This window comes from Mauremys reevesii, linkage group 1 (assembly GCF_016161935.1).
Source record: "Mauremys reevesii isolate NIE-2019 linkage group 1, ASM1616193v1, whole genome shotgun sequence".
In the NCBI taxonomy this organism is placed as follows: domain Eukaryota; kingdom Metazoa; phylum Chordata; order Testudines; family Geoemydidae; genus Mauremys; species Mauremys reevesii.
This window is the reverse complement of record NC_052623.1, coordinates 15,572,109-15,643,677: the sequence shown is the minus strand read 5'-3', so window position 1 is coordinate 15,643,677 and position 71,569 is coordinate 15,572,109. Positions and strand designations below refer to the sequence as shown.

At 49.3% G+C, this 71,569-nt stretch overlaps 1 protein-coding gene and 1 long non-coding RNA gene across 3 annotated transcripts; one reads left to right on the top strand and one right to left on the bottom strand.

Annotated features, from left to right (window-relative positions):
* Window positions 1-20,803: 20,803 nt before the first annotated feature.
* LOC120390949 lies at window positions 20,804-33,113 on the top strand. Of its 2 annotated transcripts, none has more exons than XR_005591182.1 (3): window positions 20,804-20,906; window positions 24,100-24,283; window positions 30,788-33,113. It is a non-coding gene; the product is annotated as an uncharacterized LOC120390949 (long non-coding RNA). The 2 variants fall into 2 exon arrangements; XR_005591183.1 differs by lacking the exon at window positions 20,804-20,906 and adding an exon at window positions 20,969-21,028.
* A 19,742-nt stretch (window positions 33,114-52,855) lies between these two features.
* On the bottom strand, window positions 52,856-56,080 carry TPBGL (trophoblast glycoprotein like). Its single transcript, XM_039509576.1, is given in 2 exon segments — window positions 52,856-55,519; window positions 55,522-56,080. Coding segments are annotated over 2 exon segments (1,080 nt in total). The 5' UTR covers window positions 55,943-56,080; the 3' UTR covers window positions 52,856-54,860.
* Window positions 56,081-71,569: the final 15,489 nt, after the last annotated feature.

Below are 71,569 nucleotides of genomic sequence, written 5' to 3'. Positions count from 1 at the left end.
GCTCATGGTTTATGTTTATGAACCCTGTTTGTGGTGTTTTCCCAAATTAACCCTGAGTTACTTCCCTCCTTTTATTAAAAGTTCCTTTTCTACACTCAGGCTCTGTGCTTGCGAGTGGGGAAGTTTTGCCTCTCACAAGCACCCAGGGTGGTGTGTAAATTTCCCAGGTTATTGGGTAGGGGCTTGAGCCGGTTCTGGGTTGTATCGATGGAAAGGAACCTTTAGATATTGAACCCGGCCCTGGTTGCTGCCGGCGCCACCTGGCAGGAGGGTTACATAATAAAGGCACGAACAGCCTGTAGTCACCAGCTTCTGCCCATCCCCTGCTCTGCCCTCTCCCTGGGTTTTCCTGCTCCCTTTGTGGCCTACCACAAACAACTTTGTCCCCATGCTGCCCCTGCACCCAGCACATCCTCCCTGCTGCTTTGCCCACTCTCCTGCTTCAATCTCACTGCTCCGGCTGGCCTGGCGCCCCTCCTCCGGCTGCGGAGTCAGCCTTTGTTCTAGGGTGGGTTGGTCTCTTTGACATACTAAGACGGTGTGTGTTTGATACGGCACCTTTAGGCCAGGATCACTTACTGTTGTAACCCTTTGGCTGTGTCTGTCTAGGATACTGCGTAAGTAATCTGTGCCCTGGAGAGCAGCGCCCTTGTGTGGCCAGAGGAAGGATGGTCTAGTGGTTAGGGTACGGGGCTGGAGGAGACCTGGCTCCAAAGCTGCACAGCCACAAACATCCTCAGTGACCCTCCTCAAGCCCCTTAGCCCGTCCGTGTCTCAGTTCCCCCCTCTGGACAGTTGGGATGAACAGCACTTCCCTACCATGCACTGTGAGGAGAATGACACTAAAGATTTGTGAGGCCCTCACATACTGTGGTAAACTAGATAGACCTAAATACCATATGCCCATTAACCAACACTGTCACTGGTATTATATTCACTTGCCCTTTCTTCTCCTCTTCCTCCCATGGCATGATTTCCTGTTTTCCTTTCCTCTTGGCCCTCGTGTGGGCCAGGCTGAAGGAGGGACAGCTCCTAGGAGAAGGACTCAGAGTGGGGACTCTAGCATTTGGATCGGTTAGGGCCAGACTCGATCTAGTCTCCCGTGGGACGCTCCGTACCTGGGGACCTGCTCCTATAGCCCCCTCGCTGCCCTCTGGCTATTGTGGGGTGTCATGTCTAACTTAGTACCTGGTCCTGCAGCCCTTGCTCACGGGAGTGGCCTCACTGAAGTCGTGACTAGTGGGATTGGGCCCTTGAAGTGAAGCATCTTGGGGCAGGGCGCGATCACGCCTCGGCGGTAAACGCCACACACACCTATGGGGCTGGACTACTCTAACAGTGCTACAAGGGGAGCAGTGAAAGCTCAGGTCTCCTCTTAATGGCTGCAGCAGATAACGCTGACGGGCCCGTGTGGGGATGCTTCCAAAGGGCACGGAGCGGGGGTCCTGGGCTGCTCTCAGGCGAGGCTTCTTTCCACCGTGACCATGTGAAAACCAGCCACCTTCCAGGCCCTTCTCCTCCGGTGTGGCTCCAGACTGGGCCGTGTCTCCACCGCCCTTCATGCCCATCTTTCCAGCACATGTGGTTACCTGAACCAGGGAAAGGGGGAGCTTGGAGGACGCTCCCGTTCAGCTGAAAGACAGCTCAGGGTGCCACTCGGAGCCCCGCAGGTGTGGGCAGTGTCACACTGCAGCGGGCTGGAGGCAGAAGCCAGGGTTGGATTCAGACCATGTTATTTTAAGCGTTAATTTAGCAATTAAATGAATTATAAATGCCTGGGTCAATCCCGGCCAGCGTGTCCCCTCCCTCTGGCTCAGCTTTGCCGTGGCCCGATTCAAGGCTGAGTTTCAAAAGAGCGAAGACTTTCCCTTTAGATTTTACTGGCAGGGTCCAGGAATGGCCCTTAGTGTGGTCCCCAGTGGTGCTTTGGGGTATGATTCTGCTGCTCATACCTCTGAGCTGATCCTCCCATACGAGAGCAAGGAGTTACCGTGATGGTTTTTCCTCCTGCATTCGCCAGACAACTAGCAAATGGCTCCGTCAGCCTGTAGTGATGCAGCGAGCGTAACCCTGCCTTCCTGAGCTGGGAGCAGAGCCTGAGCACCCGGAGCCCCACTCAAGCCAATGGGAGCAGTGGTTGCTCAGCACCATTCAGGCTCTGGCCACTGGAGAACCACACCACCAGCAGATCGAGGGGCGTGATCATTCCCCTCTATTCGACACTTGTGAGGCCTCATCTGGAGTACTGTGTCCAGTTTGGGGCCCCACACTACAAGAAGGATGTGGAAAAATTGGAAAGAGTCCAGCGGAGGGCAACAAAAATGATCAGGGGGCTGGAGCACATGACTTAGGAGGAGAGGCTGAGGGAACTGGGATTGTTTAGTCTGCAGAAGAGAAGAATGAGGTGGCATTTGATAGCTGCATTCAACTACCTGAAAGGGGGTTCCAAAGAGAATGGATCTAGACTGTTCTCAGTGGTACCAGATGACAGAACAAGGAATCACGGTTTCAAGTTGCAGTGGGGGAGGTTTAGGTTGGATATTAGGAAAAACTGTTTCACTAGGAGGGTGGTGAAGCACTGGAATGGGTTACCTAGGAAGGTGGTGGAATCTCCTTCCTTAGAGGTTTTTAAGGTCAGGCTTGACAAAGCCCTGGCTGGGATGATTTAGTTGGGGTTGGTCCTGCTTTGAGCAGGGGGTTGGACTAGATGACCTGTTGAGGTCCCTTCCAAGCCTGATATTCTATGATTCTATGAACACTGGAGATTGTAATCTCCCTTTGCCAGCGGGGTCAGAAAGGGCAGCTCCCCTCGAGCTCTCTCCAGCTCCCTGTGTCCTCTGTAGGGGGAGGATGTGCTTTGAAATGCCGCACGCCTGATTTAGTTAATGAAATAATCCCTTCAGTTGTTCCATTTCCAGTGACTCTAAAATCACTGAGGGAAATCTGCTTTAGCAGATGAGCAATTATATTTGCAAAGGGCATTTTACAGAGCACAGCTTTCAGCTCCCCTCTCCACATCAGCACTGGGGCCAGTGGCCCGCTGCCAAACTGGGTGCTGTCATGTGCAGGGAGAGGGGACTTGCCTCGAGGGTCTGAATTAATAGCAGGAGTGTGGAGAGCAATTGGGAAAAGGGCGGCTCTGTTAAAAGCTATGTTCAACTATCTGCATAGAAAAAAGCAGAAATAGTCAGGGTCTCTTATATTGAATGACAGTACATTCAGCCAATGAAATGTAAGATGGAAGCATTACATCATCAGCACAACTTACAATAAATAACCGCACCTAGCTCTTAGATCAGGCTTTTCTTCCTTAGATCTCACAGTGCTTTACAAAGGATGCCAGTACCATTCTCCCCATTTTACAGAGGGGAAAACTGAGGCATAGGGAAAGAAGTGATTTGCCCACTGACACGCAGCAGGCTAGAGCCAGGCACTGAATCCAACTCTCCTCTGTCCTAGTCCAGTGCTGGATCCACTAGGCTTTACTGCATAGAGGTTGGTTAGTGATTCTGAGGACAGACACTGGTACTTAACCATGTCTGAGTTCTCACTAACCCTTTTATGGATCACCTAATACACAGTGCTGCCCAATTACTGCAATTAAATTAACCTGCAGGCAGGGAGCAGTTTCGGCCCTGCCTGAACTCTTATATAATTCTTGACATCTGATTTGTGGAAGGACGATCCCTCAGGGCTGGTCTACGCTCGGGGGGGGGGGGTATTGATCTAAGATATGCAACTTCAGCTACGTGAATAGCATAGCTGAAGTCGAAGTATCTTAGATCAATTTACCTCGGGCCCTCACGGCGCGGGATCGACGAACGCGGCTCCCTGTGTTGACTCCGCTACCGCCGCTCACTCCAGTGGAGTTCCAGAGTCGATGGAAGCGCATTCGGGGATCGATATATCGCGTCTAGATGAGACGTGATATATCAATCCCCGAAAAATCGATCGCTACCCACCCATATGGCGGGTAGTCTGGATGTACCCTCACTCTCACAGACCTTGGGAGACAGGCCAGTCCTCGCTTACAGACAGCCTCCCAACCTGAAGCAAATACTCACCAGCAACCACACAACAAACACACTAACCCAGGAACCTATCCTTGCAACAAAACCTGTTGCCAACTCTGTCCACATATCTATTCAGGGGACACCATCATAGGGCCTAATCACATCAGCCACGCCATCAGGGGCTTGTTCACCTGCACGTCTACCAACGTGATATATACCATCATGTGGCAGCAATGCCCCTCTGTCATGTACATTGGCCAAATCGGACAGTCTCTACACAAAAGAATAAATGGACACAAATCAGACATCAAGAATTATAACATTCAAAAACCAGTCGGAGAACACTTCAATCTCCCTGGTCACTCAACTACACTTCAGTCTCCCTGATCACTCAATTACAGACCTCAAAGTTGCAATTCTTCAACAACAAAAACTTCAAAAACAGACTCCAACGAGAAACTGCAGAATTGGAATTAATTTGCAAACTGGATACCATTAAATTAGGCTTGAATAAAAGACTAAGAGTGGATGGGTCATTACACAAAGTAAAACCTATTTCCCCATGCTAATTTTCCGCTGTACTGTTACTCACACCTTCTTGTCAACTGTTGGAAATGGGCCATCCTGATTATCACTACAAAAGTTTTTTTTCCTCCTGCTGATAATAGCCCACCTTAATTGATTACTCTCGTTATAGTTAGTATGGCAACACCCATTTTGATGTAACTTGATGTAAGTAAGAAAACTGCTCAGGCAAAGATTGTAACTTGTTAAGATTCAGTTTTAGTCATTAGAAAGCTCATAAGAGCATAAGAACATAAGAATGGCTATACTGGGTCAGACCAAAGGTCCATCTAGCCCAGTATCCTGTCTACCAACAATGGCCAATGCCAGGTGCCCCAGAGGGAGTGAACCTAACAGGCAATGATCAAGTGATCTCTCTCCTGCCATCCATCTCCATCCTCTGACAAACAGAGGCTAGGGACACCATTCCTTACCCATCCTGGCTAATAGCCATTAATGGACTTAACCTCCATGAATATATCTAGTTCTCTTTTAAACCCTGTTATAGTCCTAGCCTTCACAACCTCCTCAGGTAAGGAGTTCCACAGGTTAACAGTGTGCTGTGTGAAGAAGAACTTCCTTTTATTTGTTTTCAACCTGCTGACCATTAATTTCATTTGGTGGCCCCTAGTTCTTATATTATGGGAACAAGTAAATAACTTTTCCTTATTCACTTTCTCCTTTAATCTCACCTCATATGGGACCAATTCCAAACCCCTAGTCATTTTAGTTGCCCTTCTCTGAACCTTTTCTAATGCCAGTATATCTTTTTTGAGATGAGGAGACCACACCTGTATGCAGTATTCAAGATGTGGGTGTACCATGGATTTCTATAAGGGCAATAAGATTTTCTCCGTCTTATTCTCTAAATTAGCCCCCATCATATCGTATGTATAGTTGGGGTTATTTTTTCCAATGTGCATTACTTTACATTTATCCACATTAAATTTCATTTGCCATTTTGTTGCCCAATCACTTAGTTCTGTGAGATCTTTTTGACGTTCTTCACAGTCTGCTTTGGTCTCAACCATCTTGAGCAGTTTAGTATCATACTGAAGCAAAGAATTCATTTAGTTTCTCCACAATTACTTTATCGTCTTTAAGTGCTTCTTTTGATCATCCAGGGGCCCCACTGGTTGTTTAGCAGACTTCCTGCTTCTGATGTACTTTAAAAACATTTTGTTATTACCTTTGGAGTTTTTGGCTAGCCGATCTTCAAACTCCTTTTTTGGCTTTTCTTATTACATTTTTACACTTAATTTGGCAGTGTTTATGCGCCTTTCTATTTACTTCACTAGGATTTGACTTCCACTTTTTAAAAGATGCCTTTTTATCTCTCACTGCTGCTTTTACATGGTTGTTAAGCCACGGTGGCTCTTTTTAAGTTCTTTTACTGTTTTTTAATTTGGGGTATACATTTAAGTTGGGCCTCAATTATGGTGTCTTTGAAAAGTGTCCATTCAGCTTGCAGGGATTTCACTCTAGTCACTGTACCTTTTAATTTCTGTTTAACTAACCTACTCATTTTTGCATAGTTCCCCCTTTTGAAATTAAATGCCACAGTGTTGGGCTGTTGAGATGTTCTTCCCACCACAGGGATGTTAAATGTTATTATATTATGGTCACTATTTCCAAGCGGTCCTGTTATAGTTACCTCTTGGACCAGATCCTGCACCCCACTCAGGACTAAATCAAGAGTTGCTTTTCCCCTTGTGTGTTCCTGTACCAGCTGCTCCAAGAAGCAGCCATTTAAAGTATCAAGAAATTTTGTCTCTGCATTTTGTCCTGAGGTGACATGTACCCAATCAATATGGGGATAATTGAAATCCCCCCTTTATTATTGAGTTCTTTATTTTGATAGCCTCTCTAATCTCCCTTAGTATTTCATCATCACTATCACTGTCATTGTCATGTGGGTGATAATAGATCCCTACTGTTATATTCTTATTAGAGCATGGAATTACTATCCATAGAGATTCTATGGAACATGTGGATTCATTTGTTTTGTTTTGTTTTGTTTGTAACCAGACCTGCCTCTTTTTCTCTTGCTTAGTATCACTTAAATCTCTGTTCTTTGTTCATAAATTTATTCTTGTTTTCTTACAAAACCATATCAGTGCTGTGTATGAAAGGGACGCATGAGTCGTCTGCTACCCTAGCAGGCTTGTGTGTGCTGTCTCTTCAGATTCAGCAAACCTAATAATTTCTCTGAGTGTCTAGTGAGAGCGGAAGAAAGAGGGGGCTGTCAAGGCTGAATCCCCAATCTGTCACTCCGAGTGCAGAAGGTGGAGGCCTGCAAGGATTTTAAAAATTAATACTGGCCATTCCAGGCTTGCATTACATTCCCAAGGTTACAGCTTTTCTCTGACCTTGGCTTGGTAAATGCTGCCACCACCCAAATGCAAAGAAAGCCCCTTTAAACCCAGGAAGGAGCACTTAGGAATTCCTCCCTGTGGGTACCCTCAAGCTCTTTCACACCCCACCCCGGGGAAGAGCTGAGAAAGAAAACAAAGGAAATTATCTGTGGCTATCAGCTAATCAAACAACACACACAAACCTTTTAGGACACCAAACATCCAATCCTGTTCTTAAAAAAGGTAAATTTTATTAAAAACAAAATGGGAAAAAATAAATCTGGAACTCAGGCTTTTTGCTAGATCTTAACAGAAACAATTACAAAAATTAAGCATCCAAGACCGCTTTCTTGGGGGTTCAGCTTAAAGGTTACAAGCAAACAAAAGCATCTGGGGTTAGCACAGAGGAGATCCACCAGCCTTAAAAAATAAACAGAAATAAACCTGATCGCGTCTAGCTAAACATTCTGAGCGACGTACACGTCTGGAGTTCAGGTGAGTAGTTCTAGGTCGGATCTGCTGCTTTATAAGCAGCTTTAAGCCAGGTAAGATCGTAGCATTGCTGCTCTGTCCCTCCATCCCAGAGAACAACAGACAAAGGGAAAGTTTCTTTCCTCATTTTAGAAAGTTCTACCTTCCCACGGGCTCTTTTGGTCAGGTGCCCACTTTTTTTTTCTTTACAGGCAAAGCAAGTAAAGAACAGCCACCAAGAGGGATTTTACAGCTAACTGGCTGGTTGGGTGTCCATCACAGGGAGCTACCTGCCCCCCCACACACACTTTATTTATCACAGGGGCACTTGGCAGACAAGAACAGGGAGGTAGTGGCAAGTGCAGGGGACAGCATGGCATAAGATGAGAAGCTGAAGCTGGAGCAACAGAAGAGGACTTGGATGGGTTTTTTCTGATGGCCTGAAGGGAGGAGCAGTGGGAGGTGGGGAGACTGGAGAGAAGGTTTGAGTGATCAGGTGGGTCTGTGACGAGGTGAAATGTCATGCTAGCCCTGTTTGCACTGAGAGCTGAACCCAAGTCACCAGCTGAACATTATGGGCCAAGTTCAGCACAGATGCTGTAGATCAGCAGGTGCAATTCATGTGTCCATCCTTCCTGGCTCATTGCCTTGGGCTATCCAAATGCCAGCTAGCGGGAAGGATGTGACAGCCTTCCACTCTGCATTGTCATCCTCATGAAATAGGAATGTTTCATTTCTACAGTCGCTACTTGTCATAAGCCGGGCCCTGCTGGCCAGCTGTCTGGCCATGTGCTCACATGCTCCGTGCTTTCATAATCCAGATCCCGGCCCCTGGCACTGGGCCTCGTGGGCTGATCAAATGCTAATCTCTCCACCTTCATTCACATTGCCAGTGTAGGAGCAGGGAGCTAGCAGGCCTTACAACTCTTCATCCCAGTCATGAGCCAGCAGAGGGATCAAGAGAGGACCAAGGCAAGATCCCTGGGGTCTAGGACCCACAGGCAGAAGGGGCACCAGCACAGAGATGAGCAGCAGGGAACAGGGCAGGAGTCACTGCTCAGCTGTCAGTGCAAGATCTAGGGAGGAGAAGAGTCACTTGGGGGGTCCATGGTGCCCCCTTTAACTCAGGCTATATCCATCGCCTGACATGGGTGAAGGGGATGACAGACAGGCAGTAGCTCAGAGTCCCATGATTCTGGTTCAGCCAGCGTATGTGGCACAGTCTACTTGTCATCCAAGGGGGAAGGGGGAGAAAGATTTGGTGTATGGGAGCCAGGCATGATCTCAGTCCACTCCCAGCTGGTGTCCACTGACACTGTGAACGAAAACAGCTGCATGTGGCAGTGTGAAGCAGAAGACGTAGTAAATGCTCTTGAAGTGGAAGGCCTGTCAGCTGCCTGTTGTGGGCAACACGGTAGCGCTAAAATGCAGGCCTGAGAAGCTGGCCCAGTACGTCTCACTTGGTTTCAAATACTGGCAGCATCAGCTCAGTCCAAGGCAGAAAAGCCAGGCTCCGTCCAGACAGGGTCAGGAGGTCTCTCAGACCGTGGTGGCTGTAGCCTGTGTCTGTTGTGACTTGGTTTCATAGAATCATAGACTATCAGGGTTGGAAGGGACCTCGGGAGGTCATCTAGTCCCACCCCCTGCTCAAAGCAGGACCAATCCCCAACTAAATCACAGTTTCTGCACAGTGCCCCTTCACATGGCACAGAGTCTGCAGTGGCAGATGGCCATTTTCACAGGCGATAGCAAGTGCAGGCTGCTGCTGAGAGGGCGGGGACACGCTGCACATGAGTACGAGCTTGCCCAGTGGGCACTATGCCTTCAAGAGGGTCGTACTTGTAATGGTCCTTGTGGGTATAATTTGGTATGAACGGTTCTCCAGGAACTGTATTAGATTTGACCTGCCAGCTCCATCTATGTTAACTCAGATTTTTAAGGCCAGAAGGAACCACTATGATTCCTTAGCCTGACCTCCTGCATAACACAAGCTGTCTGATTTCACCCCGATTCCTGCAGTAGAGAGAGTTCTTCGAAGGCGTGTCCGTGTGGATCCTGCGGTAGGTGCACATGTGCCTCATGCATGCGAGATTGGAGCCTTTCGAATAGCAGTGGCCATCAGAGCTGCACATGCACCATGTCCATCCTCGTACTCGCGTGTGAGGGCACAAAAGGCAGAAGAGCCATGGCTTTCCTCCAGTTCCTCTTGCTGCCTGTGGCAGTGAGATGGAACCTAGCGAGTGGCCGACCTGCTAGTCCTTGGCGCTGGCTAATCTCGAAATCCTGAAAAAACGATCAGAACTCCTCGGTTCCAACCTATAGAAGATCTGCTCCAACCTATAGAAGATCTGCTCAGGTTTTAAGCCCTTTCTGTGGCGAGTTGATCCCATTAAAAACTGGGCGCAGCAGATGCCTGCTCTGTTTAGCAGAGAGCCGTGTACTGGACAGATACTTGACAAGCTGGTGGTTCTCTTTCAGGACCCGCGAGTCACAAGATGCTCCACTGAAGCGTCACCTGCTGGAGCGACCTATGAAGCTGTCTTCAGATCCTGAAGAGACACGTATGACTCCAGGAACCACAGAAGGCAACATCCTGGAACTTCCCATCTGGCAGCCACTCGATTCCAAAAGTGTCACTCGATCTCCAGTGCAGAGGAGCCTGTACGGAAAGACCAGGTGCCAAAATAAATGCTACCAAAACCAGCAACATCAGCACTGAAGCCCCACACTGGGAGAGGCCATCCTGAGTTCAGGGTCAGAGACTCCAGATGGAGCTCTGTTCCTTCCCACCTGTAAAGACCATGCCATGTAAGGCTTCCAGGGACAAAGACACTGAGCCCCAAGCAATGTAGTGAACCATCTCTCATCACAGCACAGAGAAAAAGCTCCCTGGCAATGACTCCAGCACTGGCAAGGCAACCTTTGGCCTCAGTACTGCCACCAGATGCTGCTGGACGTATCCTCCCCAGAACTGTGAATGATCTTGGTACCAAGACAATACTGGGATTGGTTTGGACCCTGGTGCCAAGAGTGCCATAGTCTTTGGTACGGCTCCCAGAGAAATGTCCACTCCTCCTGTCCATCACTGACCGTGGTGGTGGTGCATATAAATAGAAAGGTCATTCACATCTAATACTTAAATGAGGTGGCTGATCAGAGGCAGATCCCAGCAAGAGACTGCAAAAGCCCTGGAGTACATCTTCACCAAGCTCAGCCACCTGGTTAACTACAAGAAATCATCTCTAACCCCGTCCCAGATGATAGAGTTCCTAGGGATCCTGATCAACACTCATTCAGTAAGAGCTTACTTCCTGGAGGACAAGTTCTAGTCCCTCCGGTCAATGGTGAATGACCTAAGATCAGATCTGACGATGATGGTGCACAGCTGTCTAGGGCTATTAGGTCACGTGTTGGTGTATACATACCTGACACTACCAGGCTTCACCTGTGGCCTCTATAACTGTGGCTGAGGTCGGTGTATTCCCTTGCCAAACACCAGATGACTAAGACTGTCACAGTCCTGCCCAAGCCCTGTGAGACTCAGACTGGTAGCTGGACTCAGAGAACGTGAGAAAGGGAATTCCATTATCGGCCACCTCAGTGATGATGTCAGCTGCCAGAGACAGCCCAGGGCCAGGCTAGGGAGCCCATCTGAACCATCTGCAGATTCATGGGACCTGGTTCCAGGATGACTTGAAACTACATATGAATGTCCTGGAGCTCACCACCATCAGATTGGCTTCCACAATGCAGACCTTGACAGACAACACACCCGCAATGCGCTACATGAACAAGCAAGGAGGCACTCATTCATCCTATCTCTGCCAGGAAGCCACTGAGCTATAACCATGATGTCACTGACATAGAGTAACTCCATTGGCTCTGCACCTTGCAGGAGGGAGCAACAACCTGGCAGACTTCTTGAGCGGACACAAGATAACCAAACATGAGTGGTCACTTCAGAAGTCCATCATGCAGCAGATAGTCCATCAATGGGGAATTCCCACAATAGACGTGTTCACCACAGAGGACAACAGCAAATGCTCAAACTCCTGTTCCAGAGAAGGCATGAGCCCAGGCTTATTGCCAAATGCCTTTCTCCTATGATAGTCTTGAGGACTCCTATATACCTTACCACCAATTCCTCTGATCCCCAGGGAAATATCCCAGATCAGATGGGATAAGGCCACAATGATCCTAATAGCTCCTTGCTGGCTGAGACAATTTTGGCTGTCACACCTGTTGCAGCTGTCCAGGCAGCTGTCCATACATCTCCTGCCCTGTCCCGACATCATATTTCAGAACCATAGCCAGATTCTGCACCCAGAGCTGCAGTCATCACACTTGACATCTTGAATGATGGCTGGTTGCGCACTACTGGCACAGACTGAACCCTACAGGTTCAAGAGAGTCTCGTACCCAGTAGGAAACTTTCCATTAAGAAAACCTACTCCTCAAAATGGAAAAGATTCTCCATATAGGCAGCCCAACACAATCTAGACCCAGTAGTGGGCCTGATACCAAAGTTCATTGACTACATGCTGCACTTGAAACATTCTGGACTAGCATTTAGCTCTCAAGATCCACCTTGCAGCAATAGCGGCATGTCATGCTCTGGTACAGTCATGCTCTATCTTTTCACATCCAATAATATCCAAATTCCTCAAGAGCCTCCTGCACACTCACTCACTGGTAACAGACCCAACTCCCAAGTGGGACCTTACTATTGTCCTCCTAATGCTCATGGAGTCTCCTTTTGAGCTGCTGTCGATTGCTCAGTACCCTAGCTGACACTCAAGATGGTATTTCTAGTGGCTATTTCCTTAGCACAGAGGATAGAGTTCTAAACTTTCAGACCAGACCTCCTTACACATCCTTCCAAAGATACAAGGTGGTGTTCAGACCACATCTGAAGTTGGTCCCTAAAGTGGTCTCAGAATTTTACCTGACCCAGTCGATTAACTTGCCTGTCTTCTTCCCGAAGCCACACATGACACCGGGAGAAAAGACGCTACGTACTTCGGACATATCCAGAGCTTTGCTTTATTGCCTTAATGCAGCGGTTTTCAAACTTTCCGAGCTATGCCCCGCTTTGAGTTACAACTTTTGGTTGCACCCCCCAACCCAGACAAAAATAGAGACATGCAAAAGTGTGCTTGATCTCCTACTCATAAACCTAACAGAGACCGTAACACAACTTTAATTACATTACCTACACATGTAGGTTTCAAATACAGAGATACTTACCAATTAACGTGAAGGTGTGGCTTTTTCTCAGCGGACAGTTTATCAGTGTGTGGGTAGATTGTTGAAACCAACTCTCTGAGGTTGGGCTCCATTTCCAGGCTCGAATGGTACTTTGTCTTTAGCACAGCCAATGGTGAAAGAGCTTTGATCGCACACTTTGACAAAGCAGGATGTTCTAAGCCAACTTTCAACCAAAATCCCCCAAAGGCTGTTTTTTAAATTGCATGTCCAGTGTTCTCTCATTCTGAAGTTCAATCAGCTTCTCCTGAATGTCAGAGAGATGGGGCAAGGTGACTGCCTCAGCTACAAAGGTTTGGATAATCCAGTCATTCAGGGTGCATTTCCTTCGGGAAAATATCTCCCCAAACTGGCTCTGAGAGAAGTCAAATGATTCTTGATTGGCTCCACCACATTCAATAGTTCAGGTTCTATTTCCTCGACAGTGTCAGTGAACAAGGGGAAGGGAACGCTTAAGCCAGTTTTGATCTTTGTTTTCCAGAGATCTCGCTCTCTCTTGAATGCCGATATCTTGTTGTGCAGGTCAAAAATGGTACTTTCTGCTCCTTGCAATGAGACATTGAGCGAATTCATTAGGGAAAAGTCGAACTTCGTTTCTCGATTCATAAAGGCGTTGCAACACTTTTCCCCTGGCTACCCACCTGACTTCCACGTGAAACAACAAAGCACCGTGCTGAGCTGCCATTTCTGCACGCACATTGCAAAGAGACATGCCTTTGTGGGCTGTGTCTTGATAAAATTCATGATTTTAATAGCAGAACTCAGGACTTCAGTAAGTTCCTGATCCATGTTTCAAGTTGCAAGGGCTTCATGATGTATCATACAACGAGTCCATGGTATATGTGGAGCAATTTCAAACACGTTGGCTTTCAAGCCTGCCCTACTTCCAGACACAGAAGGGGCTCCATCCAAGCAGATTCCGATGCAGGCTTCCCACTTCAAACTTGTGAGAAGTTAGGAAGCTGTTTAAAAATGTTAAACAGTTCAGATCCAGTTGCATGCATCTTAATTGGCTTGCAGAACAAAAAGATCTTCCAATATTGATGTTTCGTGAGAGTACCGAATGTAAGCAATTAAAGGAACTTCTTTCAATATATCTGTTGTTTCATCCAACTGGATTGCAACTAAACTGGATTGCAATTGAGAGATCAGCTGTGCATTGATATTTTCCGACATGTCAGAGATTCGGTGGCTGACCGTGTCATCTGACAGCAGGATCATTTTTAACTTCTCTGCCACACTGTCACCAAGCATTGTCCTGCAAATGTCAATTGCTATTGGGAGAATCAGTTTTTCCCCATTTGTGTAAGGCCTTTTATTCTTGGCAATGTGGTATGCAACTTGTTATGATGCTTTTGAAGCACATGCAAGGCTGGATATCACATTTTTCATTGTGTTTTTTGTTTGTTAATTATATGCTTCATCAGGCTTTCTCTGTAATGACTTTAGCCGCTTCAGCTTCTGCCTTTCATTTCGGAATGCTACCATCTTTTGGCAATAAGTACCAATCCATTTTTCACCATGTAATGATATGAAAAAATATCAAACTCACCAGCGGAATAAGCACTGCACAGCTGCTTGTTGTAACGACAAGATAGGATATACTAAACTGGAAGGCAGGAAAGGTAGTTGTGGCTATAGATATGATAGTCGGCTTATAATTAAATACATTGTAACACACTCCTCTGTACTGCATCAGCAGCCTTTTATCAGCCAAAAAAGTCCATCTGATTAAATCAGTTGCAAAATGTTTACTCACAGTACTTCAGTGTGTGTAATTGTCAATGTCATAAGAATGTAAGAATGGCCGTACCGGGTCAGACCAAAGGTCCATCTAGCCCAGTATCTGTCTACCGACAGTGGCCAATGCCAGGTGCCCCAGAGGGAGTGAACCTAACAGGCAATGATCAAGTGATCTCTCTCCTGCTGTCCATCTCCATCCTCTGACAAACAGAGGCTAGGGACACCATTCTTACCCATCCTGGCTAATAGCCATTTATGGACTTAGCCACCATGAATTTATCCAGTTCCCTTTTAAACATTGTTATAGTCCTAGCATTCACAACCTCCTCAGGTAAGGAGTTCCACAAGTTGACTGTGCGCTGCGTGAAGAAGAACTTCCTTTTATTTGTTTTAAACCTGCTGCCTATTAATTTCATTTGGTGACCCCTAGTTCTTGTATTATGGGAATAAGTAAATAACTTTTCCTTATCCACTTTCTCAACATCACTCATGACTTTATATACCTCTATCATACCCCCCTTAGTCTTCTCTTTTCCAAGCTGAAGAGTCCTAGCCTCTTTAATCTTTCCTCATATGGGACCCTCTCCAAACCCCTAAGCATTTTAGTTGCCCTTTTCTGAACCTTTTCTAGAATATCTTTTTTGAGGTGAGGAGACCACATCTGTACACAGTATTCGAGATGTGGGCGTACCATGGATTTATATAAGGGCAATAATATATTCTCAGTCTTATTCTTTATCCCCTTTTTAATGATTCCTAACATCCTGTTTGCTTTTTTGACCGCCTCTGCACACTGCATGGACATCTTCAGAGAACTATCCACGATGACTCCAAGATCTTTTTCCTGACTCGTTGTAGCTAAATTAGCCCCCAACATATTGTATGTATAGTTGGGGTTATTTTTTCCCCATGTGCATTACTTTACATTTATCCACATTAAATTTAATTTGCCATTTTGTTGCTCACTTAGTATTGTGAGATCTTTTTGAAGTTCTTCAACAATCTGCTTTGGTCTTAACTATCTTGAGTAGTTTAGTATCTGTCTTGAGTAGTTTCAACTATCTTGAGTAGTTTAATGTCTTGTTCTTATTATGCAACAATAATTTAAAAAAAGTAAAAATGCCTTGCACACTGTGCCTCGCCCCAAAAAGTTCCTCCCCCTCTCCCTCCATGGGTGCACACCCCACAGTTTGAAAAGCTCTGCCTTAATGGGACCAAACCTTTCAGGCTCTCTCACTGCCTCTTTGTCGCCATATCTGGCCCATCAAAAGGCCAAGCTATCTTATCAGAGAGCCTCTTGAGTGTATTTTCACCTGCTATCACATGGCTGGCAAACATCTCCCTCTGCCAGGCACCATCCACCATGGCCCAGGTACATCTTTAGCCTTCTTCAGAAACATGCCAGGCTCCGAGAACATGCAAGGCAACAATATGGAGCGACCCATTTACTTTTGGTAAACATTATGCCCTTGACACGGTAGCCAGGCCTGATATTAAATTGAGAAGAGCTGTACTGCAGACACGGTGACTGGTACAGCTAGAAAGCCTCATTCCCACCACCCAGAGGGGAGGCCACTCACCAGTCTCTGCCAGTGAGAGCCAACCAGTTGTTAGGGAGGTGCTGTGTTGTTGCTGGGGCGACGTTGTTACAGCTGCTCGGTGCTCCTGTGTTCAATGCACGAGCAAAGGACGCAGTTTACCGATTCAGCGGAACTCAATGTTACTCAGAAAGAAAGACCACAGGCATGGTTTGGTGACGAGGGTGCTCGGCCAGGTTTATTGTCAGCAAAGCACCGTAGTAGCGCCCTGACCAATGGGGTACAGGTACACTAACACACGCACGCCTGTGACAAGGTAACGGCTCAGTCAGGACACCAGAGTCCTGTACCTTTGGCCAGTACAAAGCTGCCCCTGCTATAACTTTTGGACCCACCAGCAACGTGGGCTTTGAACTGTGAGGGAAGGTTGCACCCGTTATGCCGTTGTACGGGAGGGCGAGGAGGCACAGGGTGCATGTGTGGCCATAGCAGACACTGTTCTGAAAAGACCCTGGTCTTGCATACGTGTGGCCCTTTTCACTGACTAGTCTCGTTGGCTCTAGATGGACATTTGTACTGTGCTTTACATGACTCGTTTTATGAAGGGCCTTTTTCTTCTCCTGATGGTCATGGAAACAGTAGATTAGTTAGAGGAAAATAACAAGAGTGAAGTTAGTCTGAAAAGCCCCTAACAATGTTTAGTGTTTCATTACCAGACAAAAGATAGACAGACACTGTTCCTGAGTAAGGATTGTCTCTGAGACTGAGGCAGAGGGGGATGTCACTACAAATCACAGCACTCCTGGGGGAGGGATAGCTCAGTGGTTTGAGCATTGGCCTGCTAAACCCAGGGTTGTGAGTTCAATCCTTGAGGGGACCATTTAGGGAACTGGGGTAAAGGTCTATCTGGGGATTGGTCCTGCTTTGAGCAGGGGGTTGGACTAGATGACCTTCTGAAGTCCCTTCCAATTCTTGTGACAATCCTGTTTGCTTGGAGACACTCAGACCAGTCCCATTCAGACTGACTTAATTGAGTGGAAACCACAAAATGTCACTGTTGGACTGAGGGACATCCAAGCTGTGTGTGGTCTAGATTGCTGTGGGGCTTGTCATGTGTCTTTCAGTTGGGTGGCAGGTAATGGGGAGGGCTGACAGTGTCTTGAGAAGAGGATACCATGCTAGACTTGGGGAAAGAGAGCATTTGTTTTCCTCCCCTTCTTATAGCTTGTGCGTTTCATTTACACATGGCACCTATTGAATGAAAGTCAATCAGCTCACAGGGACATTTGTCCAAACAGCATGAACACTGTATAGAAAACACCTCGCAGGTTTGTCATACTGTGGAATCCCAAGATGCTGAACAAAAGAGCTCGCTTTCGATGTTAAATAACGTGCTGTTGCAATGGAATAGTCCGGTGGTTCTCAAACTTTTTGAGCTGAACTCCCGCTTTGAGTTACAATTTTTGGTCTCACTCCCCCAATCCAGACTAAAAGAGGTAGGTCAGGGATGGAGGTGGCAATCCTGAGTCCCGTTGTGCTGGGCTGAAGTCTGAGAGCACCTGGCATTGCTACTTCCCCGCCTACAAATGTTCCTCTGTGCCCCCTATAGGGGCGCACCCCAGTGTTTGAAAATCTCTGGAACAGTCAGATCTGGGGTCTCCTCCTGGCTTTGTTGACCTATTATATGACCAAGTCTCTTAGCTTCTCTGTGCCTCCAGCTATAAAATGGAGATAATGATATTTACCTACCTTTTTAAAGAACTTTGAGATCTACTAATGAAAATCTCTATAGATGTGGGTCAGATCCTTCTCTCAGTTACTCTGGTATAATGGATCCCAACGAAGTTACTCTGGATTTATGTCCTGCTAAGATCAGAATCTGTTCCACTGCGGCGATAAGGAGTTTGAATAATTAGAAGTGACAAAGATCTTCTAAAAATAGGTATTGATAAATATCAAGTTAGTGAATTGTTGGAAAATGTAAACATGTCTGAATGAATGGTTCTGAAGGATAATCCTTTCAGAGAGTCGTATCTATCAGTCATGTTCTTATAGGAGCAACCATCACACTAAGACCGGAACACCTCTGATCTCTCTGTCTGAGAAATCAACAAAAATTGCACATGGGGTGAAAACCAGAAAACGTCAAGTAAAAAACAGCTGCCACAAACTTACAAATATCCAGATGCATTATCCAGACTCTCAGTTACCCTGTCTAATTTATTACGTCTAGGCTCTTCCTCTGAGCCCATCATTGTGGTATCTGAGTGCCTAAGAAATTAGAGAGCACAGAAGGTGTTCTTCTAATATCTAACACTATATAGATGAACCAAGTATATTGTCTTCTCTGTATCTAGCTTTGTTGTGTTTATGTACTGAAAGGCCATGGAGGTGCAGGGGAGTTACTAATGCTACACATTAGTAGCACCACAACAGGCCAGCAGCAAGGTGAACGTGATAGAAATGGGGGCGGGGAGGGGAGGGGACAAACCCAGCCACCTGCTGGCAACCCGAAGGCAAATGGAATTTGTTCCCAGCAGTTGTGAAAAGCCAACCAACTTTTATGCCCATCATTTGTGACAATTTAGTTCACAACTACGTCTAATCATCTTCAACTCCCTCTTCAAAAAAAATTAGATGTTTTGAGAGGAGGACGGTAAAACCATGCCTGATGGAGTCTCCAGAACAAGGTGCGGGGAACCCAAATAAAACAACAGGCATAGCTGCAGACAGGAGATTATTTTCCTCTTTCTCTCCATTTGCTTCCCCTCAGGATCCATCCTCACAATATCCCAGAATTCCACCTATTCCAGATGTGCAAAAAACGTGCTTAGAGGGGCCACGAAAGCAGTGTTTTGAAAGATAATCCAGATCAGAGCTGGATTAGCAAAGACACATCCCCTGGCCCATCTGCCTGAATGGCATGCTGCCTGTAAATTGGTTGGATCCATGCCCTAGAGCACATGTGCCAGGAAGTGATGGGATTAGACAAACGGCCTTCATGATGCTGTGAATACCCTTCCTTCGGTAACCCCGAAAGGCCTTCCTTTCAGCCAGTGCTGGCCCCTTGGTAGACATCCCTGTGCACTCGATCACATCTGCTGATGTTTGTAAGTGCTCCAAAAAAGAGAACTCTTACCACTTATAGAATCATAGGGCTGGAAGGGACCTCGAGAGGTCATCTAGTCCGGTCCCCTGCACCCATGGCAGGACTAGTATTATCTAGACCAGGGGTTCTCGAACATCTGTCACTGCCACCCCCTTCTGACAACAAAAATTACTACAGGACCCCAGGAGGGGGGGACCAAAGCCTGAGCCCACAGCAGGTGGATGGGGGGGTAAGGGGACCTGTAACCTGAGCCCTGCCACCCAATGCTGAAGCCTTCGGGTTTTGGTACCGGGTAGTGGGGCTCTGGGTGGTGGGACTTGGGCTTCAGCTTCAGCCCTGGGGCCCAGCATGTCTAATGCCAGTCCTGGCAACCCCATTAAAATGGGGTCCTGACCCACAGTTTGAGAACCACTGATCTAGACCACCCCGACGGGTGTTGGACACTTGTGATTTCTTAAAAAACAGGCTGCATTGAATGATGTGGAAGATCATGCAGGAAGATCAGCAGTGTACATCTTTCAGTAGCACTGTATAAAGACACAGACCCATGGAAAACAATCACGTAACAAACAAACTGCATCAGGAAAGGGTGAATCCACCATCCTGGATTGGTGAGCAACCAGTGGGGGTGGCATCATTCCAGACTGTGACCAAGAGAGAGTATGCAGTGCACTTACACCTGGGGCTCAGGAAGCGAGCGGTTCCCTCAGGCAGGCGATGCCGTGGAGTGTGAGGTGGGGGTGGCAGGCGTGGCGCGGGACCTGGGCGCGCTCGCGCCTGCATGCCTGCGGGAGTCCACCAGACCGACACCCCTCCGCGGGACCCGCGAACCCTCTGGTTTCGCTTTCGCCTGGTTCCGGCTCCGGCGGGCGTCCACAGCTGACTGCAGAAGGTCCGCCGCCGCCGCCCGCCCTGCCCCCAAAAATGCCGCCGCCGGCGCCGGCACGCTAGAGAAGTGAGATGTTGCTCATGGACTGTGGGCCTCAGAAACTGCCTGGCTGGCTGGAATGAGCTGATTTCACCTACTTGCCACAATCGACCCTTGGAGACACGCAGAGCAACACAGCATATTGTTAGAGCCACTGTTTCAAGCCTGGAAACACTGGCTGGAGGGCAAGCGGGCGACGAAAAACCTTTAGAGGAGGCTGGCTGGGCTGCCATTGCCACTTGCATTCCCCTCCTGCCAGTTCCCCTCCCGCCTGCAGGCTCTCCCTGAGCCGTCCCCAGCTGATGTAAATCCTTGTAACTCCATTGATTTCAATGGACTTACACCAGTTACACCTACTGAGCATCTGGCCCCACACTAGCTAGGATAAAAATGGCAAGGGCTCCGGGCCCTCATGCTTCAGGACACAAACCAACCCTCAGTTTGGATCAGGTACAAAGGTCCCCTCTCCCCCAATCTCCAGCTGTCTAGGTGCTCTCCGCAGGCTTGGTACCTTTCTCTGAAGCAGCTGATACAGGCCAGGGTTGCAGCCAGGATCCCGGATCCCAAGGGAGAGTCTGTTCCAATATGGATGTTTCTAACTGGGAGATAATGATGCAGCCCTGAGTCTAACTGCCACAGACAGGACATAACCGGGTGATCACCTGCTCCTGCCTGGAAGGGCTTAAAACAGGGGGAAAAGCTGGGCTGATTGGGGAAACAGCCTCAGCTGTGGCCACGCCCCAAACAGACCCAGCTGGCCCTATAAAGGGCAGGGAAGCCAGGACCTGAGACAGTCTCTCTCTGCTGTCAGTGAGTGAGTGAGTGAGTGAGTGACCGACCGACAGACCGGCTCAGGGTACCTAGAGTGAGGCAGAGCTGGGGAGCTCCAGGCTGCAGGGCCTTGTCCAAGGCCCCATAGAGGTACTGGGCTGCAGAGAAAGGCAGCAGGTCCAACCCAACCTTGCCAGGGATGAGTGGCTGACACTGCAGCCTGCCCCAGGGAGCGGGGGCTAGCTGGTGACTGGCAGTAGCCTGTGACTGAGGTGAGATGGGGATAGGGGATTCCCTGGGGAGGGGAGACCCTAAGAGTGAGGGGCTACTGCCAGGGGCAGCACCCCAGATAACCAGGCACTGGGGTCTGAGAGGGACATGGGGCCAGAAACAAGTGGGACACCGGCCTGTAGAGGGTGCCCAGGCTGGAAAAGAGCTACTTCCCTGAGACGACCAGCAGGAGGCACTGCAGGGGTGAGTCCCGCATGTTTACGCAGGAGAAACTGAAAGGCCTTTAAACTTGAGTCAGTGGCTGCATAGCAGTTGCACCCTGGAAGGTGAATGGGGAATTCCACCACCAAAGCCTGAATTCAGCTACATGTATAGGGCCAAACTAATCCCTGTTGTAATGCCATTGAAGCCAGGGGAGATAGAGCCAGGTTGGCCCATGCTGCAGGAGGCAGGAGAGGGTTTTTGCCCCTAGGGGTTCACTCCAAGATGTTGACATATCAAGGCTGTGTCTATACAATGCAAGTATCTCACTCCAATAGGCTCGTAATGTCACGGTCTTCTCTATGGTGCTTCTGCAGGAGGAATTAGTGAGGGAGCCATAAACACATAGCAGGGTAAGGTAAGCAGCAGATCATAGAGCGAGAGTCTGACCTCTTTGGTCAATCTGTATGAGAAATAGGGCCAGACCTCATCTGCTGAACCAATAGGTTCCACAATTTATGCCAAAGAACATCCACTGATCAAAACACTCTTACATCTGCTGGCCATGTCTGTCACCGAGACTTATTCCTGCCAGCACCTGGCATCCCCTTTCTTTCATCCGCTCTCCCAGCTGGAACCAGATGTGGCTGAGATCAAAACAGTCCCATCAGATCTGGGTTAGTGATGTCACCGGGGATTATGATATTGGCAGATCACAGCTTTTCTAAGGCTTGTCGCAACTTGTTTCATAATGGCCCCGATGAAACGACGCCCCAGGAACTGCGCTTTCATTTGAGATACCTGCTGTCATGGGCCAGTGCTTCCTGCACTCATCTGGGAAAGCCTCGGGCTTGGGGGGAGTTCCAGTTCCAAGCTATAGCCAAGCTTCAGGAAGCCTGCTCCTTTCTTTTTGCCCGGCCAGTTTTGCTCCTCTCCCATCTCTTCCTCCCTTTGCCAGCGGGTGTCTTGTGCCCCCAGCATGCTAGGAGGGAGTAGTTCCTGTGCTCAGGAGAACACAGGTGCTCCTTCTGTCTTCCCCTTGCCCATTCACACAAGAGCCTGGTTCAATCTACAGTAGCCCTTAGTTAAGAGTTTGCAGTGAGTTATGGGTAAAGTCTGTGTTTTCAGACGAAAGCTGCTATGTAAATGCAATAGATGCTGCTTATTAGCTCACAGATTTGGGGCCAGAATTCTAAACTCTGGCCCCCATTTTTGTGCTTGCAATTACTTGCTGGCTCCATTAGCATCTCTGAATAACCAATTTGTAGGTGAATGCAGGGAATTAGATATATAAATGACCTAAATTGCACCCACAAGCAATCACAGGGGCAAAATTTGTGTCTGTTTGAAAATTGGACCTTGAAATGCACCTGACACCAGCTGCAAATCAATTCCTTAGATACCTAAACTGATCCAAATTGCATTTGGGAAATTGCCATCATAATAAACAGGAGTCTGGTTCAGTGAGTCTAAAACTCTGACCCACAGCGGGGAAAGTGTGATTAAAAACTTGTAGGATTCCTCTGAAGACACCACTTACAAGTGTTCCTGAAGGTCTCTTACACTTGTTCCAAACAAAATGAAAAAGCTACCGAATGAAACCAAAAGTCAAAAGGGAGAAACTTTCTGTCTCCTACGCATTTCACTCTGCAGCTCTTGCTGTCACTGGGTGGATAAATCAACGTGCCACCGCCGTGCACAGCTATTTCAGATGAACAAATCTTTATGGCTAATCGCAGGAACATAATATTTTTAAACCAATGCAATGCCCCAGTCAACTTTGCATCTATATGCCGCATTGCTGACATCACTCCGGTCATCCATAAAATATGACGTTCAGCAAACCGCGGCGTTTGATTCAGACAAACAGTTCCTAGCGATCAGCTTTCGCCATCCTCTTGCATTCTGGATCTCCCAACTCCCACTGTGCCCACACTATTGCGTTATGCCACAAGGACATGGCTGCAGATGGCGTATGCTAGTCAGCTCTTTCTGCTGCCCTGTGCCTCATTCCAAAGCGTATCACTCATTTGACACTCAGCTGTGCCTCTGTCTCACACTGACGTGCTGGTATCTCATGGCTTCTTTTACTGTCACCTGCAATGTGGAACCTTGAAACTGAGGTTACACCTGAGAGAGGTTAAAGGCAAGACCCCACCCAGGGCCGCTGAGAGCGGGTTCAGGCCCTGGTGAAACATTTTTTTCGGGGCCCCCAGAAAGGGCGGACTGGATAAACAGGGCCGATGAAGCCGGGCCCTGGGCCCTTGGCCCCCTTCCAGACTGCCAGGCCCTGGTAATTTGTACTGGCTTCCTCCCCCGCTCTCGTTGGCCCTGACCCCACCGTCATGTCAAGCTTCCACCTCTGCTACTTATTTCTGTGGCTCTAATTTTACATGCCAAAGAGGTCAGTGGTGGGAATTTGGAGCTGCAGTGAAGCCAATGGTGAATTTGGCCCCTTGCATTTGTTCTCCGGGTTCACGAGCTAGCCCTCCTTGTCCTTAAAACTCTCAGTGGGGCTGGCTTTAGCCCTCTGCCCCTCCCACTCCCTCCCAGCCCCTCACTTTTCCATCCTACGATTCCAGTCCTGTTGGCACAATAGCCTTCTCCCCGGCAGTGTTTGCCATCTGGAACAGCCTTCCTGAGTCTCTCTCTGTTTCACCAGCTCTCTGACGCTTTACAAACCTTGTCTGAAAACATCTCTTCTGTCCCTTGTTTGTACCCCAATCTTTTCTCCTGTGCGAGTGGCCCTGTGACAGATCATTGGCATGTCTTTGCCATGCATTGTCTTTCTAGTGCTGTTTTCTGTCACTTACACCATATACCACCATTAGTCTTGTATGGGAAAGCATTCTGGGATACCGCTGGGGGTGGCAAAGGATGCTCTCTCGTAACCTTTGTTCTCATTTTTTAGGCTCTGCATACAGCCTGCGGAAGTTGAGAAAACTTTGACCGGGACAGGAGTTATATGGACGTTCCTTGAGGTTCTGAAAGTAATTTGTGACACCCTCTCTTGTGGGGAGAGAAGAAAAAGTACACCCGGCTCTACCCCGATATAACACTGTCCTCGGGAGCCAAAAAATCTTACCGCGTTATAGGTGAAACCGCGTTATATTGAACTTGCTTTGATCCGCCGGAGCGTGCAGCCCCCCCCCCCGAGCACTGCTTTACCGCGTTATATCCGAATTTGTGTTATATCGGGTCACGTTATATCGGGGTAGAGGTGTATAGACTAACTTATTTTTGTTTCACCCTCCTCCATAAGTTCTATAGAATTTAGTAGGAATAAACCCAATAAGGGGTCTTTCAAAAGTGCTTTGAACCCTATGGAATTATATTCCTGCTATATACCCGCTATAGAGTTTTTAACCCATCCAGGTGAATGGGGTGTCATGCTGGGAAGTTTTGGAATATATGTTATGGAATTCTGTTACATGCCCATACAACCCTCTTGGATTAGTCCCTAATACATTTGATAGGACTCTTCTCTGGGAGCAGAATGCAAAAATCCTGGCCTAGTGGGGCTGCACACAGGACTCCTAGTTGTAGCCTAGACTCTGCCACTGACTCCCTTTGTGACCTTAGCCAAGTCATTTGACCTCTAATCCCTCAGTTTCACCATCTGTAAAATGGGGTTAATAATTCTGGTTTTGTGCGGCTGGAAAGTGCCAGGGGAATGGGAAGCATTAACATTAGTGGTTCCTACAAATCTCTTGCAACCCCTCCAGTTCCAGCTTACCAGGTAACCTCACAGCAGGGGTTGGTGGAGACAGCAGATAAGAGAAGCTTGAATAATAGATGCAGAGTGGGGGGAAGTGGCTGACAGTGCACTGATTACAGGTGGCAGAGATGAGATGGGTAAACTGGGGTGGGGAATTGGCAAGGGTGGCAGATGCTCTGTGGAGCTGGGCTGGCATCCGCTAAGGGTCAGACGCCAGCAGAGGAGGAAAGAAGGGAACTGGCTGGAGCCCTGCACTGAGAAGAACGGCAGAGAGAACTGGAGCAACTGGAGGGGCTGGGTAAGCTGAGATCATGGCGGTAGTTAGGGGTCCAGCAGGACAGGCCTTGCGGACAAGGACAGTTGTGCTGATGTGTCTTGAGCTGTAGGGTTTGTGTGGCGGAGGGGCGGAGGAGCCAGAGCAGCATTCGGAACAGGCGGTTGTGTGGAGAGCAGGGACTGAGACCATGAAAGGGAGGGAGCTGCAAGGTGTGTGTGTGTGTATGAGCAGCAGAGCTGCAGGGTGTATGTGTGAGTGGGGGGGAGCAGCATTTTGAACAGGCGGTTGTGTGGAGAGCAGCCACTGAGCCCATGGCGGGGAGGGCGCTGCAGAAATCCAGGCCCGAACGGACAAACGCCTGACTGCGCGATATGCAGCAAAGTGAGACTCTTGTGGCTGCCGCAGAACAACCATGCCATCCCACTGCTGAGCCATATCCCAGGGCTCGGCACATGCTCTGCACCGTGACCCTTTCCTGCCACACTTTAGGGAAGCTGTGGATAAATTGGAGACAGTCTGGAGAAGAGCTAGAAAAATGATAAAAGGTTTAGAAACCCTATCTGTGAGGAAAGGTTAATAAACTGGGCAGGTTTAGTGTTGAGAAAAGAAGACTTGGGGGGACCTGATAATAGTCTTCAGATCTGTTAAGGGCTGTTATAGAGAGGCCGGGGATTGATTGTCCTCCATGTCCACTGAAGACAGGACATGAAGCAATGGGCTTAATCTGCAGCAAGGGAGATTTAGGTTAGTGTGAGTAGGTGAGGCTTTGCCTAGTGGTTAGAGCCTGTGGTGGCAGCCCTGCCTAGCGGTAGGGGGAAAGGGAACCCAGGCCCTCCCACTCCACTGGGTGACAACTCAGGGCATGGGACTCTTGGGCATGGTAAGGAAAGTATCCTTGGGGTGCATCATGGCTGGCAGTTGTCCCTTGACCTGGCCCATGTGCCTCTGCAGGCCGGGGAATCCAGGCTTGGTGCAGCTCTCCTCCTCTTGGCATAGCTCCTCCGATGGTGCAGGTCTGTCTCTCTCTATCTGCCACCTTCCTGGGTGCTGAAGTGACTCCCTTTTAAGCCCCTGCTCCAACTGGAGCATGCTTTGAGCAGGGGGTTGGACTAGATACCTCCTGAGGTCCCTTCCAACCCTGATATTCTATGATTCTATGCCCAGGAGGGCTGCCAGGGCAGGGCTTCCTGGGCCCAGAGCTGTTCCTGCACCCCTATCTCTCCAGAGAGTCTGTTGCTAAAATGCAGCCCCACCAAGACAGCTGCTGCACCAACCAATTCAAATTATGGTGCACCCCTTCCTCAGTTCCTTCCTCGGTGTGCTTCAGCCAGAGGGTCTGACCCTGCAAACCCTGATGGCCGGGACCACGGCTGCCCAGAGGATTCAGGGAGCCTGGGGTCTTCGGTGGTGGGTCCCAGGGCGGAAGGACCCCCCGCCGCGGGTCTTCGGTGCACTTCAGCGGCGGGTCCCAGGGCGGAAGGACCCCCCGCCGCAGGTCTTCGGTGCACTTCAGCGGCGGGTCCCAGAGCGGAAGGACCCGCCCGCCGCCGAATTGCCGCCTCAGACCCGGGGCAAAAGAAGCTCCGGGGGCCTGGGCCCTGCGAGAATTTTCCAGGGCCCCCGAGCAAGTGAAGGACCCTGCTCCAGGGCCCCCGAAAAACTCTCGTGAGGGCCCCTGTGGGGCCCGGGGCAAATTGCCCCACTTGCCCCCCGCTCTGGGCGGCCCTGGCCGGGACTAATTCCAAGGGAGTAATAAGCACTACATATGCCCACCCCGGGAGTGCTCCCAGGATCGAAGTGTTAGAAAAGATGCCATTGGGAGGTTATAGCGTGTCTGTAAAACACAGTGTTCACTACAGAAATAAATAGAGCTTCGATCTGAAGAGAAATCCAATTAGAGATTTACAATGAATGCCACTTGACTCAGAGCGGGGCCTGTGTGAGGAATTTATGCAAATAAGAAATAAAGCACTTCATTAACCCGCCTGGCTCATTTCAAGTGTCAGGTACAGGGGACACTGCTATCTAGGACAGTCCTAGAGCCCGATCCTGGCCAAGTCCCCTTCCAAAGTAAGCCGGGGAACAGCACCTTCTGTAAATTTGTTGGCACTCATATTTTCCATTTGCAACAATATTATCCTTACACTGTGATGATGGAGATTGTCCAGGATTGTTGTTTTGTACCAACTCAGAATCTGATACTGTAGTCTAGGCTTAAAATCAACAGGACCAATATTATGGTTAATACTAATTTCTACTGCTTCTTGGAATTTCAGTGGTTTACATTCTGAGGAGCATAGAATGTCCTTTCCTGCTGAGAGTGCCTCATGATACTCTAACACGGATGAATATGTTCCCCTGCAGAAATCTTGTTTACCAGACATCCTGATAATGGAATTAAAGTAAAATCTCTCTCTGGTTCTGGGGAGGCCAATTCCAGAACATTACCTTCTGGGTTGGGTTATTCTGTACGGGGAAGATGTCTACTGACAGGAAAGAATTGTGGAAAAGGGCAACAAAGTGATAAAGGCTCTTATGGGATAAATTTATGAAGAAATAGCAGTAAATAGGAACTGCCTGGCTAAACAATGACTAGTGAGAAGGGCATAACTGTCTGCAGATCATAGAACTGGAAGGGACCTCGAGAGGTCATCTAGTCCAGTTCCCTGCACTCATGGCAGGACTAAGTATTATCTAGACCACCCCTGACAGGGGTTTGTCCAACCTGCTCTTAAAAATCTCCAGTGATGGACACTTCATAACCTCCCTAAGCAATTTATTCCAGTGCTTAACCACCCTGACAGTTAGGAAATTTTTCCTAATGTCCAACCTAAACCGCCCTTGCTGCAACTTAAGCCCATTGTTTCTTGTCCTATACTCAGAGACTAAGAAGAACAATTTTTCTCTCTCCTTCTTGTAACAACCTCCAGACTAAACAAACCCAATTTGCAATAACAATTTGCATTGCCATAATGCATTTATTGCCATGGTTCCAAAGCCCTTTACAAACACTAAGCCTCACAGTGACCCTTTTATGTATGCAAATATATTTGTTTACAGGTGGGGAAACTGAGGCAGAGAGAGGTTAAATAGTTTGCCCAAAATGTCAAAGCAAGGCCTTTCCCTCCCATCAGTGCAGTCACTTAGCTCCTCTGGGGTATAGACTCATAGAATATCAGGGTTGGAAGGGACCTCAGGAGGTATCTAGTCCAACCCCCTGCTCAAAGCAGGACCAACTAAATCATCCCAGCCAGGCCTTAAAAACCTCTAAGGAAGGAGATTCCACCACCTCCCTAGGTAACTCATTCGAGTGCTTCACCATCCTCCTAATGAATTTCTTTTCCTAATATCCAACCTAAACCTCCCCCACTGCAACTTGAGACCATTACTCCTTGTTCTGTCATCTGGTACCACTGAGAACAGCCTAGATCCATCCTCTTTGGAACCCCCTTTCAGGTAGTTGAAAACAGCTATCAAATCCCCCCTCATTCTTCTCTTCTGCAGACTAAACAATCCCAGTTCCCTCAGCCTCTCCTTGTAAGTCATGTGCCCCCACCCCCGATCATTTTTGTTGCCCTCCGCTGGACTCTTTCCAATTTTTCCACATCCTTCTTGTCATGTGGGGCCCAAAACTGGACACAATACTCCAGATGAGGCCTCACCAATGCCGAATAGAGGGGAATGATCACGTCCCTCGATCTGCTGGCAATGCTCCTACTTATAGCCCAAAATGCCATTAGCCTTTTTGGCAAAAAGGGCACACTGTATGCATCAGGGGTAATATGCATCAGCTTTTTAACAGCACACGGCAACACTGTACAGTTGTTTAGGACAGGAAGTGAAGATATTTTGTGTTTGGAACTGCAGAGGGAATTCAATGAAGCAAGATGTAATTATCCAGGTTGAATTTGGCTGACACCCTTCCTCTTATAAAAAGACCAGTGGGATCTGAAATGACCATATGTGGTCAGGACCTCACTTTTATGTCTCATCCAAGAGGCTGCATTATCAGCAGGGGCGGCTCTAGGTATTTTGCCGCCCCAAGCACGGCAGGCAGGCTGCCTTTTGGCGGCTTGCCTGCGGGAGGTCCCTGGTCCCGCAGTTTTGGCGGCACACCTGTGGGAGGTCCGCCGAAGCCGCGGGACCAGCGGACCCTCTGCAGGCATGCTGCCGAAGGCAGAGCGCCCCCCGTGGCTTGCCGCCCCAGGCACGCGCTTGGCGTGCTGGTGCCTGGAGCCGTCCCTGATTATCAGCAGTGCAGCAACCCCAGAAACATGCTGTGGTATTTACTCAGTGCTGGCTCCGCCGGGGGGAGCGTTACCTACCGAATAACCAGCACCACTCCCTTCAGCACCATGGTGTCCTGTCCCCTCAAAGCACTGTCCCAAATGAGTTTCCAAGAGCTGAGGAGACTGCAGCCAGACATGCCAAACCCACCGAAAAATGCAGAAATTGGGCTTGTTTTTGGCTTAATTGGCTTGTGAGTTGCTTGTTGGCTAGTTTTTGGCTTGTAGTTTGGCTTGTAGCGTGTTGCTGGTTGTAGCTTGCTGCTTCTGTTTTTTGATTGGCTCCCAGCAAGGGGGGGCAAGCAGGGGCAAGCAGGGGCAAGCAGCGGGAAGGGGGGGAGAGAGTCCTGGGTGCACAGTGGGCCCACCACAATCCAGGCTGCACACCGGGTGGATCTAGTCACACAGCCCTGGTCTACACTACGAGTTTAGGTCGAATTTAGCAGCGTTAGATCAATGTAACCCTGCACCCATGCACACGACAAAGCCATTTTTGTCGACTTAAAGGGCTCTTAAAATCGATTTCTGTACTCCTCCCCGATGAGGGGATTAGCGCTGAAATCGACCCTACTGGGTCGAATTTGGGGTAGTGTGGACACAATTAGACGGTATTGGCCTCCAAGAGCTATCCCAGAGTGCTCCATTGTGACCACTCTGGACAGTACTCTCAACTCAGATGCACTGCCCAGGTAGACAAGAAAAGCCTCGCAAACTTTTGAATTCCATTTCCTGGTTGGCCAGCGTGGCGAGCTGATCAGCAGAGGTGACCATGCAGAGCTCATCAGCACAGGTGACCATCGAGTCCCAGAATCACAAAAGAGCTCCAGCATGGACTGAACAGGAGGTACTGGATCTGATCGCTGTATGGGGAGATGAGTCTGTGCTATCAGAACTCCGTTTCAAAAGACGAAATGCCAGAATATTTGAAAAAATCTCCAAGGGCATGAAGGACAGAGGCTATAACAGGGACCCGCAGCAGTGCCGCATGAAACTTAAGGAGCTCAGGCAAGCCTACCAAAGAACCAGAGAGGCAAATGACTGCTCCGGGTCAGAGCCCCAGACTTCTATAAAATCGACCTAATTTCGTAGTGTAGACATACCCATAGAGTGTGAGGTTCTTAGGGACTGGCTTGTTTTGGCCTTGTTTTAAAATGGGACTAGCTTGAGATTTGGCTTATTGCGAAAGTCAGTGCTTATTTACCGCGTGAAAGTTGGCAACTGTCATTGCAGCCCAAGATGGCCTGGCCAAGGACGTTGACATCTGCTCTGCCGGCGAGGGATCACTTTCCAAATTGACAGTGTTTTTGCTTTTTAACAGAAAGATGGAGCTGACGTACATGAATTTCCCTTGGCAGAACCTCCGCGAGTGGCTGCTTCCTTGTCAGATATGATCTATTCGTCTGAGAAGGGAAATACATTTGTGGAACCCACTTGAACTTGACTGCGAGAGACTGTTAAGGCCAGGATTTTATTAATGCGTATTCCTTTTTTTAATTCAATATGTTGACCATTTGCAGTATTTTAACGCAATGTACCAGCGTGGATTTTCCAGTGATAGATTTAATTGAGAGGGAAATGGACATTTTTCACTTACTAAAGTTGTCATGTCCTTTCTGAGACTCTTTCTGTACTTTACCAGCATTCCTGAAGCTTCTCAGCACTGCTGAGAGGAAAGTACATAGGATTGTATCTACCCCTTGAGCTGATCTCTCTGTGCTTACCTTGTGGCCACCTCTGTCATGTCTGATCACTTAGTGACCCGCTGCAATCCCATTGATTTCATTGGAGTTCTGCCAGTGCAACAAAGTGGGCCCATGTCAGCTGGGACACAGAGACGCTAAGGGTTGGATTGTGCTCGGGCAGTCTCCATGTGTACAAGAAGGTAAGGCACAAGGGCCCAGCTCCTTGTGGGTATTTAGGCTTCTCACTTCCATTGAAATCAGTGGGAATTAGCTGCCTAGACACCTTGGTGGGTCTGGGCCAAGAAGCTTCCCCCTGCAGTGGAGCCAGGAACTAATGCAGCGACTGCTTCTTCTGAGGGCCCCGGAGATGCTCGTCGCTGCAAAGCGGGAGGGGGGAAGGACTCGCAGACCCTCACATGCTGGAGCTGGCCAGATGTGCAGGAGGAAGTGTCCAGCATTGGTGTGGAAGCAGACATGCTCCCCATCCTCCCCCGGGGAGCTCCAGGAGGGATTGCACCTCCCACTGCTCTCACTCTGTGTGTGTGTGTGTGTCCGTGTCCCCACAGCACTCCCTAGCTGGCGCTGCACACAACTGAGCCCCAGCTGAATTGTCCAGGATCACACTATTTTCTTGAGCTTTCCCAACTGTACCGCCACCTGCACAGCTCTGTCATGGGGTCCACTCACCCCTAGGGCGCCCCCTGCTGGCCGCTCTGAGGATTAGCTCTTTGCTGCGCCCTCCTCTGGCCATCTCACCACCCGTCATTCTCTCTTACCCTGCACCCTCTCGCTCTCGGAGCTGCCACTTCCTGTTCGTGACCTGGCCCCCGCGGCCAGGTCACTATGGTTCTCCTCTTCCAGGGTATCCAAGTCCTTCAGAGTGAACTGTCCCTGGCAGTCCACTCTCTGCGCCACTTCCCCAGGGGCTGGTAGGGGGGCCCAGGCCCACCCTCTGCTCCGGGTTCCAGCTCAGGAACACACTAATCAGCAGCCAAGCTCTGCCCTACCCCACACTCTGCTGCCTTCCCTGCCTCTCTGGCTCTCCCCCTGCGCTGGGTTTGCCGGCCCAAACTCCCTCCTCCCAGGGAGTGACTGTAGGCTACCTAGCTCAACAGCCCCAGGCACACCTCCCTTCTCCTTCCCTGCCACCCCGTCTGCTCTCATCTCAGCTCCTGGGTTTTATCCAGGCCCCTCTGTTCCTGGCCAGCTAAGCCTCATTTAATCAACCCCTTCTCCCTGGCTCCTCCGCCACGTGCAGCCCGGGGAGTTAATTGGCCCACCTGGCCATCTTAACCCCCTCAAGCCTTGCAGGGGGTGGACGCCCCATCGCAAACTCCAAGCGGGATAACAGCCGTGGATGCTAGAATGGATCGGCCCTCAGCATCTTAACCCCAGCGTCATGTAATCCTGTGCAGAGCACCGGGGCTGACCCACCGGCAGCTTGTGTAGGATAGTGCTCTGTGCCGGTGGTGGTGTAGCAGTGGGACAGCTGAAGAAAAATGCTCGTGTAGACAAGGCCAGTGAGCCAGTGACAGAGCTTGGAATAGAACCCAGGGCTCTTGATCCCTGGCCCACTTGAGCTCCCTTCCAAAGAGTGAGGCTCTTTGTGCAGGGTATTGTAGCAGTCTGTGGCCCATTACTCTCTCACTGCCGTCTGTCCTTCCAGCACATTCAGCGTGAACTCAGGAGGCCTTGCCATGACCCATAAGCTGGATCAGAAAGTGCAGAGCCCTCGCTGGAACCCTGGTGCTTCTCAGCCACGTTTGTCCCAACGCCGGTTATTTACCCGCGTGTCTCGGGCTGTGATTAGTGAGTGTTATTGTGTAATAAACAGCTTTGCTGAAGCATTATTTGCCAGTATTCCCTCTGGCAGAAAAAGTCCCATTCTCCCAGAGAGATGGTGCCGCACCAACCTGCGGACCTAATAGTTTTCATTTGATAGTGCAGTTATTTCATTTTAAAGCCCTGCCAAGTGTATCCGCTGAGATCATCTGTCTTGTGTATTGCTTAAGTGGAAATAAAAATGTCAAGCTGTAGAAGATCAAGACGCTACGTTATTGTGTTTGTTTGTTATACCTCTGCGTTTGATGAGGAATGCTAGAGGCAGCAGGTATATGAGTCTCACCTAAGGACGAACCCGATTCCTCTTCCTGTCCCTGTATTGGTAGAAGGAAGGATAATCTTGTTAATGCACAGGAGTAGGAGGCAGACAGCCTGAATCTGACCCTGGCTCAACCCTAGATGTCCTGGGAGAGCTTGGGCAAATCACTCAGGCCAAAGTTTTCACGTGTCTAAATTGGAGTGCCTTGCTTGAGACCCCGCGGGCCTGATATTCAGAGGCGCTGGGCATCTGCTGCTCCACTTGGCTTCAGCCAGAGTGCTGAATATTTGATTTGGCCCTTCTAAAGACCAGGGCCATGATATCCCATGGTGGGCACCCAAAATCAGTAGCTACTTTAAAAGAGTTTGGCCTTAATCTTTCATGTCCCCAAAACTCAAATGGGGCTAATCCTTCCCCATCTCCCAGGGCAGTTGGGCAGCTTTATTCATTAGTGTTTGTAGAGTACTTTGAGATCCTCAGGTGGAAGGTGCCAGAGGAGAGCAAAGTACCTTCATGGTCCATCACTTGTCATGGGCCAACCTAGCAGCGAAGTGTGCACTAATACTTTGGTCTAATTTCATTTGTTGGGTTTAATGTGTGATTGCTGGGTGGTGTTGGTAGCCTGTGATGGACAGACCAAATCAAATGTGTCCTTTCCGGCCTTAAACTCTATGCTCAGTCCTGTGTTCTCTGCACTAATCATTCTATTTTAAAAACAACATTATCTGTACCTTAAGGCTGAGAGTTATAGAGCTATCTAAGGGATTTGGATGCCCAGTTCCAACCAGATTCAATTGGATTTGAGTATCCAAGTTTCCTAGGTGGCTTTGAGAATCTAATAGTGTCTTCTAAAATGCTGTGTGGTAGCCTCAGTATAGTTCATCTCAAGGGAGACCTACGCAAATATGTAAGCTCTGCCCGGACGTGATAGAGCTCTCAAAGATTCAAAGAACTCAACACGAATGAGCCAATTTTCCTAAAAGTATTCTAAGGCGCTAGTTCTCATTGAGCATGGCTGAATCAAGGGGGATGAAGTTCCTAGACCATCAAGATAGAATTCCCAAAAACTTGAGCATTTATTTTCCAAAAGTGAAAGCAAGCTCTCATTTTCCATACCCGTCTAGCTCCAAGATGCCTAAAATGTTTCAAACTTTACAAAACCATTCTCCCATGGGAAAAGAACACGGATGAGGACATTTAGGTGAAAAGCAGCTTGTTTGAGGAGGTTAAAGGTGGCTGTGAAGCATGTGGTGTAAATCCACCTTAAAGTAGAAAGCTGGTTACACCTTCACTATGGAATCATTACTCCTAGAACCTCCCAGGGGGACCAACCAAAAGAATCCCTCTGTCCAATGGTACTCAGAGAGGGAAATAATGGGACTTAACCACACAGAGGGCATGCAAAGTGTGGTCCAGGATAGATAGGGCTGGTGGAACCTTGTTTGTGCCCGAAGTGACATCAATCTGTGCGAGGAGGAACTGGCTAATAAAGACAGTCCTGGCATGGACCATATGTTCCTAACTACTGGAACTGAAGAAGCTCAGAAAACTCTACCTGACAAGCAATGGCTTGTGTGTGAGCCTGTCTGAAATGTGCTGGTCTCATTCTGCTTTCTCATGAATGGGTGGCCACAGCCCTCGCATAACTGGCAGGCGTGATTTTCTTATCTCAGTGGTGAAGCCAAGATTTAACAGATGCCAAGTAAATGTAACACCCTTTCTCCCCTAGATCGGGTCCAAGTGGAGGCACATGGCCTGATGATGGGAGAAGCTTGCACTGCCATTACCCACCTGTTCAGAGGATAAACAGAGCTGCTACAACGGCACCTTTTACAAGCACTGAATGCATGGTGGAAAAAGAGGGGAGTGACACAGATGCTTGAAGATCCCCAGAGAGATTAGGCAAAGGAGATGTTACCAGTGGGGAAACACCGCAACAGAAAAGGGGTCCCGGGAGCTGCCAGAAGGCTCGAATGCCGATTGGCCTCATTAGCGTGAAGGATGGAGAGTGCAGAATGTCATGTATCGGGTGACTTACAGTGAGAGAACAGAAGGGGACTGGGGCACCTTTCCTGAAGCTTGGGGCCTGGCAGAACTGAACGCCCAGTTGTGTCCTCTGGGGGTTTGTGTCGTGACATATTTATCCTGCAAAGCCTAAGAGTGAATGTGTATAACAGTGAGATGGCTGGGCACACGGCTGGAGCCGTGAAATCTCTTTCCTCGGGCTGCCAGGCAGCCCTGTGTCCCCATTTCTGATTGGAGGGGTGGTGGGAGCTGTGCGCTGGACAGTATCCATGGAAAGCTGCTGGTGCAGTAGGTATATTTGGCTTCTGTATTGTTTCAAAGGTCCAATCTGTCACCCCAGGGGCACTGGGTGGTTGGGGCAAAGACACTGGAATATGCCAACTCTCAGGCTTACAGAGCAGAGCAAAGATGGTCCTGTGGGTAAGACACTGCATGGGACTAGGGCGAGCTGAACTCAACTCCCAACTCAGCCGTAGACTCCTCAGTGTGACCGTGGCAAGTCACTTCACGGCTTTCTGCCTTGGCTCCCGCTTTGTAAAAGGACCCTTCCTTCGTCCTGGCTATTTGGATGTTAAACTCCTTGGAGCAGGGTCTGTCCCTTACCGGGTGTCAGTACAAGGGCCCAGCAGAGTGGAGTTCTGGGCTCGGTGCTACTGAGATACTGATAAACTGCTGATGTTCTAATGTGTCTCAGGACTATTCAATAGTACTAAACACAACCCTGCCTCGGCTTTCTCTCTGGCCCCATTCTGGCTTCTCGGGAGGGCTGGTCTCTTCTCTGTCCCCCTGCTCTCTGTTTCACGCCCTGCCCTACCGCTTGCTGAAGGCTCCGAAATGGGGGGCTGTCAAGGCTGAATGTCACTTTGACTGCAGAAGCTGGGGACCTGCAAGGATTCTAAAAATTAATACTGGCCACTCCAGGCTTGTATTAAACTCCCAAGGTTACAGCTTTTCTCTGACCTTGGTTTGGCAAATGCTGCCACCACCCAAATGCAAAAAAACACACATTCTGCCCCCCCCACACCCTTGAACCCAGGCAGGAGCACTTGGGAATTCCTCCCCGTGGGGTACTCTCAAGTCCTTTCACCCCCCTCCAGGGAAAAGCTGAGAAAGAAAACAAAGGAAATTAGCTGTTGCCACCAGCTCATCAAACAGCATATGCACAAACCTCCTAGGACACCAAAAATCCAATTCTGTTCTTAAAAAAAAAGGTAAATTTTATTAAAAACAAAAAGAAAGAAATACATTTGGAACTTAGGCTTTTGCAAGATTTTAAAAGAGCAATTCCAAAAATCAAGCACCCAAAATAGCTTTCTTGGGGGTCCAGCTTAAAGGTTACAAACAAACACAAACATCTGGGGTTAGCACAGAGGAGATCCACAAGCCAAAATAAAAAAAAAAAAAACCTGATTGTGTCTAACTAAACATTCCCTATCCAAATAATTTCTTCTGGGTGTGGAAGATGAATTTTCATACCTGGTTCAAGCCTTACACAGCATTGCTGCTCCCTGGCTCCTTCTCCAGAGAACAATGGACAAAGGGAAAGTTTATTTCCCAAATTTAAAAGTTCTAGCCTTCCCATTGGCTCTTTTGGTCAGGTGCCCACTTCCTTTCCTTTTACCTGTGGGCTTGTTAACCCTTTACAGGTACAGCAAGCAGAGAACAGACACCAAGAGGGATTTTCCCGCCCACTTCCTGGATACTAATAGGACCAAGAGGGATTTTACAGCTAATTGGCTGGCTGGGTGTTCATAAATGGGGGCTACCCCCCCTTCATTTATCACAGGTGCCCAGCCCACACAATAGGCAGAAATCTCCATGGCATCCTCTGCCAGCTCCAGCCTCCATGACGCATCGCTCACCCAGCAGAGAGCTTGGGCTCCAAGGCTTGCTTAGGAAAGCAAAGGCTTCCCCAGGTCAGTGGCAGGGAAACGGGCACAAGGGCTGCTCTGTGCTTTGGCGGCGGGAAGGCGAGGTATAGCTAGGAAATGCTTGACGGGCCAGGAGCTGGGTGGAATTGCTAACGGGGTGCAGAGCCTTTCCCCCACAGCTCAAATCCAGCTATGGGTGGGAGTGAATGGAAGCTGTTACCTCCAAGCCTTCATCCCGCAAGTCCCTGTGCGTGGGTGGCAGGCAGCCCTGGGATGTTTAAAATGGGGCCTACAAACCTCACACTGGCCAGGGAGGGGTTAATGAGCTGCTGTGGGCTCAGCCCCGCTGCACTTCACCGGCAGCAGCCAGCGGTCAGGCTTGGAGGGGACTGCTCAAAGGAGGTGGCCAGCTCAGCTGAGGGGAGGCTGGGCAGGAAAGTGGACCGCTTGTGCTAGCCCCCTGAAGACTGTGGATTGCCACGGACTCGCAGGGGCGAAAGAAAATGCAGGCCTGTTATTTACCAGGCTGCACGTGGCAACAGACTATATTGGTAAGGGATGCAAGGAGAGTATGGGTCACGATGCAAACTGCAGACACACACACACACACACACACACTAAACTTAATCAATTTAAAAGTTTTATTGGGGATAATTACAAGGGGTAAGGGAGCAGTGTATGATTAGCTAATAGAGTTAATAAAACTTAAAACACACATTGACTAAAATATCTACTAACAATATTTATAAACAAAGATGCAGCATTTAGTAATAACTGATACTTACAAATACAAACCAACGCATAATGACCGGCAAACGTAGAAGCTCTGTTTGAAACACGTGAGCTGAGAGAGAGGCTTCGAGGTGATCAGGCTCGGTTACGGGCATACACAGGATACACGGGTATACACAGGATTAGTTTTTCTTTCTCCTCTCCCTGCCTGCACATGGCAGGCAGGCCATAAAGTACCCACAATGACATCATAGAAGTGTCATAGGGGACGGGGCCCAAAACCTGTTTGTGTTTGTTTCTGATTGGCACAAGCGAAGTTAACACCATGTAGGGGAGCAGGTGCCTTAAAGTCTGGCTTCGCCCCCAAAAGGTGAGGAAATGCATATTGTCTTAGAATGTGTTTAACACTGAATGACAAACGAAGAGGCCAGGGCAATACTGGTATGGCAAGTTCTACAGGATGCAGACAGGAACTCATCTCAACAAAGACAGGCCTGGCTGTGGCCAGAACCCACCCAGAGCTGGCTAAATGCCAGAGCCGCCCTGAGGGAAGGCTGGTCAGGTGCGGGCCTGGTGCGTTCCCTTCTGAGGAGGGGTATTGCGTTCCCTATTATCTGAATGGGAGTCAGCCACCCCCAGCCCCTCAAGAGGACGTCTGCCCTCGCTACACCTCAGTTGGCTTGACCCAACCGAAATCTGCAGTGATTTGTCACAAGTCCTGAGGCAACAGCATCACAGGTCTCCAAAGGGGAGGCTGTAACAACTTGGCCCTTTTGTGGGAGTGCAGAGTGTGGGCAGAGAGGGCTGGTCTTACAGCTGTAACCCCCAAAATATATCGGAAGGACAGAACAGGCCGTGCAGGGGGAGGAGTGGCACTATATGTTAAAGAAAGTGTAGATTCAAATGAAGTAAAAATCTTAAGCGAATCCACAGGTTCCATAGAGTCTCTATGGATAGAAATTTCATGCTCTAGTAAAAATATAACAGTAGGGATCTATTATCGACCACCTGACCAGGACAGTAATAGTGATGATGAAATGCTAAGGGAAATTAGAGAGGCTATCAAAATTAAGAACCCAATAATAGTGGGGGATTTCAATTATCCCCATATTGACTGGGAACATTTCACTTCAGGACGAAATGCAGAGATAAAATTTCTCGATACTTTAAATGACTGCTTCATGGAGCAGCTGGTACGGGAACCCACAAGGGGAGAGGCGACTCTAGATTTAATCCTGAGTGGAGCGCAGGAGCTGGTCCAAGAGGTAACTATAGCAGGACCGCTTGGAAATAGTGACCATAATACAATAGCATTCAACATCCCTGTGGTGAGAAGAACATCTCAACTGCCCAACACTGTGGCCTTTAATTTCAAAAGGGGGAACTATACAAAAATGAGGGGGTTAGTTAGACAAAAGTTAAAAGGTACAGTGACTAAAGTGAAATCCCTGCAAGTTGCGTGGGCTCTTTTTAAAGACACCATAATAGAGGCCCAACTTCAATGTATACCCCAAATTAAGAAAAACAGTAAAAGAACTAAAAAAGAGCCACCGTGGCTTAACAACCATTAAAAGAAGCAGCGAGAGATAAAAAGACTTCCTTTAAAAAGTGGAAGTCAAATCCTAGTGAGGCGAATAGAAAGGAGCACAAACACTGCCAACTTAAGTGCAAGAGTGTAATAAGAAAAGCCAAAGAGGAGTTTGAAGAATGGCTAGCCAAAAACTCCAAAGGTAATAACAAAATGTTTTTTAAGTACATCAGAAGCAGGAAGCCTGCTAAACAACCAGTGGGGCCCCTTGATGATCAAAATTCAAAAGGAGCGCTTAAAGACCATAAAGTCATTGTGGAGAAACTAAATGGATTCTTTGCTTCAGTCTTCACGGCTGAGGATGTTAGGGAGATTCCCAAACCTGAGCTGGCTTTTGTAGGTGACAAATCTGAGGAACTGTCACAGATTGAAGTGTCACTAGAGGAGGTTTTGGAATTAATTGATAAACTCAACATTAACAAGTCACCGGGACCAGATGGCATTCACCCAAGAGTTCTGAAAGAACTCAAATGTGAAGTTGCGGAACTATTAACTAAGGTTTGTAACCTGTCCTTTAAATCGGCTTCGGTACCCGATGACTGGAAGTTAGCTAATGTAACGCCAATATTTAAAAAGGGCTCTAGGGGTGATCCCGGCAATTACAGACCGGTAAGTCTAACGTCAGTACCGGGCAAATTAGTTGAAACAATAGTAAAGAATAAAATTGTCAGACACATAGAAAAACATAAACTCTTGAGCAATAGTCAACATGGTTTCTGTAAAGGGAAATCGTGTCTTACTAATCTATTAGAGTTCTTTGAAGGGGTCAACAAACATGTGGACAAGGGGGTCATAGTGTACTTAGATTTCCAGAAAGCCTTTGACAAGGTCCCTCACCAAAGGCTCTTACGTAAATTAAGCTGTCATGGGATAAAAGGAAAGGTCCTTTCATGGATTGAGAACTGGTTAAAGGACAGGGAACAAAGGGTAGGAATTAATGGTAAATTCTCAGAATGGAGAGGGGTAACTAGTGGTGTTCCCCAAGGGTCAGTCCTGGGACCAATCCTATTCAATTTATTCATAAATGATCTGGAGAAAGGGGTAAACAGTGAGGTGGCAAAGTTTGCAGATGATACTAAACTACTCAAGATAGTTAAGACCAAAGCAGATTGTGAAGAACTTCAAAAAGATCTCACAAAACTAAGTGATTGGGCAACAAAATGGCAAATGAAATTTAATGTGGATAAATGTAAAGTAATGCACATTGGAAAAAATAACCCCAACTATACATACAACATGATGGGGGCTAATTTAGCTACAACGAGTCAGGACAAAGATCTTGGAGTTATCGTGGATAGTTCTCTGAAGATGTCCACGCAGTGTGCAGAGGCGGTCCAAAAAGCAAACAGGATGTTAGGAATCATTAAAAAGGGGATAGAGAATAAGACTGAGAATATATTATTGCCCTTATATAAATCCATGGTACGCCCACACCTCGAATACTGTGTACAGATGTGGTCTCCTCACCTCAAAAAAGATATTCTAGCACTAGAAAAGGTTCAGAAAAGAGCAACTAAAATGATTAGGGGTTTAGAGAGGATCCCATATGAGGAAAGATTAAAGAGGCTAGGACTCTTCAGTTTGGAAAAGAGAAGACTAAGGGGGGACATGATAGAGGTATATAAAATCATGAGTGATGTTGAGAAAGTGGATAAGGAAAAGTTATTTACTTATTCCCATAATACAAGAACTAGGGGTCACCAAATGAAATTAATAGGCAGCAGGTTTAAAACAAATAAAAGGAAGTTCTTCTTCACGCAGCGCACAGTCAACTTGTGGAACTCCTTACCTGAGGAGGTTGTGAAGGCTAGGACTATAGCAATGTTTAAAAGGGGACTGGATAAATTCATGGTGGCTAAGTCCATAAATGGCTATTAGCCAGGATGGGTAAGAATGGTGTCCCTAGCCTCTGTTCGTCAGAGGATGGAGATGGATGGCAGGAGAGAGATCACTTGATCATTGCCTGTTAGATTCACTCCCTCTGGGGCACCTGGCATTGGCCACTGTCGGTAGACAGATACTGGGCTAGATGGACCTTTGGTCTGACCTGGTACGGCCTTTCTTATGTTCTTATGTTCTTATGCTCTTTCCTGCCCGCGTTACTCAGGCACAGGCAACATGCCCTTGTGTGTCGGGGCAGCTGATGCTGCTGACAGCAAAGGAGATCCCGAGTATCCAGGTTAGACAAACACCTGTCAGGAATGGTCTAGATTATCCTTAGTCCTGCCCTGAGTGCAGGGGATGGACTAGACGACCTCTCGAGGTCCCTTCCCGTCCTACGCTTCTATGAGTCTATGGGTCCCCTGATAGCACTGTCACAAACAACAAAGGTGGTGGCTGCTCCCGCTGCCTTCACTGCACGCAAACCTCAGTCAGTTCTTGGCACAGCAACAGTCTCTCCCCTGGCTCCAGTGACACCCAGCAATAGCCTTCTTGGCTCTAGGGTGACCAGACAGCAAATGTGAAAAATCGGGACGGGCATGGGGGGGTAACAGGAGCCTATATAAGGAAAAGATTGGAAGCCTGGGCAGATCACGGAGCACATGTGTAACGTGGTCCTTGCATGAAGTGCCACTAAACAAATAGACCATCAACCTGCATGGACTGAAATTTCTGAATGGCTTAAGCACAGCCCATGAAGAGTGCCTTGCAGATGCATGGCAGTGACCCTGCCTTGGAGTAACGAAGGCCCTGGTAACTGCTGAGGTCTGTATCTGAAAGAAAAAGTTAGAACCTTCTCACCAAGGGCTGATTGGTCAGTGTTGTTACTGCATCCCTGGCCGCACTGGTAGGTCCCTTTAGGTTGGCAATATATGGGGCAAAGGGCAGGCCTACCCCCTGCTGCTAGCACTAGAAATAACCTTTGCCAATTTTTCTGATTGCTTCTGCCACCTCAAAGAATTCGCTCAGCCTTGTCTTGGCTGAGTCTCAGCCAGTTCACCTGTGTCCAAGCCCCAATTTGTGGGAGGCGCTCGTGAGCTGCTCAGCCAAGGTCCCAGCCTTGCAGCGTTTTTAATCTGATTTGGACAAATAACACGCAAGGTGCCGCAACATGGGGCGAGGGAGAAATGGAGTGAGGAGGATGTCTTAGTGTCCCTGTGAGGTGCTGTCTTAGTGTTGGGGAAAATGTGTTTTTAAAAAACATGCATATCGTCTCCAACATCAATCTGCTCCAGGCAGGTGCAGGAAGGGGAGTAGGCACAGAGTGTGTGGGCCTCACATTTCCCATTTCCATACGCTGCGCCCTGCTGCAGATTCCGTTGCATGTAGCACAGAGTCCTGCACCTTCCCCGATGTACCGTCCACAGGTTTCAAATATCTAAAATGGGTGTTTCTAGCCACAGGCAACTCCAGCTCCAAGCTATTGGTGGGGCCTTGATCTGTGTAAGGGATGATTTCCACCGAAAAATACGGTGAAGTGTACAGTAGGGCCAATTTGGGGCTTGGGACCTTTGCCTACAAAAGCTTCCATAAATACTTCTTGAGCATTCAAGAGGGATCTGTTCAGTAAACAACAGTTTCCCTAGTCAGTGTAAACTAAATGCTTTTCAGACACTTAAATCTGAACTGATCCCCCACTTGGTAAGGCAACTCCCATCTTTTCATGTACTGTTTATATATCTATATATCTTCCTACTGTATCTTCCACTGCACGCATCTGATGAAGTGGGCTCTAGCCCACGAAAGCTTATGCCCAAATAAATGTGTTAGTCTCTAAGGTGCCACAAGGACTCCTCGCTGTTTTTGCTAAATCTCTGTGGATCCCTAGGAGCACCAGGCACTGTCTCCTGTATTTGGTTTCAGTTCACATGGCTTACGTTGATGTAAAAGTAAAAAGGACTGGCATGTATGACCACTGGCTCCAAGGCCTTGTCTTTACTAGATTTTTGTACCTTTGGATTAATTAGCAATCCAGTGACTCAAGGCACAGAAATCCAGTGTAGACATGCTCTAATAGGATTTCTGCATAAGGAGACCTTGCAGAATTAGGTTCATGCTGCCTATACATACCAACCTTATGAATGTCCACGGTGATGTAACCTGAGATTTTCAGCATCTAAAGCATGAGCTTTTGCCACTTGAGCAAAAGGAATAAGTAAATGAGCAATTCCTTTCAGTGCACATTTGTAGTTGGCTGGTATAGTCACTGGGGCCAGCCAGCAGAGAGAGGGAGAGATGGACACAGCATTAAACTAATATGTTACATTGGCACAGAAGATGCTACAATGACAATATTTCATGTAAATATTAATTCGGCGATTACATCAAACTCCAGAGCCTTCACTTACGTTGTTGGGCCCAGCCGTGCGAATCTTGTGCATCCAAAACACCTGCTGAAGTTGATTGGCGTTTTGGGTGCACAAAAGATGTGAATATTGCTCTGCAGGCAGGATTAGAGTCGCTGAACATTAGAAGAGGCTGGTTTCCATTTGAAAGGTAGCTTGGTTCCAGAATCTTCATGAAGTATGATCAAGTTTATGCCATCAGATAATTTCAAGCCTGAATATTCCATCAGAGTGTATTTAGGGAGAGATTTTCAAAAGCATGCCCAGCATTGACCTAACACTGCTCTAACTAATGTAAAGATTCACACATGAGGACCAGGAACCGTTTAATGCTATTAAAAATGCTGATTTGCCACACTTGGGGTTCATATTTTGCAAAATGATATTACCAAGCCAGAAGGATTCACAGTGCACGAGTCTGGTTAATTAACCAAGCAAGTCACATTGTACTGCTTGCAAGTTCCAATTGCTGACCTAACACCACCACTTAAGATGACTCTGGACCTGCATGGCAATTAAAAAACAACACCACCATCTCCAAGCTCTTTACCAAAGCAGGGAAGCATGAATATCCCCATTTTACAGATAGGGAAACCGAGGCACAGAGCGCTGAAATGACTGCCCCAAAGTTGCACAGTGTGGCAATGGCAGTGCTGGGAATTGAACTCTGTCCTGTCTCAGCCTTGTGCTCCATTCACTAAATGGCAGCACTTCCATTTTGCCCAGCTTAGCTTCACCCTGACTTTATACCCTGTGCAGGATGTACAGTACAGTGTTGCACAACGCACATATCCTGCAGTGATACTAAGGGGGGTGTTAGGGGAAATTTTAGTGTGTGTGTAACACCGACAGGCCCTGGTTGTCGGTGGGTGAGATCGAACCAGGGACCTCTGCAGCTTAGTGCGAGCCTCTACCGCATGAGCTAAAAGCCACCTGACTGTTAGCTAAGGCAGTAGAGCAAATTCATTTATCTCTCTCTCTAAGTGGTCTTGGTGCCACTAGATGGGACAGAACCCCACACCCAGGGAGTGTGTGCGGTACATGTGCATGATGCCAAAACAGACAGTCACAGAGATCTGAGTCTCTGGTTTCTCCTGAATATCGAAGGGAGCAACACAAGTTTTTTTTCCTTTCCCCACCACCTGGCCATTGTGCCTCACACCCCTCCATAACAAGAAATGTGGTACAGGAACAGCATTATTTTAACGTATGCTCCCTGCCTGCACCATTCCTGGGAGCAGGCTGGCTAGCTACAGCCTGATGCCGACAGGACAGAGCAGCACAACGGAGGACTCAACCCTTCGTGGGTGAGGAGCTCTCTTCAGAGATCTCCAATATCTGTGGGGTTGAGAGACTGCCCCCACTGCCCCATCGCTCCACCCTTGAAAAGAAACTCCCATTTGATTTACCTCCCAGGATTCCTTGGACCCACTGCCGCCTTGTGTTGGTATTTTAGCAGGAGGGTGCACTCCCCTCTGGCTGAGTAGGCAGGGACTTGTGCCCATTTAGAGACTTGGTTTCCTTTGAAGCTTGGCAGCCAACCCACGTTAGGTGTGATCAGCTCCCGCCCTGGGACTGACTTATTGTTGACATGACGGGTCGATAAGTGAGTAGATGCCACGTGCTTCATTTAATAAACAGTAATCAATTGTTATGCAAAGAGCTCAAAGCACTTCCAAACCTTGTTATCAGGTGGCACATTGTATCCTCAAAGTACCGTACAAACATTGACTAATCATCTGCACCTTAAAATGAAATCACGCCATTTGGCCATGGCTCTCGAAGCCCTTTTCAAGCACTGTTTATCTGAGACTCAGAACACCCCCCTTGTGCGGCGGTTAAATGTTCGTATGCCCACATTACAGGTAAGTAAACCGAGGCACTGAGGGGTGGCCATGACTGCAACATCAGCCCCTAAGTCAACAGTGGAACTGGGAACATAGCACAAGGAACGCTGTCACCCAGGCCACTGACTTCACTGGGAACAGGATTGGCTCATATGTCTGATTTTGTAGCTATCTGTTTCAGGGGCACCATCCATTATAAAAATTATTTAAATGAACTGCCACATCTCACAATCTTTTCAGTGTGCTGACTATGTCATGCAATGCACACCTATGTAAACAGGATGATTCATGTACTGTCCATGTAGGTGTAATATATAAACAGTCCAGCAACAGGCATTAACTAAAGACTGAGGCTACAAACTCTGCCACTCAACAAACACTTATCTGCAGACAGATATCAAAGCACTTCACAAAGGTGGTAAGGGCCATCATACAGAAATTCAGCGGTAGAGCAAGGACAGTATCTGCTGACTCTCAGTCCCGTATCTGAATCTGCGATGACGATGGCACCGTGGAAATCTGAGGGCTGCCTTACAATCTCAATATGAAAACTAGCCGAGCCAGTTACAATTCCAAATGAAAGGGTTATTGTTGGGATTGTACTTTAAAAATATCCTCTAGCCTGTGACGCCTGAAGGTAAACACTGGGTTTTTAATTTGTACATTATTCCTTATCACTGATGCTGGCTATTTTTTAAATTACGTTATTGATTTGCATTGGGTATTAAAATAGTCCAGTCACTTTCTTTTTTGCTCCTACTTTCTCTCCAGATTGTCTCTCTTCCCGGGTTCTCCTGCAGCAGCACCAGGCTGCAATATTCCAGTAGCCAACCCTGCAGGGGAAACGTTTCAGCCAAAATGCTGCATTATTTTCATTGATGTTTTACATGCACCTCTCTTGCTCATGGGCTGTATAACTAGATTTTCCACCTCCACCAATAAATATCTCATGGGAGGGAAATTCTGAAAGGTTCCCTACATGGAATTCTCCCCAGCTGGTTCTGTCATGGGAGCAAGGGGCTGGATTGTCCCCTTAAGGAACAATCTGGGGTTTGACCCCCCAAAGATCTCTGGTTCCCCCAGATGGTTATCTGTGTAAGGGCCCTTTAGTTCCCCATCTTGGCTACCTGGCAGAGTGGTGCAATGGAGCAGCATTAGCAAGTTTTCCCTCAGCTACTCCTGTATCTGGGACCCACACACAGGCCACGGGGCCCCCATGTGAAAGTCAAGGCAACCTTAGGCTGCATTAACTTTTTGCAGATTTGCTTGATGCATGGATCCTGGACCTGATGATGTGTCTGGAAAGGGAGGAAAGGGAAGGAGGTGGAGAGGTGGTGCAACACTCACACACAACAGACAGCAGGAGGAGGGGAGGATCTTCACTGTGGGCAAATCCAGGAAGATGGATATGCCTTGTGTAAAAACAAAATAAAAAAAAAAAAACAAAAGCAAAAAACAATCAATCAATGGGGAGGGAGGGAGAGAGAGGTAGGCAGCAGCAGGGGGCTGCAGCTGCCCCTAGTGTGTGATGATGCCGGATGTGTCACAACCATTTGCCCACTGTTGCACCCGTATGGCATGAAGTGCCCTCAGACCATAGCGATGCTAATGCATTATTAGTGAAGGGGCTTTCCCCCTCCCTAAAACTCTCACTGCAGAGCAAATCCCACAGCAGCCAGAGTCGGGGGGGGGCATGCTGACACTCAGACTAGCAGTACAGACGTTCCCTCTTGGGCTGGAGACCCACCGCCCTGGCTGGGTTTTAGAGCCCAAGTGCCAGCCCGAGTGGGAACATCTTCACTGTTATGTTTAGCCCCGTAGCGCGAGCCGGAGTCTGTAGATTGGGCTCTGAGACTATCACTTTTTGGGTTTTTTGGCAGTATAGACATACTCTCTGTATCTAATGCCTACTGCTGCTAGCACATCTGGCCTGAGACACTAGAACTGCTGCTGCTATAGCCATGTTTGCTGCTGCTATTTATAAGGCCAGATTCTCTAGTCCACTCTGGCTCTTTGTGCTACTCAGGCTGTGCAGAAGGGCCAGATTCTGGCTGTAAATGGCCAGCCGAAAATTCTGCAGGGCAGGAAGCGTACCGGGAGAAGGGCAGGATGGAGCTCCCCAACTGGCTTAAGTGAGAGCAGCCCCATGGCTGCTCTAACTCACTCTGACACTGATGCAGATTGTCCTTCAGTATTGGGGCTGGAACCGGCTGCCTGACAGCCTCTTCTCCTCCCCACCACTGTGTGTGGAGAGGTTCTAAAATGCAGGAGCGAGTCAAGTCCTCTGTCTATTGCTAATGGTACCAGCAAGCAGTAGGGGAGGCTGCAAATGCTGACTGCTAGAGGTGGAGGGGGAAAGGTGGGGCAGTGGCAAAAAGGCGGGGTGTGTGTGTGTGTGAACAAGCAGGCGTAGAGGCAAGAGGTTTTGTGGGGGGTTGCGGGTTAGAGACAATAGGAGAGGAAGAGTGAAACCAGGAGTGGTGCAGACACAAGACAGAGAAATGCACTGTCCTTGTGATGTTGCCTCCTGTTAGTCACCGACCCAGAGCACTGCCTTTGGGAAAGCCTAGTCAGGCAGGCACAAATCACCCACGCCTCTGCCCTCTCTAACACCTCAGCTGAAAGGGGGCTTCGCCCCCCAGCCCATGGATTTGCCATACAGCATTTAAAAGCGCCCAGCCCGATAAAGGAGCAGAATGCAGGCTACAGCTGTTAGTGGCCAATGCACTTCAATGGGTTTGCCTTGAGTAACTGAGAGCAAGATGTGACCCGTTGTGGCTCCGTGAACAGCTGTGACCTGCAGCTGCCCCTTTACAGGGTGCATCGAATCTCCATAGACACAGTCCTCTGCATGGGCTTCCCAAGAGCCTGCAATTCCATTGCCCGGGGATGGGGCACCCTGTTCTGCTGCATCGGAGAACCTCTGGGCCTCCGGCAGCCGTGGAACAATTAGTGGGGAATGGTTGGCCCATTGCCTATCCCCAACTTGTGATATTATTGCATAGGAAGTGTTGGCAATTGGATGGGTGGCTATGAAAACCCCTATGGAAAAGTCCAATAGAATTTAACAGAGATTGAATCTAATTCTCCACAGTTGCATCCGATTTAGGCCACTTCAGCACCATTCAGATCAGCAGAGTCATAGAGATGTAAAACTGGTGCAACACCATGGAGAAATCAGACCTGTGGGAATCCCTCTGTGAAATGTGTTGGCGAATGAGCTCCTTTCTGTCAGAGCTTGCAGCTTGCTACAGAACTCTACAGCGCAGGGCGGTGACACCATTACATTCTCTAGGCTGGGCCAAAAGAACGATAGAAGACATACCACGGCCTGTTCAATTCTGAAGGACTTTTCCCTAATAGAAAGCAGATACCGAAGATGAGGAACTCTTTTGCGTGTTATGGCTGAAATGTTACGGGCCAGATCCTCAGCTGGTGTTAGCTGGCATAGCATCTTCATGTATTCCAGTGACAGGGCACTGAACGGGAAATCTGAAGACCTGGGTTCTTATTCTTAATACTGCTGACTTTCTGTATGACGTTCAGCAAGTCATCGCCCCGATCTATGCCTCAGTTTCCCCTCCTATTCATTGTCGGTCTTGTCAATTTAGACTGTAAGCCCTTTAGGGGAGGGACTGTCTCATTAGGTGTATGCTCACCTAGGATCATGGGGCCCCACTCTTGACTAAGACCTCCAGCCACTCCTGCAATACAATAACGGTGTTAGCTGGAATAGCACCCGATTTCATTGGCGCTGTGCCAATTCACACCAGCTGAGGAGCCGGCCACAACCACATACAGAGGGTTACAGATATTTAAATACACACAGTTTCCCCCAAACCTGTTTTCATATGAAAACTCCGTGGCTGGTTTCTTTTTAGCAAACGAAAAACTAAGCTGACAATAACCCACTGTCAATCTCACAGACTACACATTCCGCCTTGTGGCAGCTGGGCTGGCTTCCTGCAGCTGCTGTTGTGCACTGAGCTCTGTGGGTGCGTTTTCCTTTCGGGGAATTTTTGGAATGCTACAGAGAGATGCAGCATTTGGATTGTTCTTCTCTGTCCTCAAAAGGGGAGGGGCTTGATTCTGCTTTTGCTTATTGTAGTTTTTCCACCGCTGTCACTCCCTGGATTTCAGTGACGACTCCTGGTTTACACCAGCCACGTCAGAGGAGCATCAGGCCATGGGAGCGCTAATTTACCCAGAGTGCTTTGCCTGGACAGCAAAGCTATGGCTTGAAGGGCAAACAGACACCATGGATCTGCAAACCAGCTGCCCAGTCCTGCTCCCAGTGAAAGCAGAGCTCCCATTCACTTCAGTGGGAGAAGAATCAAATCCCAGAGCATTAAGGAACGAGAGAAATTACAGTAAAACCATCATTCAAAATAAGCTGCGGTCTATTCATTCAAGCAAATGACACCTTGCAATACAGATCATTGCAACCCACTTCCTGTCAGCTCTAGAACCATGGCAGCTCGCCTGTGAGTGTCTGGGGATCCCCAGAAAGCGAAGCTCTGTGGGAAACGGAGCAAGGAACTGAGAGAATCCAAAAGGAGCATTGTGCTTTACTGGCATCCACAGAACAAGGGCCCAGCCCTGCACACCCATACTCACATGGAGAGGACCACTGAAGCCAAGGGGCCTGATCACCATCCTGCAGGAAGGGGGGATGCAGGCCCTCTGGAGTTTTCTTTAAACTGAGGGTGGGCAGGGGGTTCACCCCCATGCCAGTCCCAGCCCAGGGCCTGTACCTAGGCTCGCTGAGCAGGCCTACACGGCAACTTTCCTGTTGTCACTGGAAATCCCACTCGACACATACAGGGACCTGGGCCCACATGCACAAAGGTATCTGGAAGTGAGGAGCCTACCTTTGCGGATCTGAGCCCCTCTGTATGCAGATCTCGCAGAGCCCACTGGAGCTACACACGTGAATGAGGGTTTATGGGATCAGGCTCTTACACAGTACACCGAGGACAGGAAAACAACATGGGGAAGAAGGAGAGTTAGAGACGATGAAATTTACAGGGATGAGATGTATTTTGAGGCTGCATATTTGTTCGCCCTTCCACAGGAAAACATAGATACGGTGTTATTATTACAACTGCCAGCTGGATCACAAACCCGCCTATTCCTTGTTTCTCAAGATGATAAAGTAGCAGGCACCTTTAATTTGTTTTAGGGAGTTTATAGCAAAATTCCTTCTGGTTTACACTGTGCATTTAATTCCTTTAGGACCAGGGGAGCTTAGTGGTGCAGCGGGTTAGTGCAGCAACGGGGCATTCAATTTGCAGTTCCCATAAACATGTAAAAGTGAGTCTACGGGCCTCATCCTACTCTCCATTTATGTATGACACCAGCTCTGGCTTCTTTGGAAGCCAATGGGATTTGTGCTACAGAATCCGGCCCCTTGGGCCTGCAGCTGAAAATAAGCCAGGGTTTGCTTAGCTCAGGAATGGTAGGGAGCAGGTGCTGCAGGAAAGGACCAAGGTGATTGGAGGCATGCACAGCACTCAGCTTTGTTCTGCTGATGCTACAAAATCCTTCCCTTTGAGGCACAGGAAAAAACAGACTCCCACATTTTTGGAAAAAGTAAACAAACCTTTTTTAGAAAATAGAGACTTTGCATCTCAGATCTCCGGCTTCATGAAGCAAGAGCCCTTTGCTCCCACAAACGTTCTGCCTTCTTTATTTATTGAATATGTTCAAAAAGTTACTGGCAGACAGGTCAGGCATAATTAGATTAAACCGTATCACAAACTGACAAAGCCACGTGCAATGAAGAAGCTGCATAAACTTGGAGACATATTTTGTCAAAGTATTAATCTTAGGATTCTGAGCTGCTCGGTGAGAAAGCCCCATTTATGAAACACAGAGAGAGGCTGACACTTCTAGAAATGGGAGCTGAAGGTTGGGCTTCTAAGTTCATATTTAGGCACCTACAGGTGAAATTTTCAAAAGCGTCTGTGTGATTTACGAGCATGAAGGCCCTTGAAGCTGGCAGGGATTTTGCCATTGCATTCAATAGGCATGGATCCACGGCCCAAGTCTGCAGGGTGCTTTTCACACGGAGCCTGGGCTCTTTACTCAATGCAATCAGTGGGAGATTTGCCCGAGCAAGGACTGCGAGACTCTTAGCTTCCTATCCTGAAAGCTGCTCAATGCAGATTTCCCCCTGGGATTTCAGTGAGGCTCATGGGGCCACCGGGGTGCCCCGCATGGAGCAGCTTGCAGATTTTGGACCTGGATGTGCTAATGCCTTAGAGTAGAATAATAATATATATTGCCTTGCTTCCAAGCATTTCAAAGCACGCTATAAACAGCGAGGGCTAGATCCTGTGCCCGGGGATGTCAGCGGGAGTACTGCTGTCGACTCCGTTGTGATCAGGCTTTAATTTATTAGGGCTCGCAACACTCCAGTGAAGTATGTAAATGTTGTTATGCTGATATGACCGAGAGGCAAACACAGACCAAGTTAAGGCCAAAATTGTCAGTCGGGTCCGCTAATGTTGGGTGCCTCCCTTTTAAGGAGCCCCACTTCAGAGAAAGCTACAGCTTGATTTTCAGAGATACCCGCACCTGCAGCTCCCCTGGTTGCCAGCTGGAGCTGGGGGCAGGCTAAAGACGTCGCTGTACTTAGGCAGCGGAGCAGGGAGGAACCCAGAATGATTGGCCACTTTGGAAATTAAGGTCTAAGTTGGGGGTTCTCAAACTTCATTGCATGGTGACCCCTTGCTGACAACAAACATGACTACACGACCCCAGGAGTGGGGACTGAAGCCTGAACCCACCCGAGCCCCACTGCCCTGGGCCAATTCCAAAGCCTGGTGGGGCCAAAACTGATGCCAAAGGCTTCTGCCCTGAGCCCCGCCACCCAGGGCTGAAGCCCTCAGGCTTCGGCTTTGACCCCAGGTGGTGGAGCTTGGGCTTTGGCCCTGGGCCCCAGCAAGTCTAATGCCAGCCCTGGTGACCCCATTAAAACAGGGTCCCGACCCACTTTGGGGTCCCAACCCCCAGTTTGAGAACCGCTGGTCTAAGTCATTTGTCCTAGGTCACACAGCAAGTTTGGGTCAGAATGATCAGAACCCAAATGCTGTGCACTAACCATTAAACCCATTCTGCTTTTCTAGCCACAGAACTAGCAACAGCACAGAAGTTTATGTGGAACCATCTATTTACAGAGATTACTTAGCACCTAACGGTCTTGCTCTGCAAAACATGGATCATAACAACAACATTGCTTCAGCCGTGAAGTATTCAGAAATTATTGCAATAAGCTTTATAGAAAACATACAATACACCGGATGCAGCTTTCAGCATATTTGCTCTAGTATATACTAGCAGGCGCAGATCTAAGCAAACCTGTGCAAGATATTGAGAGCCTTTTTTTTTAAAACAGTTATGAAGGTTGCTGAGACAGTTGACTCTAGATTATACTTCGCAGTCGGAAATGACTTGCTTCCATGTGCTTTAGCAACATGCATACAGCCTGCAGGGAAGTTTTTGTTGTTGTGCAGGTGCATTATTTTGTTCCTGAGAGAAGTCATAATTTTTGTGGAACAAAACCATAATAAATTAATGGGCTCAGCAGATCATGTAACTTCTTGTGGGTTTTTTGTTTTCTTTTCCTCTGTGTTTGGAGCAAAAAAAAATCAAGTTAGTTTTGTATTTGTTAGAAATATACTAGGAAAGAGAACTGTACAGGGTAAAAGTCTAGGCTCCAATAAAATCCAGGAAACAAGCTTAACACCATCTAGCCCGTTGCTTTCAGCAGCTAAGTAAAAACTCACCCCACGGTCCATGTGCACAAAGTAAATTCACAGGGAGTTGTATTCTAGCTTCTTGCAGTTTTTTTTTTAAACAAAGGAAAAATTAAAAGAATCTCCTGGAGTAACTAGGAGTTGCATGTGCATGGAGCTCTTCTGTGCATTCATAACTCCTGCAGGGCATGGGAGGGTCTTTTGCTGGGGTCAGGCCCATGGATTCTTCCCTGGACACCGACGATGGTTTTGGAGGAGCATCCTATGGGACACGGGGAGAGGATTCTTCTGTTAGGGCAGTGGAACACGTGCTGTCACACACCCTGGAGGAGTGAAGGGCTTTCTTTCGAAAGGGATGTGTTCATTCAAAAGGGTTCCTGTACATTCATTTCCCCCCCTCCCACCCCGTGCATTCTGGGCTGGAGGGGTTCTTCGGGAGTGGTTCCTGCATAGTCCTGGATGGGAGTTAATTCTGCATGGACCTGGGTGTTTCCTGGACCATTGGGGTGGGGAGAGAAGGGCCTCTCAGGGTGCAGCCAGTGAATTCCCAACTGTGGGTGTATTCTGAGCGGAGAGTCCTGTACATTCACGTGCCCCTAGAACACTGGTGGGAGGGTGGGTGTGATGGATCCTGTGTGGTCTCTGATGCCGGGTATTCATCTGAAGGTAGGTAGCTCTCTCATTCACAATCCCCAGGACCGTTGAGGGGGATGTATTCTCCTGGGGACTGGATGCTGTGCAGTGAGCTAGGGGGGTGGAGGGGATCCTGTGCAGTTTTCTTAGTTTTGTGGGAGGGGCGTTACTGTCTTGAGGATGGATCCTGTGCTATCTTGAGTGGGTTGGCAAAAAGCTGTTCTCCTGTGGGTGAGGGTTAGGGGAGGGGTGTTTTGCTGGGTGTTCCCTGGACAGGTGGGTGTTGTCCTGGGGGGTGGGGTACCCTCTGGTTGGAAGTGCCCCCCGTCAGGCATGAGGGGAGAGGAGAGTATTCCCAGGTAGTGGGTGGGTGGGTGGAAGGTAGGCATTCCCTGGGTAGAGGATGGGGGTTGGTGAAGTGTATTCTCCTGGGGGTTGTTCCATGGGTAGGTGGGCAACAGTAGGGGGGAGGGTGTTCCTCTGGGGAGCGGGTGGGATTGGTGGAGTGAGGTTTTATGAGATAATCCGTGGGTGAATAGATATTCTCCTGCATGGGGGTATGCTCTAGTCCGTGAATGGATGTGGGGATTTCCTGGATAGTGGTAGCCCTACTCATGTGTGTGGGACACACTCCTTGGGCAATGAGGTGGGACCTCCAGGGGCTCTGGGTAGTGGGTGGAGGCGTGGGATCCCCAAGGACTGGGGGAAGGATCCCTAAGGGCCAGGAGTGGGGGCTTGGGGTGGGATCCCCACGGGCTATGGGTGGAGGAGTGCGATCCCCGGGGGCCAGGGGCAGGGTCTGGACGGGTGGGATCCCTGCGTGCGGGCAGGGCTCTCTGGCCTGGCGGTGGCCCCCGCACGCTGGCTCAGAGCCCCGAGGGGCTGGCGCTGGCCCGGCGCGGGTCGGTGTCCTGCTCGTAGCGGTAGTGGTAGCCCTCCATCTGGTCCCGGCAGGCCTCCCGCAGGTTGTTGAGCCAGCGCTTGATGCCCCTGCGGTTGAGGTACAGCACCATGAGGAAGATGACCCCGATCAGCGCCAGCACGATGCCGAAGAACACGTAGGAGGCGGTCTCCAGCTCCTTCTGCTCCCCGGCCTCCTCGGAGCGCGGCTCCTGCCCGGCCCCGCAGCCCAGCTGCTCCAGGCGGAGGCGCAGCACAGGCAACCCGCTCAGCTCCCGCGGGGCGGCGCAGCGCAGGCTGCGCGCGTCCGCCACCCTCCAACTGGCGTTGCGCATCCAGCCCAGCAGCGGGCGCAGGGCGCAGTCGCAGCGCAGCGGGTTGGAGCTCAGGTAGAGCTGGAGCCTGCCCAGCGGGGCCGAGTCCAACCGGGCCAGCTCCTCGGGGCTCAGCCCCTGCAGCGAGTTGTTCCGCAGATCCAGCTCCTCCAGCCCCTCCGGCAGCGCGGCGCCCGGCAGCGCCCTCAGCCCGTTGCCCGCCAGCTCCAGCCGCCGCAGGCTCAGGTTGCGCAGGGCGCCGGCCAGCGGCTCCTCGCCCAGCAGCAGCAGCGCCTGGTTGAGCTTGAGGTGCGCAGCCGCGGGCAGCCGCGGAAGGCGCCGCCGGCCAGGGCGCGCAGCGGGTTGTGGCTGAGGTCCAGCGCCGCCAGCCCGGGCAGCCCCTGGAAGGCGCGATCCTCGATGGCCTGGATGTTGTCGCGGGGCAGCAGCAGCCGGCTCAGGTCGCCCAGCGGCCCGCTCCCGTTGCCGGCGAAGGCCGCCCGGCGCAGCACCGTCAGGTTGCCGCCCGCGATGGTGAGGTTGCGCACCCCGCGGGGCAGGTCCCGCGGCGGCTCCTGCAGGCGCACGTAGCTGCACTGGTCCAGCTCCGGCGTGGCGAAGCAGTAGCAGTGACCCGGGCAGCCGTGCCCGGCCTGGAGCAGCGGCAGCAGCAGCATCCCCAGCCACCGGAGCAGGGAGAGGGCGCGGGCGCCCAGCGGCCGCCTCCCTGCCATGCTCCCCGCCTGGGCATCGAGTCCCTGCGGGAGGGGGGGGTGGACTCCGAAAGCGGCCCCCAGGGATCCAGCTCACAGCCCCGGCCGCTCAGCGCAAGGCGGGAGCCGGGCGGCCCCGGGCCGCCTCATCTCACACGCGCCCAGCGCCCGCTGCTAAGTGTGAACGGGAGAGACGCGGCTCCCGAAGTGAGAGCGAGGGGCGGGGCGGGGCGGGGCGGGGGTCCGCGCTCCCGCAGCTGCTGCTGGCGCTCGCCGTCCCCTGGCGTCTCCCTGCACTGGCAGGTCAGCTGGCGGGGGAGCTCCCAGACCTGCCTCTGCCCTTCTCTGGGGCGGATTAAACCCCCCCCCCAGCTGGGGAGGAGGCAGCGAGGCGTCCCGATCTGTTCTTGGTTGCCCCCCCGGGGCGTGTCATCAGCGCTCCCCCCTCTGCCGGTGGCAAAGCACAGGATCCAGGGGGCACTTGTCGCTGGGGGGTGGGGGGTGGTGGCGAGGGAAGCCGAGGCGTCCTGCCTGTGCCAGGCGGCAGCCGCTCGTGAAAGGCTGGTGAAAGCCGGGATTCAGTCCCCCCCCCCGCCCCACTGGCTTTGTGGCACCGGGATACAGATTTCATCCCTGCCCGGTCAGCGGCCACTTCTGCGCTCCCACAGCGAGACGTTTCTCTTTAGCCCTGTTCAAAGTGCGGCCGGTTCCTGGTATTATTGATTTAGCCCTGGCACGCTGGGGGGAGGGGGGTGCCCGCGGTTCAGAGTTTCTTTCAGGTCAGCGCTGCCCGTCTGGGCTGGAAAGGGAGGAGAACACGCCGCTGGTTAGGCTGTGGAGAAGCAGCGAGAGGGGTGAGTTGTGTGGGTGTTGGAGCGGAGGTGTTTAGCCTGTCTTTGTGCACGGGGTCCTTTGGATGGTTTATTTCCCTCTGTGGATTTCCCTAGCTGTGGGCCAGATTCTGCTTTCACATCAGTCTGGAGTCACTCCACTGCTCCTCCGTCTGGTGCTCTGCCTATCACAATAACCACCTTAGCGGTGCAGGGCACTTCCCAATTGATTATAAACTCCAAGGCAGGGGTTAAATCCTGCTCCCAGAGGCACCAGGGTATAGCCAGGGTGGTTCCAATGAAAGGCAAAGGAGTTACTGCGAAAGGGAGGTAACAGACAGCAAGGGCTGAGTGAGGGAAATGGGCATGGGGGGGAGGGGAGAGGAGGGATTAAGTGGGAGGACAAAGATGAGGACAGGGGTTCCTCGAGCTGGGGACTTCCTTGGTTTTGTTCCTAGTGCTTTGAGTTTGTATCTACAGCTTTTATGTAAATACGCATGTTGCCTGAATGTTTGGTGGAGTGCAGGGTGGGTGTGGGGAATCCATCCATCTGTTCACCTCAGAGCTGCATTTGCAGTGCCTAGCAGCACTCCGGATGCCAGCAGGAGAAGAGGTGAATGGCAGTTACAGGGAGCAGCTCTCTGCAACTGCGAGAATGAGCTTTTTAAAAGCTCAAGCTCTATCTTTTCCCATGGAGTGTTCTGTAGGATCCCTCTGATAAAGTCCATAGGATAAATGCCATGAAGGCACAGTTGCACCCCTGCACCCCCTCTTTGGAAAAATGGGCAGAGAAAAAGCTCCCTGAGATTCCTCTTGCAGAGTTTTCCTCCAGATGATGATTACGTAAATTATCATAGCACTTAAGGCTCCGTTGTGCTTGATGCTGTACAAAGCCACATCCACTGGAGTTTGGGGTCCTCCCCTGCCCCATGGAACTTGAAGGGGTTTGGCTGCCAAGCTCCATGGATCTTTGCAGAATTCGGCCACTTACTGGCTCTAAGGCTGCAGCTCTAAACTTTGGGTGCTGCTGGCATTTATCCCAGGATCTCAAGTCATACAGGCTTCCCCAGTGCGTAGGCAGCCCTCTGTGCAGTGACTAAGGCTGCATTAATGTTCACACAGATTTACCACTGCAGTAATGCCATGATCGTGGGAGTCTCCCCTGTCCTCTGCAGGGTGCTGGAAGGTGCCACGCAAGTGGCTGACCCCTCTCCATGCAGCAATGGAGAGATTTTTATATTAGCAGTGAGCATTTCTGGGAGGCACTGTTATGCCCTATACCCTGGCACAGGCCTTATGCAACCCTGCAGGCTGCCGCAAGAAGGGAGAAGGTCCCTTAGCCCTCCACGTGCAGGATTTGGTCTGTGCGTCCAGAGAAACGAGCACCGCTGTGTTCAGCAGTATAAGGCTGCCTCTCCCCCATTGCTGAACTGAACGCTGGTGAAGGGGGACATCCTATGGCCAGAGCATAGGTGCCCCAGTGACAGTCCAGGGAGAGCAGAGGATTTTCTCTTACTGCACCTGCCATGCAGCCGGCATAGCAGCTAGAGGAGTGTCCTGGGTCAACACTGGAACAGGAATGGGGCTGGGAACTCCCTGTCATCCAGCTGCTCAGTGCCTCATGAAATGTGATGGGCACTGTGGGCTCCTGGAGCCACCAGCCTCAGTTTACTTATAGGATCCTGGGTGGGAACAAAGCAGCATGCATGGCAGCCATCCTGGTGGCTCAGAACTGCACCTCCCAACCCCCGGCTGGCCTCCTACCCACTGGCTCTATTTATTTTCCCATCAGAAGTTCTCACTGCTAGGGTGACTAGACAGCAAATGTGAAAAATCGGGACAGGGGTTGGGGGGTAACAGGAGCCTGTATAAGAAAAAGACCCCAAAATTGGGACTGTCCCTATAAAATCAGGGCATCTGGTCACCCTACTCACTGCCCCTTTGCGCGTTTGATCATAGCCCCTTTGTATTCGGTTTGCCTATTGTGGATTTCCCCCCTCTCCCCGTACCTGCTCTTTTTTCACTTCTTTTCTAATTACGAGTGGCCCAGCTGAACTTCTGAACACGGACGCTGGTTGAGATTAGCGAGTCCGCTCACCCTTAAAACTTGCTCTGTTTAATCATCTATCATAAATCTAGACAGTCAGGGCCACGCAAAACCTATATTTAAAGTGACAGTGACTAATTTATCAGCCGGAGATAGAAATGGAGCTTTTTAAATAGAAAATAGCTGGAAATATTTCATATAATCATGTTTCATGAATTATTCAAGCGGGAGCTGGCGACCAATATAATCTCAAACACTGAGGAACCGGGGAAAGCCAGGCATATGCTGTTTATATAATGTCAAGTCAGCATTGCAGCATCCAGCTGACCGGGCTCCAGTAGTCTTTTCTTAGCCTTCTTTCCAAGTCTCTGACACAATGAGGACCATTTGTCATTCCTAATCATTATATTTAACAAATCAATATCACTTAGGAAAACAAGGGAGCCAGTAGCTTAGAACCACCTATTTGCATTAAGTCCCTGGGATGCTTTTAGACATCAGACTGAAAGCCGCAGGGCAGCTTTTAGTCATTTATGTATCTCCTGGCAGAAGGGACACCTGCCATAGAAACCAAGGCAGGAAGAACCACTTCCCTGGTTGTCTAAAGATCATAAAACAGAGCTGAACTGAAACCGTGCACTTCTAAGCAGAGAGACTTTAAAGGTCATGCAAGAAAAAACAGCTGAATTCCACTCTCAGTTAAACGGATGTAAATCCACTGCCTTTGAAGAGTGGACAGACCCAAAGCTTATGTGCCCTCATGCTTCATGGCCAAGCCAGCCTTCAGCTTTTGAGGATACTTCCTCTGTGGGCAGATAATCCCATGGCTGCCTAGTGCAGGGATTCGTCTACCTTCCTCTCAAGCACTTGGCACTGGGCCACTGACAGAGACCAGGTTCCTGGGCTAGATGGTCTGGCAGCCTGGTTTGATTGTCTGGCAAGTCCTGCACGCACTGCTGTAGCTCAGGGGCAAAGACCTGAGTGTGAGATAGGTGACAACAGTCTCAGAGAAAATATGGATAAACGGAGAAGCTGAGCATGAGCTAGATCTGAAGGAAAGCCACATGGTCAACTAAAGGAGTCTCACTAAAGCACGTCTCCATAACATCAGCACAAGTTACTTTGTGCCTCGGTTTCCCCATCTGTAAAATGGGGATAATGATACTTCCCCTCCACAGCTTCACATCCAGAGTTCTATGGTTGCAAAGTGTACAGCTTGTGCTCTGTATTGATTGTCACTATTCCTCACATTTTCACATACAAGGAAAACCACTCAATGGAGCACAGTTCTTGCCCTCTTCTTCACATCCTTTTACTTCAAGGGTCAGCCTCCCTGTGGAGCGGGGGTGATTGCTAATCCGACAGGGAAACATCCACATTTTGTGCCATGCTCTGCGACAGAAGCAAGTTTTCCCATCCTGAGCCCTCCACGGTGAGCACTTTCCCCCCACCAAGGGAAACAAAGACCTGTTGCTCTTGCAGCTGCTCAGCATCTCCCCGGCTTGGTCCTTAGTGCATGACAGCCACCAGACAAACTGAGGAACCGGCCTTGTGAAGGGTTTACTCTTTAAGAATAAACCCTCAACTGGGTTTTCTTTGAACTTTGTGGACTGCCTAGAAGAAAACATTTGCACCCCTCAACCAGTGAATAGAGGGTACTCAGGTGGCTAAGGGCTGCAGCAAGATAATTTCTGTCTTGACCTTCTATGATAGGAAAGGGAGAGCAGATGTGTGTTCAGCTGAGATTTGAAATGCGGCGGAGCTGATGAAGCAGAGAAATACAGGGAGGCTAGATGCAGTATTACCAACCTCAAATCTTAACATCACAAAACAGCCCCCCACCAAATAATGAGATTGGCTTAAAACCCATGAGAGTCTAAGATATAATAAACCCTGGATTCTTTTGATTTGCCTGCTGTTTCTGAGCCTTTAGGGCTCCCATGTTGAAGCTTTTCTCAGCAACAACTGGGGTTAAAATGTTCCTTTTTTAAAAAAAAAGGAAGCTGAGATTTTTGCATATTCATACGACTCCAAGAGCTGAGGCATTAAGCAAACACCAAGTATCATGAGACCTATCCATACTGCAATATGGAAAGAACTGCAGAGGAGAAGTCTCTCGCATCAGCAGTGGCGAAGTTGCGTGAAGGGTCAGAGAGGAGAGTGGTGCTGGATAAGCAGAGGGAGCTGGGATGGAAGTAGACAGCAGGCCCAGGAAGTAGATTTGAGCAAATCCACTGAAGGTTTTAAAAACAGAGAGGGACATTTTGAAATGGATCCGGCAATAACTGAGAAGCCAGTGCAGCTGCCTAAGGATGGGGTGATGAGGTCATGTTATCAGCGTGTACTAGGGCTGTTTCCAACTCAGCTGATTTGCTCTATGCTGTTGTGAACAATATGTCCAAGTTTCTTGCAGCTGGGTTTTGTTTTAATGTTCCCTGGAACGCCTTTCAAAGAGTGTTTCTCTTTTTCATTAGAACACAACAGGAGAGAGAGGGTGTCTCCACTTGGCTAGCCTAAGATCCATCTTCCCATTGTTGCTAATAAATCAGCCAACCCTCAAACCACAACATTTGAAGCCTACCTTGAGTATTCGGTGAGAGCCAGGGAGACTGACTCAGCATGCTACTGTGAAATGGGACAGGCAGGTCAAGTCTGAGGTCAAGTCACCATGCTGACATTGTCTGGATCAAGTGCAGTTTAATGAATACAGTACGAACTTCAGTGTGATATGTGCACACGCTGTCCTGTTTACATATCCGATATTATTACTGGAGAAAGAGCATGTTCACGGGTAGCTGGGTGAGCAATAATCCAGATGCGAGTACCACGCACCGTGGCAGTCACAACTTTCTGTCTGTTTTCCCACCTGCGTCACTGTGGTATTTGAGCATAGACAGATCTACCAGGTTCTGCTCCTGGTTACCCTGTTGTAAATCAGGAATAACGCCACTGATTTCAGTGCTATTACATCCAACTGATGCCAGTGTAACCGTGGGCAGGATATGGCCTTCAGTCTGTATTTCCCACACGTTCCCCCTGTAATGCTCTGACAGCCTGCAAGGAGAATTTGTAATTTATTTATTAATTGCCATCGAAGGGCAGTTACTGGAGCAAAGTTGTTGTAAAGAGAGAGGGCCGGATCCTCGGGTGTAAATCAGTGAAATTCCTTTGGCTGCAGTGGAGCTAAGGGATTTGGCCCTGTGGGTTTACACTGCATTGCGAAGGTGGTAAGATGGGTGGTCATTCTGGTTTCTGGTAGAAGGGAATTCCACAGCTGTGGGTCAGCTGCCAAAAAAAAGCTGATCTCCCTCCCCCACCACTTGTGCATCTTACCCTGTGCACAGCTGACTGCAGCATCCCTGACAAATGCAGCTGGTGAGGTAGGTTGCAGTTGTGCAGCAAGGGGCAGTCCCTGACACAGCTGCCCGAAGTGGCCTCTCACCGATGGCAGTGCACTAGTAGATCTCTTGCATTCGGAACATCCTGGAGATGGCATTTTAGAGAGCTGTGAATACGGAAGCAGCTCTCTCACTGTTTGCCCTGTTCTGTTTGCTGTCAGCAAATACCCAGCGAGCTGGCTCCCCAAGGTTTTATGACAAGAAAACCCAACACCACCAGCTGCCCTATCAGAGAGATGAAAAAAGGACAGAGAGACAAGGGAGGTGAGGTAATATCTTTTAGTGGATCACCTTCTGGTGGTGGAAGGGACCAGCTTTCCAGCTACACAGAGCTCTTCCTCAGCTCACCAGAGAACTGACATGCGGAAGTAGGTCCTGGCAACTGACGAGTTAATAGAACATGCAGCAATCAGTGATCACGATCCCATTTCTGTTCTGCCCAAGGAATAAGGGAAGCACTTTCCTATTACTGTCTGCTCCTGGCTATTTACAAGCTAACCCTGCTGTATGCATCACGTTGCCTTCCAATTGTAAAATACAAACATGAAGTGATGCCTAAGCAATCGCTCACCACCCACCGCTTCTAGGCTTGGCACTTTCTCCTCCATGTTACCTGTCTTGTTAAAATTGATGCACAAGTTTAGTGTCATGAAAGCTAGAGAACAGAACTGGCTGGACCCAGGCCCGGTGCAGGCCAAGACTGCCCCATGCTGTTCCGCAAAGGCGTCCTTTGAAAGAGCCCTTCCAAACCCACAGCCCTCCAGGTCTTGGGCCTGACCTACAGCCTCCTTTTGCTATTCCAGACCTAGGCTCCCCGCACAGCACTGCCGGTGCCCCTCACTCCTTACCTGCAGCACCCCTTGCTATTCCTGTTCTGCATGTCCCTACACTGCTCTGCCAATGCCCCTCAGTCTTGACCTGCTGCACCCGCCTGCTAGTCCCATTCTGTGCCCCCTTCCACACACACAAACACAGCTCTCAGAGCAGCTCCGTGGTGGACTGTCAACTTCCCCCCTCCACTTCAGGACACACAGTTCTACCATCGTACCACTGTCCTGCTTTTCAGCACCCTCTGCTAGTCCCATCCTGGGCTCCTTCCCACAGCTCCGCCAGTGCCTCTCAGTCACAATCTGCAGCACTTCCTTCTGTTTCAGTTCTGCCCCTCCAGCTTTGCTAATGCATCTCAGCCCCGTCCTGCAGCCCCCTCTGTTCATTCAGTCTTGGGCCCTTGGTAAGCACTGAGCATCAGTCATGCTGTTGAGATCAGCCAAGACGCTCAAGCTAACAGCCCCCGATTTGAACAACTAGTAGGGAGTTCACAGCCCAGGAATGGGCTCCCCTCTTGAGGGTCTGATGGCCTACGTTCGCCCAGACTTTCCTATGAGAAGGTGGGTGGGGTTCTTCTCCAAGGAGGCAGGATGTGGGAATTTAAATTGGGTTGCCTGCGTTAATTGACGTTGAATTGGTTCCTTGGTTGTTTCTTGTCTAGTTAAGGTCACGGTGTTGTATGTGTACTTCAAAAGCTGAGGCAAACACCTGTTATAAAGCTAAAAAATAATTCAACGCAGCACTGGGCCAAAATGGGTGGTGGTTTCCTGTGAAACAGTAGAACAGGGACTGGGGTGAAGTAAGGGCTTGACTACACAGCAAGTTACCAGGCAGCAAGCCAGCGTGTGATTTGCCAGCACACCAGCCTGGTGCTCAGGAAGGACCTGTGTGGACACTGCTACCGTGCAGTGGATGTCCCAGAGTGCGGACCCGCAGTGTACTGGAGCTGTGTCCACAGGGGAGGTTACTGCACGCTGCAGATTCACACCCCGGCGTGCAGCACAGTAACTTGTTGTGTAGCCAAGCTTAGTCAACTCCTTTGCAACCCAGATCAAGCACGGAACCAGGGTCTCTAGGCTGTGGGCTGATAGACAAACACTCTGTACCACCTAGTTATCCAGCTGGAGCCAAACCCTCCCTGCCTTACTCATGTTGAATAGTATCTTATTCCGCATCTTAGCCCATGGAACTAGGTGCTATTCTGTGGGAGCAAGGGCGGCAGACCAGGGCCCAGAGGGAACCTCCCGTACACATTCAAAAACAGGAAACAAACCACAGGCCCTGCGCCAGACAAAACAAAACAGACATGCTGAGCCCCAGACAACCAGCTGAAGGTTATCAGACCACTGGAGTTTTGCTTTTTGTTATTGCTGGATGTTCAGTGTCTTCTAACCTAGGGCGGCTAATGCTGATTAGCTCAGCAGAAGGAGAGCACACATGGCTACAAATGCTGATGCATTATAACCAGTCACTCCATTGTCCTAACTATCGATCCGGCACCAGGGGTGTTTTGTTTGCTGGTACGGGCCTGTTGGTCACTGGTCAGTATCTAGTGTTCTAGGCCCTGGTGGGAGAGCGATCGTACAGGGGCGCAGCTGCATTGATACAGCCATGCCGCTGTAAGCTCTCTAGTGCCGACACAGCCTAAGATTCCCAAGATACGCCCGGCACCCTGCGTTATCTGATACCTGCCACTGGATCCCAAAGCACTGTACACGTTACAGGCTTGCTCCTGTAAACTGGTGGCTGGGCCTGACTCTGCGCCCAGTGAATTCAATGGGAAATGCACCATTGGCTTTGCTGGGAGCAGGAGGATGTGGTGGAACAGGCTGGAGTGTGGTACGTGCTACTTTGATGGACCAGATGTTGTGGGGTTTAAAGGACTATATGCTTTTGGGGGGGTGATACATGGGCCATGTTTTGGGATTGTCTGTACAGATTATTGGCACTATGTTTTTGTAATAATGTGGCCCCGAGGAGGGGTGTTGTTGAGACAAGAGTGCCTGTGGTGGAGTCTGTAGGGGGCCAAGAGGGGAAATGGGATAATAGTCCCAGCAAGAGGGTGCCCAACCATAAGGGGGCGCTTGGGGATGAGGGGAAATCACTCACGGGCTGGGTTTGATACCAGTGGCATTGGAACCCAGAGTTCCACGAAGTCCAGCTGCTCCAAATTACTACCCTATCCTCGCCCTCCAATCGAATAAGGAGAAATATGGGAAACAATCAGTAATCATCTGTTCCTAATCAATAATCATCTGAGACTCCTAATGCATCGCTCTCAGGCTGCTGAAAGCAATTGTCTGTATCTGAGCCCCAGATCAAAGATACAGTGTGTTTTCGAGAGGGCAGAATTTCCCGGACGTTCAAAAGGTCAATAAAGACAAGCAAACAGCGGAGAGTAGCCTGTGCTGTAAATGCTGCATGACACTAGCTCTACTTGCCAGCTCAGATTACAGAGTAGAACAATCAATGCTAGCACATGCCGGACAGCTGAACTGGATGAGTAAACTGGGCTGGGTGGCAAGTGGAACCAGCCACCTAAGGAATTCCTGATCCCAATCTGTCAGATTATTATTAACGACTGGTATCACAGTAACAATCTGGAATGAGCCCCATTGGGCTAGGCGATGTATATTAAAAGACAGTTCCTGCCCTAAAAAGCTGATAATCAAATGTCCTGAGCCTGCAAAGACCCCTTTGAACTCAGTTGGGGCTATTCGTGTACTGAATGTGATGTGTGTGTTTGTGAGATCGGGTCCTAAACAGACAAGACACAGCAGCTGAATGGAACACAGTGGGGGGGAGGGGGAGAAGAGAGGTGTAGCAGGAACACCAGGCTACTTTGATTAGCTGTGTGCACAGCTTGGAGGCTTCAAGGCAATTTTTCAAATGAAATAAATGAGCAAGAGATTTTAGTGACTCTGCTGTGTGTTAAGCACAGGTTGTTATTTAGCACCTATCCCCTGGGGTCTAAGTGCTGCGCAGAATTAAAGAGCTCCTCTTCCTCCAGGGCAGAGCAGGGGCCCTGTGCACGTGTAGGTGTTTTGTTTAATAATCCTCGCTGCAGCGGGGAAAGCTGCACTGAAAAGAAGCTCTGAACATTGTCAGGCTTGGGCGCAGTCCCCAGCCAGGAGTTCCATGCACAGGAGCCTGGTGACCAGAATGCTCTGTCCCCGGTGCTTGAGTCAGAACCCAGGGCTTCCCCGCCGCCTAGGTTCCCCCAATCCAGTCCATGTTGCAACAGCTGAACACCATTACTGTTTCATGTGCTGGGTAATAGCATGAGAGGGCGCCATGCTTGTAAAACTAAACTGGCTCTTTATTAAGAGAACTCTTTATAGAGCTGCTGCAACTGCAGCTAGCATTCCAGCCATGTGCACACAGACTGACTTCCTGGTGCCTCCTCTAAGCTCCTCTCCCTACAACCTGAGCTTCTCTCTCCAAGTTCCATGCAGGTTGCTACAGTTACCTTCTGCTACTTATCAGCTTGGGTCCTGTCTGTGCGTAGAGCAGATATCACAACTGGCAACTACGCTGGGGGTTTCAACAAGATTGCAAGGGACATGGACATTAAATTACCCTCTCAGGTCCTGGAAGGGTCCCTCTGGCCCAAGGGAGAGGCACGGCCAGGCTCCGATAGGGAGATGGGGGCATTAAAGTAGACAGGCCTAGTGAGATGTTGTGTTTTGCTTTGTTTATCTGTGTTATTCACAGTGCATTCTCTTGGGAGAAGGGACCTTGACTTCCTGCGTGTCTGTAAAACACCGTGCGCAGCAGAACTGCTCTATAAATAACTTGAATGGGCATTAAACTGGCAAGTCGGAGGGGAAAGGCTCTCGGTCCCATTACCAGTCCCACCCCCAGCCCTCTTTTCTGGCTCTGACGTGCTATCACTGCCAGCGCAGTGTCCTTAGTCACAGCAACATTATCATAGATCACTGGCTCCATCGTTAAGAAAAACACTCCAAAAATAGTTCCGAGGTCAGAGTCGTCTTACTCAACAATATGCTGACATTCACCTGCATTAGCACATTTTGTCCAGGGTCATTTGCAGCCTTTGCCTGTCTGAATCTCACCAGGGGTCTATCAGTAGTAAGCCTTTGTACAAGGCTTTATCTCTTCAAAACACCGGATAGACAGGGCTAGGGTCACAAAGGTAGACAGGCGCCTACGTCCAATATTTAGGCACCATGGACATTCTAAATACCCCTGTAGGCACCTAAATCTTCATAGGGTGCCCATATTTCCACCAATAGACCTGCATAAAGCTGATAAGTGCTGATACCCCTCACTCAAGCTGGAGTGCCGGTGGGGATTCCCAAACTCAGTGTTGCCCCGCCTGTCTCCCCAGCGGGGCCCAGTCCTGCAAGCACGCTCCGAGCAGGCCTACGGGACTGGGGCCTGCACAAAAGATGGGAATTTTTTGACGTGGGTGTTTGTGTCGAGAATACCCAAGAGGCCAGTGGTTAGAGCACTCCCCTGGGATGCGGGGGACCCCACTTCAAATCCCTGCCCTGCCGGATTTGATGCAGGACTTTGAATTCAGCTCTCCCACATCCCAGGTGAGTGCCTACAATGAAGTGTGTGTCTGTCTGCCTGTGACCTAATCAGTGAGGGGAAGTCATATACTGGGTTATAAGATTTTCCTGTATGACTGCATTGATTTGGCTGAGGGAAGAGCAAACACGAAGATGACAGGAGCCCCAGATAAGAATGCCCCAGCACACACTTGAAAGTTAATGGGCAGAGCTTTGAGGACCTTACATACTTTCGCCAAAAAGTTGCAAGCCTTGTTCTGCCAAGGTAGAGGAACTAGTAGATCAAAATTCTATAAACAGTTAAAAAGCAACTTGGTCTGGGGGAGAGGGGGAAGGAAGAGGAGGTGATCAGGAGTCTCACCCTGAGGCTGAGAAAAACGGTTTTGAGAGGTAGGGAACCAGCTATGCCAGCCAGACCCTAGAGGTCATGGTAGAAGGGGGTCTAGCAGAAGCTTAGCCCTACCAGAATCCCATGTAGAAGATGGTTAGACACCTGGGGAGCTAGCCATGCATACAGCTGTTCCTGAGGGGGTCCACAACCATGTGGACAAGATGCCGGTTGATAACAGTGCACCTGGACTTTCAGAAAGCCTTTGACAAGGTCCCACACCAAAGGCTCGTAAGCAAAGTAAGCTGTCATGCGATAAGAGGGAAGGTGCTCTCATGGCTCAACAACTGGTTAACAGATAGGAAACAAAGAGTAGGAATAAAGAGTCAATTTTTCACAATGGGGAGAGGTAAATAGCGGAGTCCACCAAGGATCTGTCCTAGGACCAGTGCTGTTCATCATATTCATAATTATGAGCTGGAAAAGGGGTAAACAGTGAGGTGGCAAAGTTTGCTGACAATACAAAATTACTCAAGATAGCTAAGTCCAGTGCAGACTGCGAAGTTACAAAGGGATCTCACTAAACTGGGTGACCGGGCAACAAAATGGCAGATGAAATTCAATGCTGATAAATTCAAAGTAATGCAAATTGGAAAACATAATCCTAACTCTACGTAGAAAGGTTTCGGAGTAGCAGCCGTGTTAGTCTGTATCCGCAAAAAGAACAGGAGTACTTGTGGCACCTTAGAGATTAACAAATTTATTTCAGCATGAGCTTTCGTGAGCTACAGCTCACTTCTTCAGACGCATAGACTACGTAGAAAATGATGGGGTCTCAATTTTTAGCAGTTACCACTCTAGAAAGAGCTCTTGGAGTCATTGTGGAAAGTTCTCTGAAAACATCTGCTCAATGTGCAGCAGCCATCAAAAAAGCGAACAGAACGTTAGGACCACTAGGAAAGGGATAGATAATATGACAGAAAATATCATATTCCCTCTATATAAATCCATGGTGCGCCCACATCTTGAATACTGTGTGCGGTTCTAAAAGACAGGGGCTGTCCAGCTTAGAAGAGAGACGACTCAAGTAGGATATGATAGAGGTCTATACAGTCATGACGGGTGAGGAGAAAGTGAACAAGGAAGTGTTAGTTACCCCTTCACATAACACAAGAACCAGGGGGTCACCCAGGGCGGAAAGGACGTGATTGATTGGTTGAACTTGGGTTAACCAGCTTTATGCTGAAGAAATAACACCAATGTCTGAGGCGAAGGGAGAGAAATACTGTGGCTGGAGAGAGCTTTTTGGTGCAGTAGCTCGCTGGCTTTTGCAGTAGGGTACGATATAGCAGTCACTGGCTGACATTCTCTGGCCTGTGATACTCAGGGGCTCAGACTCGGTGACCTCATAATCCCTCGGGCGTTAATATTTATGGATCTATGAAATGTGCATGATCATGTCCTACCTAACAGCCACGATCCCCTTCAGGGCAGAGTAACACCTGCTCCTTCAGCTCAACTTCCCCCCCGAACAGCAAAGGAGGAGAGGGAAAAGGTGTCCAAAAATCGCTGCCGTCTCAGGGGGAAGCAGGGGGGAATGTAGGCTTCAGGGCTACCATGGCTGTGACATTCTTTGTAAGGCACTTGGGTGGAGAAATGCTCATATAGAGAGAGGCTGCAGATGGAGATACCGCCGATAGGAGGCTACACTGATACAGTCGATAGAGTCCAGCTGTTCTTTTTATCATTACATCCCAAGGCAGGCAGGGCTCTGAGCCAGCACTACAGTGAGTGGGGTAATACAGGGACGGATGGGATGCCACCGTTATTTCTCCAGCAGCCAAGTTTTTAGTCCTGAGAGAGAAAGAACGAACCGGGGTGACCTGGCAGTAAATGATGTCGGTGTCTTCACAAATAAGTGTTAATCTATCCAAGGCCTCGGTGATGTAATATACCAAACCTAGAAGCCTCATCCCTCTGGCAGTGGGGGTACCTGGCCAGATGATCGGATGGGCACTGTTATTCTGCATCAACATCTGGGTTGTCGGTATTATTTTACCTTTCCTGAGAAGGGGAAATCGGGCCGGACTGAATCTCTCTGCCTAGCCACAAAATACATATGGGTTAGCACAGGGTACGATGGTATCAGCTCCCCCTATGCCAGTCTGTGGCCAGGTGCCCGATCCCTGACCCCACTGGAATCCTCTCTCGGGGGGAGTAGCTGCATCTTCATGATCACTTAATCTTTGGTTTCTAAGCCGAGATTACACCCCAAGCTGCCCAGTGTGATGAGGGCAGGCGGATTGGAAACTCACTGCCTAACCCAAGCCACTTCAAACGCCGACGGCCTGCCTCCACCTCTGAGTCCCATTGGGACAGTCCCATTAACAATCCCTGGGAACACCCCGTTCTTCCTGAGAGCCCCGATCCAACAGTGACTTCAACAGAGATCTGCCCAGGTGTCACTGCACCTTCGGGGCCTACGGAATTCGTTTCTAACTGGTGCTCTACACTTGCTTTGGAGATGCCTCCAGGCTCTGGTTTACACCCCTGAGGTCCAACAGCCGCTGTAGTGAAGCCCAAAGGCCCTCTTGAGCCAGACCTTGAATCAGGACTTGTGTACAGGTGGGTAAAAGGACGCTTGCCTAGCAGCATATCTCAAGCATCTACAGCTGGGGGAATTATCCCCAACACAGGCAGTCGGAGTCTCTTAATGACTGGAGAATGGTAGAAGGAAGTGAGACCAGAAACCCAGGGGAAGGAGAGGAAGAAGGAACCTGAAGGAGCGAGAGGGGACCAGAGAGAGCCAGACTAGGTAAGGAAGTTGACCTGAGGATGGATGAGCGTTAATTGGTAAAAGAACAGCTGTCGCAAGAGAAAATAAGAAGCATTGAACGTTATATGCAGAAGGAGGGAAGCAATCAGAAGCAGAAGGGACAGGGGTCACTACAGCACTCAAGGAACACAAGGGAAAGAAGAAAAACAAGGAAACACAGGAAAACTCTTACTTTGACTGGAGGTTTGATGCAGTACGTAGTGGGTGTGTGAGTGTGCACACCAGCTACAGCCATGCTATGCTCAGTGCTGCTTGGGGGTGGGGTGGGCAAGGTGATTTTATGTCCACCCCAATTGATTGTGACACCAGCAAGGGCCTGTTTTGGCCCCTGATGCCATTTACAGCAGCCCCAAGGCTGCTCTAAGCTGCACTGGCTGGTCAGAACCCCCAAGCGGCCATGTTACTAGACAGGGATCACTGGACTGCACACATGCTCTTATTACAGACTGTGTCAGGTGTGGAGTGGCTATGCTGTCTCTGCACCACCCGGGGGATTCCCCTACAGCATGAGGAATCCCTAGCAAGCTGGTTGGGCCATTTTTCTTCCCACTTTGTGCTGCCAGTGGTACAAAGCAGGTGGCATAGGGAGGGGCAGGAACTGCCTTCATGTTCTATATGAAAGCACTTATATTTGCGTTTTAGTGCAGATGGAAAATTCGTTTCCCACCGTGAGCCTAATGGGAAATACGTGAGCGTGTTCAGAGGACTCCAATTAGTCTTACTCCACCTCCGTGCCTCCAAAGGGTTTGCTAAAGCAGAAAAATGGACCTGATTTGTGTATTCAAGCAGGCGAAGCCATGGGAAGAAAAAAAATCCCCATGAATTTTCATGTGCATTTTATCT